General features: G+C 42.9%; 2 protein-coding genes across 3 annotated transcripts; both read left to right on the top strand.

Moving 5' to 3' along the window:
• The first annotated feature begins 25,329 nt into the window (after nt 1–25,329).
• fignl2 (fidgetin like 2) lies at nt 25,330–43,068 on the top strand. The gene is given in 4 exon segments (XM_030056827.1): nt 25,330–25,408; nt 26,957–27,097; nt 38,209–38,870; nt 38,872–43,068. Coding segments are annotated over 3 exon segments (2,076 nt in total). The 5' UTR covers nt 25,330–25,408; nt 26,957–27,072; the 3' UTR covers nt 40,261–43,068.
• Nucleotides 43,069–48,356: 5,288 nt separating this feature from the next.
• On the top strand, nt 48,357–70,199 carry stat6 (signal transducer and activator of transcription 6, interleukin-4 induced). 2 transcript variants are annotated; one of them, XM_030056645.1, is made up of 21 exons: nt 48,357–48,729; nt 53,840–53,986; nt 54,135–54,279; nt 54,916–54,999; nt 55,402–55,591; nt 57,168–57,268; nt 58,790–58,938; nt 60,507–60,623; nt 60,840–61,016; nt 62,817–62,904; nt 62,998–63,120; nt 63,266–63,358; nt 65,059–65,262; nt 66,471–66,565; nt 66,676–66,809; nt 67,085–67,234; nt 67,355–67,424; nt 67,581–67,658; nt 68,774–68,875; nt 68,991–69,063; nt 69,220–70,199. In XM_030056645.1, exons 2-20 carry the CDS (start codon nt 53,853–53,855, stop codon nt 69,043–69,045), a joined length of 2,289 nt encoding a protein of 762 aa, XP_029912505.1. In that variant the 5' UTR covers nt 48,357–48,729; nt 53,840–53,852; the 3' UTR covers nt 69,046–69,063; nt 69,220–70,199. The 2 variants fall into 2 exon arrangements, with proteins under 2 accessions (XP_029912505.1, XP_029912504.1); XM_030056644.1 differs by having other exon boundaries at nt 68,991–70,199.
• The last annotated feature ends 1,890 nt before the right edge of the window (nt 70,200–72,089 follow it).

The following is a 72,089-nucleotide window of genomic DNA, read 5'->3' as shown; positions in this document are numbered from 1 at the left end:
TCCTGCATTTCCTATTCTGCTGATATTTCTTATCTTAGAAAGCAGAGAAATAGGGTAATGTTATCCCCCCAGCTGTCAAAACAGCCACTCTCTCTGTTTACTTGATGCACAATCCTAGGAGACAGACCTTAGCTAAGCTCTAAGAAAGTGGTTATGGATTGTCATAGTACAATTTGTACTAGAGTCTCGTAGGAGGAGGTCACCATTTGGGCTATCTAAAATCAACAAAAAAGTATTTCATCCTGTTGTCTTTATATCATGTTCCTGCCAAATCCTTACAAATATCCCTCCTGGCCATTCTGCGAATCCCCATCCTTCTGGCCATGCTTTAAAATCATCATATCGGTGCATAAGCCCTATATGTATCCCATTGTGATTTGATTTGGAGAGCAGAAATGGCAGATTAATCTTAAATCCGCCCAAGTAGATTATCCACTCATCTCTAAACCTCATGCATTCAGGGTTCCTCATAATTGACGGTTGCGGTTGAGGGGGCAGGAGTGCCCAGCTTACCCATCGTCAGGAGAATAGAACCGATCTGCTCCCACAATGCCATCCGGGCCTGCTTATTAAAAGTGCTGTTGACCCCGATTTTTCCCCTGTGCGCCTCTTCCCATTGTGCTTGGTCTGATTGATGCTGACTGGGGTCACCTAAGCCCGTACAGGGGATCATGGTATGGTGCGCAGGGGGCTAAACGTTTACATGCATTCATTTGACTTTACCCAGGGGTCTTCTGGCTCAGTGCAGGGTCATCCAGTCAGTGGACAGGCAGACGAGACCGTATGTCATTCTTTACTTCACCACTGGTTTGAAGGTCAGTCCCATCAACTTACTGAGGCCAGTTAGGGTGAATAAACACTCTTGATGGCTGGACCCATACCTTGTGGTGCTGTTATGAGGTTTTAGCTGTGATGTCAGACATGGTTGTTAACATGCGGAGGATAAGGAACATGTAGCACACTACTAACATTGCTCCTAATTTGACATGTTGAGCTGATGGCCGTGGAAAAGAAATAGGTCAATATATCATCTTCAGTTTGAGTTTGCACTTTCCTGGAGCCAAAAGTAATAGAAACAGAGAAGAGCAAATGGTAAGCACTAGAGCTGGGTGATACAGATAAATCAAATATGAAGATATCCTTGACGAAATACGTGATGATATTGTAGTGATGACTGTTTGTGTATTTATAAGATATTTAATCATGAGAGATTGCATCATTAGTAAGGTGGATTTGATGACCAAGCATGTGGAGGCGAATAGCAGAACAGCTACAGCAGTCTAATAAGTTCAGAAAACTGCAGCCCTTTACTGTAATGCGACATTTAAAGCCACTTAAGACTTATCACAATATTATGATATCCAAATTCCCAGCCGATATCTAGTCTCATATCATATATTGATATAATACTGATATAGCACCTGGTCCTAGTAAGTCCTTTAGGTAGCCTAAAAAAGGAAATGTAAAGCTATATCACAGAACAACAGTACTTACACCAACAGATGTAGCAGTATGGGGTAAATTGGGGAAATACAGTTCAGTGATAAATAAATATAATGAAAAAACTGAGATTGTAAGCAGCACCTCTTGTGTGTATTTATGCTAGAAAGCCTTCCCCGGAATACTTTGCTCTTGTGTAGAAATTGCATTAGCATTGTCCCCAGTGACCCGGAAGTGTTTGCCATTGGCATATTTGGTGGTTTTGTGCTGATGCAGTGTTTTGGGGTCAGAGTGGCAGGGCTTTGGACGGTACAGCAGACTGCACTCCTGAGTGTTACAGATCAGAAACTGTGTCTCAGCACTGTTTTAATACAATAAATGATTTAACAGCCAGCCATTGATCCATGTGGTAAACATTCATCGCCTTCAACAGATTTTCCACTCCGTTTACATCTCTCTGTCTCTCTCTCTCTTTCTCTCTCTCTTTCTCATGCATTGGAATGCGAGTGTGTGTAGTGTGTGTGCATGTTTGAAATGAATGTTAACAGGCGGGCGGGGGTGGGGTATCTGGTTGGAGGGGGTGAATGTAGATAAAATGTAGTTGAGACTGGGGGAAGAATGGGACAGAGAACAGACAGTGTGGTAGTAAGGCATAGAAATGAAGGATTGTCTGCTAGTTCTCTCACCCATTAACCAGACAGGCCCATTGTTGCGCTCACTTCCCACTGGCACACTGTTGCTGTGACTGACAGCCTGACCAGCCGCCTCTGTAGGTCTGCCACATGGTGGGCTGTTGAATGGGGAATGCAGAACGTCACCGCTTTGTAAAAACAGCTTACCTCAACTCTTTATGTTGCAAAAGGGTAGGAACCTGCGCTTCACTTAACACTTTAGTAATTGCTTTTGCCTCATGGCCCTGAGGCTAAAATTGTGAGTGCTGTTTTCTAAAGCCATTCCAGTGATTACAAATGCAATTCTTCTCCTTTTTATTGATTTGTAAGTTGGTGAATGTCAAATTTTGTGTAGTAGCCTTTGTGACTTTATTTAGTTTTACCATCCGTTGATTTTGTTTTTGTGCATATGCAGGCTGACAGTGAGTGAACTCTTTTGTTTCTGATAAAGTTTTTATGTGTACGTGCTCACAATGCGCATGTCTCTGCAAGTGCAGTGACATGTATGACAGACTGGTGGGAACAGCACTGTCTATATAGCATAACTTTTGGCACCCCACTAAGAGCCCCTCTTGAGAATTATAACCCCATCCCGACTTGAGTGGCTTCGTACACACCCACTGTGCGCAACAAGGGTGGCGGCGGGGGACACAGGACGAGAAACGAGGCGCGTGGACCGTCTCTCACAGGCCGGCGGAGGCCGTCTCATGGAATTCCCGAGTTGGAGCAGGAGGCAGAGAGGAGGCTGCTGAGGAAACAATGGCCAGGGACATCTGTCATGCGTGGCTGCACTCCCCTTCGCTTACAATAGGTCCGGGGGACCAGCCAGTGGTGGCTTTCTTTTCGCTCCCCTCCTTTCCGGGGACACTTCTGCCCCTTACAATGGGCCTTTTGTCCCCTCCCCGCTTTTTGCCAACGTTTAACCCTTCGAGCCTGCTCCTTTTTCTGCCTCTTTCTGTCTCCACTACAAAACAAAACATAGTTGAAACCACGACTATTCATTCACCTCCCTCTGCTTCTGTTTTTCATTATGACTTTTGGCTCCATCTCTGGCTGTGCTGTGTTGTTTGCATCAGCGTGTGGAGACCCTCCTTAAATGATGTGTGTGAGAGAGAGGATATAATAGATTCCTGCATGATGTGTCTGCGCACAGGAATAAAATGAGACAGCCTCACACCCCAGTGCTTATTCAGCAGCTCCACAGATCTGATTTCACCACATCTGATTCCATCAGCTGCATCACAACATGGCAGTAGCCTCTGGCACTGCGACACCATCCCTGACTCAATATGCTCCTTCACATCAGTGGTGTCCTTTTCCCACCAGCCCCATTGTGTGTCAGCCAGGCGGCCACGTTTCCAGGAAGTCAGGCCACTGAGAAGTTGTCATCACACACTTACTGCCCGTTGATGTGACACAAATCACTTCCACTGGCTGATAGCTGGCAGTGTATTGAGTGGCCTGTGCATATGAATGGCAGGCCAAAGGTACCTGTGAGCTGTGCTCAGTGTCATTGATTATCACACCAAGATCTGTTTGTGATGTTAGGGCCATGGCTCTGTGCACTGGCTAGGATGTAATTATACTCGGGTCCTTGGAGCTGTCTCTTTCTTAGTGTTTTCAACGCTCACCAGCCTGATGTAAATTGCAAATTGATTTTTTCCCCAGCCCCTCATTCTTAAGGACTTAAGGGGTTCAAGCTGGTCTGCAATTGATTGGTCAGATTGCAATTTATTATTGCTGTCAGCAACAAGACTTTTCAAGGGGAAACTTGGCAATTCACTGGGTAAACTGAACTCATCACCTCTCCTGTGCCAACTTGACAAAGCAAAAGCTAGCTGTGTGTGAAGACTAACACCTATATCAAATGCCCACATGGAGTATAGAGAAATCCCTTTAGCATAAAGTGGGGCTGAGCAGGACATCTGCGTTGTCCTGCATCGGGTGTGACTTGTCCTGCAAAGCTGCCAAGTTGGGAGCTAGGGGTTTGGGAGAAGAGATTCCTTAGCTTCTATAGCAGATGTAATTTACAGTCCGCAGCGCTTGGGATTCCACTCCCATGCTTCCCCCGGTCAGGCACCATAATGGACTGACTGGCAAGCTAGACTGCTGTGTGCTGTCCTGCCAGCTAATTGCTGCCAGCTGCCAGGGGTTGGGGAACAAAGGGCTGCTTGAAAAGGTGATCTGTTGATTGGAGTAGCCGTCCAGCCTCCTTTAATGGGATGTGCATCACATGAGAGCTGGCATCTGTGTACAGTACTGCTTCACTCACTCTCTCACACACACACACACACACATACACATGTCCCCGGGGCCCAGCGCACTGTAACAACACCAGCCCATCTGTGTGTTTGGAAGTGGGAGTCAATTGGATTGCAGTAGTATTGAAGAACAGGACAGAGAGTATGTGGGTGTGTGTGCGTATGTGCATGTGTGTGTCCATGTGTGTGTCTGTGTGTGTGTGTGTGTGTGTGTGTGTGTGTGTGTGTGTGTGTATGTGTGTGTGTGCGTGTGTTTAGTCTCATGATCTTGCCTTGACATGTGCTTTGCAATGTTTTTACAAGAGGCCATATTTTCTAGTCATTTCATAGCAGGTGTAGATTATATTAATATTCACAAGCAGCTACATGTGTTAGGGACAATCTTATCTGGGCACTCAGTCTTCACTATTGCACATACCTTTCACCCCTTCTAGATTTAACTAGCCCTAAGAGGAGAAAAAGCAGGGGGCCGGGTTAAGGAAGCATGTGTTTCATGTAAGTGGCTGAGTCAGAGCATGTGGTGATATGGGAGCACGTCTTGGTGAAGATAACATTCTTGTCTTTTCCCTGTCAGCATAAATATTTAAGTAAACCTGTCAGTGTTGCCCCTCCCTTTGCTCTTTTTGAGGAGGGAGAAAATGACCGACAGAGAAAGAGAGAGAATGAGAGAGAGAGAGAGAGAGAGAGAGAGAGAGAGAGAGAGAGAGGGCGAGAGAGGGAGGCCTATGAATGATTGCTGTCTGTCAGCAACGTTGTACTCTGTTGCTATAACCAGGACCACTCACATACAGACAGGTCCTGTGAGAGAATGTGTGTGTGTCTGTGTCTGTGTGTGTGTGTGTGGAACACCTCTCAGAACTGTCTGTCTGATTGAACGGCCCTCCAGGCGTCCTATTATGACAGCTCTCTCTCCGCCACAAGACACCTCATCTGGGGCGTGTTCTGACAGAACGGCCGCTTGGAATAGTTTTGATGAGAGGCAAGCGCAGACCTCTATCATACTGCTGCTGCTCCCTGTCACTCTTACTTTCTCTCTTTGTTTCTGTCTGCACACTCTTGAGTGCTTGAGGTTTGTCATTGTTGAAGCATATTTGCATCAGGAAAATTTGCTGTAGTGTAGTAATAAAATGATAATACATGTTTTACTCAGTGATTTTATCATACTAATTGTTATTTTAATAAGATTGTTATTTTTAATTCTAGGTCACTTGCATAGCTTGACCAGATTATATTTCTTGGATGAGGGTTGGCCATATTGATTATTTTGATATTTGTCAGAGCATCAAAGAATTGTAGGTTAGATACATAAGTATGGAATGGTGGCCCACTGGACTGAGGAAGAGAAACTGTCCTCTTCCTGATATGATCATTTGCTAAATGCCTAAAATTTACCATAATATGTAAAAGTCAGTCTACATCACTTACTACGTAATTCATTGCTATGGTAATAGGATGCATGACACAGGGTGGTACATTAATGGAAGCCATTAAAAAACACACACAGACCATAGTATGATTTTAGTGTGATATAAACCCATCATCAAAGTAACTATCTGTGAGACGTACATCTGGTCTTATGGTCTACTTTGTTCAGACACTTTCTCCAAAGTTGAGGAGTAACAGTTTATCACAAGATAAAATTGTTGGAATATGTCCTGCTAATGTCAGCAGTACCAAGTTGTGCACAGCTATGCTTTGTTGCTCTTTACTTTCTTGTCTTGGAAAATAAACAATACCATTGACCCTGAAATCTAAGTAGATCTGTCAATAGGGATCTGAAAAATCTGAATGTGTGTCCAATTTAAATTCAGTTTGTAGAGTTCTACGCATTTACACCAGCAATCTTGACTTGATTATGTCTTGAATATGTCTTGGATGAAGTGTTATTCACTGCGTTCAATATGCAGTTAATCACCATGTTTCAGTGTAGAGAGTTGCTGGAAAGTTACACAGGAATAACACTGAATACTGAATGTGAGATGACTGCAGTTTATGACAATATGCAAATTATAGGTGGTCAAAATAATTAAAGATCAGAGTGTACAAGAACTCATGAGAATACTAATGGAGTCCTATGTTCTTTTTGCATGACCATAACTGCTTAGGGAAATAATTCACACAATCAGATTTTGTGCACACATCTTTTATGTGGGCTGTTTTTTTTGATCGTTTTTTTTTTTTTTTTTTTTTTAACAAAATAAATTGTGTGCCATTATAAAAATGTGTTAAGCTTGATAAAAATTTTGCAAAGAGAGCTACTTTTACGTCCGAATTTTTGTCATCAAGCCCTTTTTTGATTTTCTGTAGCTCTGAATATTTGCCTTTTTTATGACATATACTGGCATGAAACTGCTATTGCCAAGAAAAGGACAGAAATTGATAAAATACAATGCAGTACAACCACGAGCACACATTGCTGAAATAAATTCATAGTTCTACAGTATTGACGGACAGTGTTAGGGTGAGATATGGAGAGTGGAGCAGTAAAAATGTCCTTGACAGAGCTCTGGCCCGGCCATGGTTAACAGATCAACCAGCACCATCTGTGACAACCCCAGAAGCAATTATCCCCTATCACATCCTTGCTGACCATCTATATTAAAACCTGCTCACAACACCTGAGATTAACCCTCACTCCCACCTCTCCTGCCATAATCTCGCCTGTCTGCTGGCCCCCATGTTCATCTTACATTGCCAAGCCAATAGTATAAGCACTGGTTCAGGGTCAGGCTGCACCTTGTTCTGCGTATCCCACCATGCTGCTGCTGCTGCTGCCACCACTAGCCTGGCCTCCAATCATAGCTATGGCTGTCATAAAACGTCCTATAGCTGAAAACAGCCATAAGCCATGCCATTACAGACAGGTAGAGAGAGGAGGGGGGGCTATAAAAGCAGAAGCAGCATCACACACTTTGTCCCTCAAACAGCACCTGAAGGTCACTGGCCAGCAGGGGCCGGCACTCCAGCTGTGCTCCCTCCCTCTCTCTCATCCCCTCCTAAAACAGCCTGCCAGTTATATTTGTTTTGTTTCCCCCCTTGTATTTGTTTCATCAACTTGTTTGCACGTTATGCAATGTCAAACCACTGTATTGAGCTCAAAAGCACCACCTCTTTTTGTATTGGTAGCCTATTTCCTCTGTTGCTGTCTGTCTCCTGTTCTCTATGAGGGCTTTTCTTAGTTATGTAAATCTATTTTACATTTGTCACAGTGGCTGGCTTTTCATTTTCCTTGACCCTGATGTCAGTTATGAGGTTGCTCTGTGCAGCTTTATTGCTGTAATAGAGTAAACATGAGGGTGAGGACCAGAACAAGGAAATGGCAGAGAGAAATTCGCTTGTGATGTTTTGTGTAGGGAAAGCAGCACTAGAAATGAATTAGAAAACAAATCATTATATTTGCTTTCAAATAGGACTGAATGATATGCAAAAAATATATATTGCAATTACTTTGACAGATATTGTGATAGGGTTCACAATTTTAGTGGGAATGCTAATTTTTGCATCGTAATTTTCATTTCTACTGAAAATCTCTATCTTGAAAATCTTGAACAAGACCACATGGTTGAAACGTTGATTCATTAAATGATGGAACTGAAATAGTGCGCGGCTACTCTGCTCTTTTTTGTTTTCTGTCGCCGTGACAGCTGGCACCTTACTTATTGGTGTGCATTTCATCATGTCATCACATTAATAGAATAGGCCATGGCGTCTCTGTTGCATCACAATACTCGGCTCACAGTTTACCTTTATCAAAAACTGCAGCTCCTCCAATTTGGATATTGCATTTGCATTGCAGGGTTAATAAAGTTTAGATTAATTGTTCCTCTCATCTTTCAAGTATGTGTTTTTACATCTGTCAGCATGCTGCATGGTTTCACAGCCAGAAAGACTTTAATTCCTTCACAAGGTAAGTGAGCACACTGAGAAACTTCACTGTCAGATGAAAAGATCAGTATGCATGGCTGCCCTCTGTGCTGTGCTTTCACCACAGAAAATGAACAGACCTTCAAGGTGCGTAGGGCCACATAGACCGTGCACAGTCGTGATGATGTCAGAGTGAAAGCTAATGAAACAGCACTGACAAAGAGCAGAAGCGCCAGGGCTGAATGAGAATCAGAAGTCAATAGGGAGATGGAACGGCTTTGAGTCCAGGTTTGTGCACACGGCTGGGTTATGACACATTGATTGTTTGGAGTGTTTTCGCTGGGCACTGGACAATGCTCAAGGCTGCTGACTTATTGTGTGCTGGCCAGCAAAGGAATTTCATGGTAGCCATGTTGGCCATGGCCATCATGGCCCTCCAGTTTGGCATTATATCCCTCAAATTGTATGCCCTGCAGCCACAGTGGCCTTTATGCCCTGTGTGTTCTGCCCAGCTGATTTGACTGTTTTCTCCTCTGTCTCTTTCCTGTCAGTAAATTTTTAGAAACCAGTGTCTTTTGTTGAGATTCTGAATTCTTATTGGTCAACATCAGGTGAAACAGTGCACTTTTGCAGGTATTACAGATAATTTAAATATTTCCCACAAGTGGGAGATTCTCACACACATTTACCGCTATCTCTAATAATGTTCCCTTGTGTCACACAGCCAACAGAGGTGTCACATCAGAGCGACCAACCTGCGGTCTGGACACAACACCAGCTCACTGTCTTTCTATCTTCAAAGGTTATGAGCCTCACTCTGCTGATGTAGAATGTCGCACTAAATTTTGTGGATTCAGCTAGGGGTGTGACCCCCTGAATTTAGATAATTTAATTTCAGGCCCTGATACAGCCCAAGGACCAGACACAAAACCAATACATACACTTCAACTCCCCCTGACTCCCCATCTCCATCTTTAAACGAAAAGTCCAGTGACTCTGGTTAGTTCAGGGCTGAGCCTGTATGGACGTCTGACTCAGGAGTTTGTACAAATACTGGTAATATGGAAATACCAGTAAATTATTTTGTGAAATAAGCACCTTTTTTTATTTCACCGATAGTTATAAAGTTTATAAGTTACATTTGTTATTCCTGTGGACTGAAAATCATTGTATTATTTGATGGCCTTGCTGCCCGGACCTTTGTCTTTGTGCCCTGAAAAAAATAACAACACCAACAGCCAAGTGGCCTTGCCTCTAAAATGAAGAAATTCCAGGCTTGGAGCTGGCCTTGTGCTGCTAGATGCAGATTGTGAAAGGTACATCTTTGCAACTGGCTGAGCCTCCTGAGGAATACAGAGGCTGCTGGAAAAGGAGAGGACGTCCTCAAAACATCTGCACACAGAACGTGCTGTTCTGTGTTGCGTCTGTGCGCGACAAGTAGGCCCACACAACAGTTCCTCATTCTTAGTCTAAATGACTTAAATATGGAGGCGAGGACTTTGAAGCTCCTGTCTCTCAGTGCATGTTCTTCTCTGTGCACGGGCCATTAAGCTATCAAGGATGTGGCCTGTGAAAAAAGAAAGAAAGAAAAAAGACGAAACACTGTCCAGAGCTGGTGAATTCCTCTGAGATGGGGAGGGACAGAGAGTGGGGGGTTGTGCAGGTTAGGGGATGGAGGCCAACGGGAGATGATGATGATGGACAGACACAGAGGAGCCCCCCCTGGTATCAAAGCAGCAGGAATGTTGAGCAGGCTGGTAGAACCTGGAACGTTAGAGGAGGGGGGTGGGTGATGGGAGTGAGTGTGTGGGGGGGTCTTAGCTCTGATCTGATCTGATGTGTGAAGTGGAGGGGTGAGTCAGAGCTCAGCACTGCACAAAACACTCAGGATACACACCAGGCCCTTACACATACAGCTGGCTACCAGACTTATACACTTCACAATAATCCAGCCTTTCTCAATAGGAAAAAAAATACTACGCTGTTAAAGCTATGTTATTGTTGAAGAGCAGTCAAACAGTTTTGGTTGTGTTTTGTTATGTGAGCATTTGTTATGCTTTGATGAATGTCCCCTTTTGGGTGTTTTTGCAAAAAAGCACAACAAGCCCCAGAATGTCAATAAATCTTTTAACCTTATGATACCTCCTGCGAAATCCAAATCCCATATCTATTTAGACAGAAAAAACATCCATTGGTCAATGATATTTTCTATTTAACCTGTGTGATGATATATGGGCGCTAGCCCTCGTTCCTCGCTAGTGTTTGGTGGTTAATATGTATGGAGGAATCAGAGAGCGGGGCTGCTTAATTGACCAGGGCAGCTCTCCATCGCTGTGTGGGGTCACAGGCTGGCTGGAGACATTGTGCCTCCACACCGTTTTATTTCCTTCTAATAGACAGATCCTACCTCTTTCTCCCAGTGTTCAATCACAGTGAGAGACAATCACATCGAGTATATCAGTCTGACCTGATTCACAGTCTTGTACACTCAAACATACACACAAACACACACACAGACACACTCATACACAGAGTGCTGTCTTTGGTCAGCCTTTATACACATACCTTGAGGTTTAACATTATCAGTCCAATTATGGACATAAGACCTCTTCTACTAAAGTCCATTTTGCTTTACTTAATGCTCCAAGTATTACTCAACACTGTTCTTTTCCACAAATACAAGTCCCTCTTTCGTTTCCAGGCTGAGTGGCTCTTGGCCTCTCCCTCCACCTCCCTGCTGAACATGTAAGCTGCTTCTCACCCCTGGTGGCTGGATCATTAGTCCACCGGAAATTTTGGCTTTGTTTCTCTTGCCTTTTTTCCCTCGACCTGGAACAAAGGGAGAAACATTCAATAGATATTGATTTGGAGACATACAACTTTTACTGGAGATCCCATTTAATCACAAAAGCTGATTTATTGTAGGCCCTCTGACAATCCCATTAAATTGCTGTCTAGCTAATCAAGTCCATTCTTTCTCCTGGAGGACTAATCTTTTATAGGTCCAGCAGAACAAATCCAACCAGTAACAGGATTGGTGAGGACCTGGGAGGCTAAGGCCTGCCTGTCTTTGCCATAAATGAAAAATATTGTAATGAAAAATAATTGTCCTGAGTTTGCAAACTGTAAAACACAATTTGTCTTCACTGATAAAATAGAGGAGTGGCGGTTCCCGTAAGTACTCTATTTTGAAAGAGCAACATTATTTTTGTAAACAAAAATTCACTAGTTGTGGTAACATCTCTTGCAGAACCTCAGTAAACATAGCTGTCAGTGTGGATGTAGGGTTTTATTTTGGTCCAAATAGATTATCCAGTGTCCCAGAGACAAATGGAAATACTCCCATTACAATTATAAACATTGCAGTTGAGCTTTCCTTTTGGAGACTTTGCCGTGTTCATTGCTGACTATTGCCATCTTCCTTTTTAGGCTTAGGATAATCCTGCAAGCCAGCAGTCCTGCCACTGTGGTTCACTCTCTAACATCATTTGTTTATAAGCAGGCTGAACTTGCTGAATGGGTTTCCTGCCTCTGCTCAGCCTACTTTTTTATTGTATTCAAATGAGACATTGTACACAAGGTGCATGTGAGTGACTTGAAATGCTTTTCCAAAAAGCCTACATTTTGGGACGATAAGCTCTCTTGTTGCTTGTTTGTGCAACTGTTGTGCAAGACATATTGCTTTAGCAGTCAGATGGTAATTAGGATTTCATGAGATAATAAATATTTAGGAAAACCCCTGTTTATCTGCAAGTTTTAGTATTTCATGAGTGTAATAATACAATTACATGCATATTTTATGTGTATGTACGTTGTGTGCTGCTTCCCTTCATGTTTAAATGATTTGATCTGAATCATACAGAGCCCTAAACCCCCTTGTAATGTAATCATTCTATTAAACCTTTACATTTTTTGCCCTCTGCATGTTGTGTGTGCACCACCCTGCTTTATGAGTCACTCCCTCATTGTGCTCGAGCCCATTCACTAAATGAAGTGGAAACCCAAAAGAAATGATGATGAAACCTGGAGACACTTGGTTGAGCTTTATGATATGCTGATAAAATTTCATTGGCCTTCTTTCATTGGATGCAACTCTTGCAAAGATGTGACTGTTTCAAAAATAGATGCTATTGTTTTCTTTTTCCACTGTGAAACAGACATATTTTAAAATATCAATATTTAAAATTTCCCAATTTCACCTTTTCATTAATTCAACAGTACCCTAGGTGTTATCATTTTTTTCTATAAATGAAAATGTCAGTCGCTACATTTCCTTCAGGATAAAATGATGTTATTTCAGACTGAATGTGATAGAGAGCTGTAATTGCTTGTCGTTCCAGTACCTTTAGGAATTCAATACTGTCAATACAGTGCAAGTGCAGTTGACTGAGCATGTTCTATTTGATTGTCATCTGCAGTGAAATGCTAACTGGGCTGCAGGGTATCCACCTGCATTGTGTTTTCAGTAATGACATTGTCCCTTTGGTTTTATGACACTCAGTGTAGTCCAATCCCTCGCTCTCTGTCTTCTGTATAAAAACAGGAAACAGAGCCATTTATTCCAGTCTGCTTCTCCCACTCACTAATCAATTCCAAGGTTAGGTGGACACTGTGGCTCTTTTAAACAAATAATGCTGTAGCTGCTCTCCTACCCAGGTCCATAGGTATAGGTTCTGTTCTTATGGATAGGTGTGTTCATTTAGGGGAGCACATTGTCAAGGTACGACTCCTGGCCCTAGTAATCAGACATCCTGTCCAGGGCGAGGCCTGACACACCCAGGACACAGGACAGAGTGCTGCCTCTGCATGGTGCTCCAAAAGCCCAGCTCAGCACCTCTGGACCTCTGTGGAGCGACCATTGATTTGATCTCCTCACTTATTCCTCCATTGACATAGATACACTGTGTCAGAGTTCCTTGACGGCATACATCTTAGTCAGTCTAAACAGGCTTATTGTCAGCACACATTCTAAAAGTTTTTTTTTTTCCCTTTGGTGTTTACAGAGATTTTCAGCCCCTAATTCAATAGGATCACTGCTTAGCTTTAGATGGCGACTGCATTTCTCCCTTCTCATTTGCATAGTGAGAGTAGGTTCCCACTGGAAAGATCAAGGCAATCTATGATTGGCCAATGCTGGGCTGCTGCCAGGAAGACTCTGTCGATTCCATTAAAGGTGGGGCCAGATGTTTGTCATTACCTTTATTGATAACCACAGGGTCAATACTGTGATTTATTCTGCTGGGATGGGACTAAGCTTTAGTCACAAGTTTCACCTGAGCCTGATCAATAGTACACAATGGACAAGTACAACATGACCACACATGAACTGAGAGCATCAGCAAAGCTGTAAATCTTTCACAAAGTTCTGTGTTGTCAGGTGCATGTCCTGGCTGCTCGAACTGTGAAAACTGTGGGAGGTGTTTATTTTCCGCTTCAAAGTTTCAGTTTCGCCACAGCCCTTGACTTTTCACTGACTCATTAAACACAGCATGCAATCAAAACAACCTATTACATTTACATATTTTCTTGTGTGTGTTCCCTTGTGTATTCTGGTATGTGGGACACCCCTGGGTTTAAGTGTGTGGGTATCATCATGACTCTTCGGATTCTCATCCACTGCTGGCATTAAAAACAAAAGTAAACATTCCTGGATTACTTTCAACTATCTCACACCAGCAACACTTTCTGGAACAAGGCAGATCTGTTACACAACCTGTGACTGTTAATTGCCTATAGGCCTGGATGCCTGTTCCAGCCTGTACAAACAGGCTTTTAGAAATAGAGCTGGTACCAAAGCAGCTTCATTCAGGACTTACATGGAGATTCATTTGTTGATCGTAGTGTTGAATTTTAGGTTGAAATTAATCTTACATTTAAATTCTGTGTTTTGTCAGATAAATGACAGAGCTTATCCTGTTTATTTCAGTAACTGATAATCTGAAATATCTGAGGCCCTTGAGTTTTTATACAAATCATCACATAGTAAGCATAATTGGAAATGTTTTTTTTTTTTTTTTTTTTTTAATAAACCTTATTGAATATTTAACCTGGAATGTTCAACTGAGATTTTATATATATATATGTATGTATGTGTGTATATATATATATATATATATATATATATATATATAGGGTCCTGATTGCAGTGTCCTGGGTTCTAATCCAAACTCAGGCCCTTTGCGGTGTGTTGTCCCCTCTCTCTCCCCTGCCCTTCCTGTCTCTTTCTGCTGTGACTGTCAAGTGGGGCAGAAATGCCAAAAAAATATCTTTTTCAAGGCAGACCTGGCCAGTATAGGTAAGAACACAAATTTAACAGCAAAACAAAACAAAAAACACTTTAATATATGACACACATTAAACAGAGGAGCACAATACAGCTGCCTACTGTTTTAGCTACACAGTAACCTGCATTGCCATAAGCAACAAATTCTATGCATTCCTTCAGGTTTTTTAAAATTTTTTTATTTGTTATTAATAAAGCATGCGCTGAAATCAATTTAAGTTTTAAATAGCTCAGTGATGTATTCCAGGAAGAAGATGTAGAGTACATAAAGGGCTGTTTTTCAAAAGTACAAAGACATCTTGTAAGCACAGAGTATTGTCCAGTATTCTGTATGAGACATAGTCACAGAGGCAGGATGGGAGCATGCCTGGAATTAGTATTAGAAAGTGACAGAGGGCTTTATTCTTAGACATTTGTATAGTTTAAACATGCAGGTCTGCTCCTGCAGCCTGACATGTATAGCAGTGCGGTCAGTGGACTGTTTGTGTCCGGAGCTGGACATTCCTCTGGTGGCTGCGCTCTATAGGAGGAGGGCTCTGACAGCACCTTCTGAATAGACGCTGAGTCGCCGGACTGGACCAAAATGTAATTACCTCTCTCACACAATGTCACACTGCAGACCCGAGCCTGACAGCAGCCTCAAAATGGAGCGCGCTGGGATTGAATTAACCTCCAGCTGGGAACAGTGTTTGTGTGCGTGTGAGTGGTGTGAACTGCACCTTCGCATTTTCCATGCCTACAATTCACAGAATTTTCTTTAACTCATGCTGTCACACTATTATGCAGCACAGAATCAGTTTTCTGACATTGCTTGGGCAAGCAGGGCCTTTTTGTGGTATTTTGTGACTTTTGGCCCAGCCAGCCATCCACAGGAATTGGCTCAGACCACTGAATAGTGTAATGCACGGTCACACTCACATGCTTGGCTTTCTGGTTGCTAGATACAGCAGTAACCCTCCCCTCTCTGAACCTCATGGTCATGTACTCATTGCCACGGTAAGCCAATAACTGCAATAGCTTCAGAGCTATTAGACTGAGTCCATCCCTGTGACTGACAGTAATTTGCTGCTCTCAGTATAAACCTTTGTCATAGTCTTTAACATCAAACAGATCATGTGCAGTCACTTATTGAGATTGATTAATATTTTTATGATGTGATTTATTTGCCAGCGAGTGTACAGGATGCGCTGGGTGAATGGGCTAATGTAATGTAATGGCGACTTAAATGAGCCATTAATCCAGACAGACCCAAGGGTAAAGGGACAGTGTAACAGAGGTTCAGGGAATGTGATAACCATGACATGCAAGGTATAGATCCCTAAACTTTTAGGGGACAAACAGGTGATTCAGTACATTGATGGTGACACATAACACTGATAAAAGGGAAAATACACAAAAAATAAAGTTTTTTATTTGACTAAATGCCAAAGTGATATGTCTTCCCTTATACTGTGTCATTACTGGACAGACATTTGCTCTGTGTCATTTTTCTCCCCCAAAATGTTCCATCAAATGCAGTGTATTCATAACATGACTGCAAAGGCAGAGATTTGGAAGGTAACTGCCAGGTGCTGCGAGATCGGAAATTGAAAATGGAGATAACAGTGTGAGTCACAGCTTTGGAGGAAAAGGAAGGTAGTGAAATACAATTATCCATGGGAGGCGTTAGGTATTATAAATGACCCTGTGAGACCAGAGAGGGAGGTGGGAGCCATGGAGCTGTCGGGGGCTTCCTGGCTGTATAATTGAAAATCATTCAGACAGCTGTACAGTTTAACCTTGGAGGACCATGGTCTTAGTCACTAATTGATGGCTTGGCATGGACCGGCAATTGAAAAGAGAAAGGACTTCTGTGGGTGGACTTTGGAGCTCTTTCTCTTTCTGTGTGTGTGCATGTGTGTGTGTGTGTGTGTCTGTGTGTGTGTCTGTGCGTGTGTGTGCCTGTGTCTGACTGAAAGTGAAGAAAGCTTTTTAAAACAAAAGAAAAAAATGAATTCAGAAAGCCCATTGTGTGTCCTAAGTCAAATGTCATTTTCCTTGAACTTTTAGCATCTGCCAACCCACAACACAACAATGACAGATCTGAATTGCTCATTTGAAGTCCAGGTGAAAGCACTATTGTGGTCTGATCTTTGTAAAATGCGTTTGTGGGCTGATTTCTGAATATCTCTCTATTTATCATGAACAACTATACTCATGTTCTGACTTCTGCAAACAACCCACCATCAACAGGCTATCTGATATGACATAATCCCATCTCTGAAGTAGCCTCTGTTGGGGAGTGATAACTAGCCAGAGAGGCTAGTGAGAGTGGCTTTTGATCTCCAGGAAGTAATAGATCTCCCTGGCTAGTCGGAGCAGAATCCTGTCTCCTTCCTCGTGCAGCAGGCCAGACCAGTGTGGCCGTTTCTTCCTTGGTGGAACCAGATGCATTATTGATGGATGGCTGATTGGGAACTCAATTACAGAGAGATTACTGGGCTGGCAGACACCGGGACACCAGGACCCTGTCAAAGCGATTGAATTAGAGTGCAGGAGAGGAGGGAGAGTGTCCTTCAGAGACACCTCTCTTCTCTCTTCAGGACCTCCTGGGGATGCCAAATGGCCACAGCCTAGTTCATTCTCTGACAGATGACCTTTCCAAAAACTGTAGCTGGATAGAGCTGCAGAGAATGGTGGGGAGAAGCTTATTTCAGAGTGAGCAGACCAATATCTGGGCAATGTGATGCGATTGCACAATTTGCAGTTGTAGCGGGTTTCACGAGTGCGTGCGTGTTTGTGTGTGTGTGCTCGCATGTGTTTGTGCTCATGTCTTTTCCTCTGTATAATTTGATGTATCAAATGGCAGCTGCTCTTCCGCCAGCACTGAAGTAGATGCAATGATGAAAAAGGTGCAGAATGTGAATGTATGTGCATAAATATTGGCATTTCACCAAATCTCATTCATATAACATGGCCCACCTGAATGGGAATCATGCCTTGCAGGGTCGCATGCTATTACAAATTTAATGTGAAATCTGGATTGAAGGAGATGAGAGGAAGGGACCTCTGCATCTGAAATGGAAGCATTCATCTTCGTTTTCTGTTGGTCAGCAAATGCGCTCAAAGGAAGGGAAGAAGAAAGGAGAGAATAAGCTGATCCTAAAGAACAGAAATCATTTTACCACTCTAGACTCAGAGGCCTATTTCACCCTTCGGTCTGGTACAACTGGCTACCCTGGGCTTCTATTAATTGTATTCATCAATGGTGATATGGAACACTGATCTTATGTTCCTCTTGCTTCACATTTCCGCTCTCAGAGCTGTTCCCTCAAAGAAAAAACATATGCTTCATGTAGTCATTCAACAAATGGAGTTTTCTTCATGTGTTATTTGTGAGGAAAACAAAATTTGTGATCATGGGCAAGGTTTTCTATTCCTTAAGTGTCTTCTTCCATTGTTGCTGTGTTGGTGTGTCAGTGAAGAGAATGACTCTTGAAAGAGACCATTGTTCAGGCTTGCGTTGTCAATGGAGACGGAGGCATAGCTGGGATTAGCTGGACAACAGGCAGCTTTCACCGGGCTTCTGCTTTGTCCAGGTCTTCTCCAACAGGCTGGACACTTTAGAAAAGACACCCTGGTGAGCTGTGCTCCGCTCTGCTGCCCCTGGTTCTCTGAACACTGGGCACGAGTTAGACCCTGGAGAAAAGGTTTAATAAGGAGTGGAGAATAGCCATTAGCTCCCTACCAACCTCTGTTGATAGAGGAGAAAATAGAGGGACCAACAGACCAACAAGAGCTATTGGAGTCTGTGACAGTCACGTAGGGGGAAACTAATTCCCATTCCCTTCTCTGAGAGTGGGCTTTACTGTTCCCACAACTCTAAGCAGAGACTATAGAAAATCAAAGACTTGGCTTCAGTCATAAAATTAAAGTGGCGTGAGTAGAAGCAATATTGGACATGTTTTGCATTAGCACAGTCACTTTACTCACCTGCCTATCCAGCTGTCTTAAAGGAAGACTTCACCCAAAATGCTCTAGTGAAATCTATCCATCCAGATTTCTCTGTGGTTTGGTGAGGTTTCCAGTCTGCCGTGATGTTTCCTGTTTCCCTTCACTGCAAATCAATGGGGCTGAATGGGTATTTGTTTGTGGAGCTCAAACAGTCAAAAATTTCATGTAAAAAAAAATTAAGGGTAACAGCTTTTTTCCAAAAACAATGACACAGATTATCCACAGCCCTTGGGGGGAGTCCCAGTTTTGCTGGGAACTATTTCCTGCTGAAGAACACTGCCAACTGTATCCATCCACCCCCAGTGAACACCAATTAGAGGAAGATAGATACTGTTTTCTGGTGTTCTGTTTTTGTATTTTGGGTGAACTGTTTCTTTAATGTTGTGGATAGAGCTCCTAGTAGCCTGTCTTGAGTCTTCAGCATTGTAAGTGTGTGTGTGTGTGTGTGTGTTTGTCAGTGTCTTTATTGCTGCTGCAGTCACACACATATACATGCATATATGCAGTGCCTACATACACACACATACATACACACACACAAATCACCATTGTCTTGTTTATAATAAAACTCATATTGCTTCCCTGTGGAGTCACAGTGTCACTGGATGTACTCGCTCATTCTGCATTCTGATGGTAAACATTGATTTCCCCCAGCAGAGCGCTGGTCTATGAATTGACTGGTCCTCTTGTAATGTATGAATTGTCTTTTCAAAAATGAAATCAATTTTTGATCAGTTTCCCAGAAGTCATTTCTTCCACAAACAAATCAATCAGTAGTGGGTGGATTAAGAGGCTGTTGATTCAATTGTAATTAAATTTGTTTTTATTTACACATACCTGCTTGACTCCAGAGCCTAGATGGAAGAAATTGAATTGATGTTCTTTAAAAATTATAATCGAAAAGGTTTACCGCATGTAACTGAAAAGGTCCTTCATGTGATAATGTGCACATAACAGTATCAAAGTGTTGCCACATTTCTAGGAATAGACAGGTAATGAAATCCATCACTTTTGTGACTAAAGGTAGTCTTTTTATGTGTGTGCACTGTGCACATATCTGTCAGTCTCTAAAATCAGCCTGCCACTGCACTGCAGCTTTCTGCAGCGGCTCTACCGCTGAGAAGAAGTCGCCAGAAGAAAGTTTTGAACAAGCTGAGTTGGCTGAAACTGCACAGGGGGAGATGTGCTCTGAGAGTCATTGTTCAGCCTTTAGGTCATAAGAGAGAATCATTGGAAGATGTCAGAAATCATGAATACATTCATGCAATTTGCAGCTGACCTATCCCCAGTGAATAAATGCATGCTATTATTTAAGGAAATCATCTTCATTAAGTAAGCATTTTTGTAAATTAATGTCAGTGACTTGTAGCATCAAGTTACAAACCCCCTCGGTAAGCAAGGTTGTGTTTTGCATCAGTTAACATTTTTGATCATCCTCTCATTATTTGTAGGACACACAGACAAGTTTGCCTCCAGTGTATTTCAGCAGATATATTGATGGTTGTTATTTTTATTAATAGTATGTTTCTGTAGATGCATGCATGTCTATATGTACACAGCTATGGATTACTCAAATGGGTGAATACACTCTCTGTCTCTCTCTCTCTCTCTCTCTCTCTCTCTCTCTCTCTCTCTCTCTCTCTCACACACACACACACACACACACACACAAACAGTTCAATGGTTTAAGCTAGACTGAAGGAACTCTGAGGTTGAATATCTTGAGTGTCTGATAGTAACTAGTGTCAGGGCCTGCAGCTAGTGGATTAGCCCACTCCTGTCTTTAATTACAGCTTGAAGCTGGCAAGCTGAAAGGACACACACACACACACACACACACACACACACTCACGCACATACACTTAAATTAGTTTTAATCCAGTGGTAACATTAAGGAATAATCTCCTAGGCAACAATCGCAGTGTAAACTCTAAAATCAGTTTTTCTTGCCTTTGATTGTAAATTGACATCTGAGGCCCATGGGTGTTACAGAGGTTTGTTCACATGCTTGAGTATTTTACCAAAATATAAAACTAATGTGATGGTTAAAATCTTCACTTCTTTGAGTCTCACTGGCACCTTATTATGTTTGTTTGTCTGTGTTTGTCTCCCTATTAACCTTCCTACTGTCTCATTAAAGAAAACAAGCTCAGGGGAATCGCCTACATTAAAAACAAAAAGATTTCTGTCACTGTTACATCACCATGATGTGAGCTGTCCTGACATATTGTAGAATTCTCAAGGCAAATTGGAATTTGAACTAGAACCATTAAAATCTAAATTCAACTTCTCTGACCTTTGTATGTCCAAAGCTCTGTTTTCATGCCCTCAAACCGCATGCCTGCATGGCGCAGAAAGTTCAGATTTCTCACTCCCCAGTGTCACATGGCCCTCTCCAGATTAACAACATGCACGGACGTGACTGTAGACCTTCTGACACAACCGGCTCATGCCAACTATATATGGTTTAGTAGAGAAAGTCCATGTGTGGATGGGATGCATGAAGAGGTGCGAAGCCTGTGATGTTCAAAGAGGTTGTTTTGCTGAATTGCTCAGTGGTTTGTCTCTTGTCATGATTTGTGAGAAACTGTTAAAACAAACAGCTCAGTGTTTCTCTGTAAATACTATAAATAAGAAATCAAGAGCCTTCAGCATGCGCCTGAGGCTTTGCTCAGCAAATTTATTCTACTTCAAAGAGGAAACTAAATAGAAGCTCAACAAAACCTGAAGTAAAATAGCAGCCGACGAGCTTGCTTCATGCTTTTCAAACGCTCAGATGTGTGAACCTATTCATCAACCTGTGAAGCCTGCGAATGTCTGTCTTATCACTTCAGAGCGGTAAATCTGATGTGTCTGTTAAGTTTTGTGAGTGACCTCTGTGTGTGTGCACATGCATTCATGTGTGTGCACGTGTATGCCTGTGCGTGTGTGTGTGTGTGTGTGTGTGTGTGTGTGTGTGTGTGTGTGCTGCGTCAGTATTTGTGAGTGCTGCCAGTGTGTGGAGCCATGCCACAGGGTTTAACCCCTATGAATTGATCCCCAGGTTGCTCAGGGCTGCCCCTTAATTCTCCAATTTTCAGCTGTTAGAGATAGAATTGGAATAATAAACAGCTGAACCTCCCAGTAATAATCCCAGTGACCCCCCCTGCACACATCCACACACACTCTGTCCCTTCCTCCACTGCCTGACCAGACCTCTTCAGGACAACTGTGGCTGGGGTTGGGTTTCTCACTCTCCCCTAATCTCAACCAAAGCCCCAGCACTCGCTCCTCCGCTCTAATGAAATGATATCAGCCAACCTTGGGAACCTGGGACTGATTATCACTGCCAACACACACACACATGCACATGCACACGCACACAAACTCACAATCCCTACACACGCTCCTCTGTATAGGCTAAGTTGTCACGCTCAACTTTCAGCGGTGTCAGTGGGCTGGTTTTCAACATCTCATTGTTTCCTATCACGGTCATGCTGAATCGAGCTTTGAGGTGCTTTCACTTCAGGGCAAGACAGGAAATTATGTATAATGTGTTTTGCAAAACAAAATGTAAAAAATTAGTCTCACACTTTCTTTTTGTTTTTTAAATTGGATGTTTAGTTTGCCTGAACAAGGCGTTGGTCCAGGCTAGTCATCCTAGTCCTGGTAGCAATTAGCCTTGTTTCAGCTGTGTGTGGATGTGCTGTGTTCTCCTTTCCCTGAATGTTTTGTTAATGAATACAGATTTTTTTAGTGAAGACCCTTAACTTCTTTTGAATCTTGAATTCTTGATCGATGCACTGGTTTTAAGTGCAATTAGGCTAAGTACTTTGATGACCTGTACTAACTGAGCAATATTGTCTCATCGTCTGATTTGTTTTCTCTTGAGTAAAAATTTAACTGTTTTAAAACTACTTAGTTACATCAAGTCAGCTGCTTAATTATTCAAAATAAAGACTACAGTTTTATGTAACAAGCTACAAAGACAAAGTTATAGAGAAGAATGCAAAGTCAAGCCACATCTTAGTGAAGCCACATCTTAGTCACACATATGTGTGAATGCACATAAGGGCAGGGAGTGAGTTGAGGGTGGATTTTAGTTCCAAAATGCAGTCTAATAATAGACATCTCTTATTTTGGGACTGTCATGGATGAAAGCAGGCATTTTTCAGCTACCTTCCCCCATGCCACTCATCAGCTGTTACGTCTGAGGTCTAGCTTACATTTCTGGTAGAAGTGCAATTCTGAGTCAGTCTCTGTCAGATGAAAAACTGTGTCCATACAGCCAATAAGCGTGTTATTTTGCTTAGCTAAACACCCTATGGGGCTGCGCTGCTTGCAGATTTTCATTTAACCAAATTACACATAAGCCTGATTCATCATATTGGCTTGATGAAACCAGCTGACCCGCTAACATAGTTCAGCGCTGGGCGAACAACCTGCTGAATGGAGGTGTTGAGCTGACATGCCCCGGAGTATGAGGTCAAACACTAGCGTGTTGACCTGTAGCCTCCGTCCATTCAGGAGTCATTTTCAGCCTGCCATAGCTCTTTTGTCTGCCTCTCATATCTCTCCATTATCCTCAAACAACCAAGCACCCACCCATCCTCCTGGCCTGACAGTAACCCATGTCCAGTGTCTTCTGCACTCAATGTCCTCTCTGCTTTTTGGGGAATTGGAGGAGCCTGGGCTGTTTGTGAGTGCAGAAATATCTGGAAGTTTGTCAGAGAAGGGGGCGGGATCTTCCAGAATGACATCTGTCAAACTCACTCATGTGACACTGGAACTTGTCTGTGCAGACGTTGTATCTCCTCAGTCTTTTTCAAGCTCTCTGTTTTTTTCTGTTTGTTTCTTTGTTTTTTTGTTTTTCTCAATTTTTTGGCTCATCTCATGTTCCGGGGCCCTGAAGTCTTTGTGCTCCAGTAGTGCTGGGCTCAGCATGCTGCTTGTGTCCACACTCTGCTGCATCAGCACTAATAAGGCAATAGAGTGATAGAGGGAGCGCCAGAGTCGTCTGCTTCCAACGTCGCTACTAAACCAAACCCTCACCGAACCCTCCCAGCAGGGACACCATTAGCAAATCTATTAAAGGTTCCTTAGCAGTGAGAACATTACGGAGTCTAATTGTGGTTTTGAGATGGGACAGGGTGTGTTAAGTTTTGTAGCCACCCTAATGAGCTGCAGCGCTGCCTCTGATGGGTTTATTACCCTACATTCCAATTTGAGCAAAGTCGCTGACCACTGGGGCATCTCTGAAAATAGCTCAACCTCCATGTCTTACAAAAGCTTTTTTTTCAGAGGCTATAAGTTTAATGATGGATGTGAGAAAGATTTAGCCTATTGCTGGACAACGTTATGTTCTTTCATGGCTCTTGTGATTCATTTCATGTCAGCATTCCTCCTGGCTGCTCTGAGAACAAATACTCTCCATAACACTCACACATGATGAAGTGCGTAAGGACCGGGATGCTCCGGACACCAAACATATGATCACACCCCAGCGCCCTCTATTTTCAGCCGGGCCACACTGTGTACTCATTTTTGGTGTGTGTGGATGGGTGAGTGGCTGTTATATCTTTTGCAGGACCGCAACACGGAGGCTTGCGGGAAGTATTGGCTCTGTGTAACAGGAGGAGATGACCGGGCCATGTGGCCCTCAATGTGGCGCTAAAAACAGCCCCACAGCTGTGTGTGCAAGAGAGAGGGAAAACAAGACAGGGAGAGAGAGAGAGGGACAGGGAGAGAGTTAGTGCCAGTAAATGAAACTGGAACAACACCTGACTATGAGATGGTTGTAGCACAGAAACATTTGAGTGACAGAAAACTTGCGTCATAAACATATAATCTATTTAACACTATTTACTGTGATGTCCACTAGAAATAGACATGTGGAGCAGCTGTTGAGCACAGTATTGCATGTGTTTACGCTTACTGTGTGTTCAGCTTTTGGATTTTGTCATCACTGGGAAATTGTTGTCTTTGCTCTTCTGTGTGACATTGAAAACCACAAACTGTTCAAAGTTGAAAAAGGGCAAACTGCAAAAATCGCTGACTTAAACAAGTAATTTAATGTCATATTCAGTGTGAATTTTTTTTCTTAAACCAAGTGAAAAAATCTGCCAGTAGGATACGTTAATCTCACTTAGTTTCAATTTCAGTCAACTTTATAGCCTACTAGTGGGCTGATCTGCCTTATTCTGCCTTGTTAAATTCCTGGAACAAGTGAAACTGCATTAGAAGCAAGTGGACTTATCTCTTTTTTTTTTTTTTACTTCATTAAACATGTGCTATGAGTCCAAATTACTTGATTACATGGATATTTCTTGTGGTGTACAGATGCTATGACTCTTTCTTATTTCTCTGATAACAGTCTCAGTCAGCCTGAAACAAGAGATGGTTCCTGAATGCATTTTCACCACAATCTGACCACTGTCCCTCCTACTCCTTTCTAATTCTCCTGGGGCCAAACTCAGCTTGGTCATTTCCCTCCAACTAAAATCTCTCTCTCTCTCTCTTTCTCTCTCTCTCTCTCTCTCTCTCTCTCTCGCTCTCTCTCCTCTGAGTCCAAGCTTTAGTATGATTGCCCTCTCTCTTTCAGTGCATGATTGGTCAGTCCCCCCACCACCCCACTGCCCTCCCCTCCTTCTCTCTCTCCCTGCTTAAATACTTTTAACATAAAGAGAGAGAGAGAAGGAGGGGAGGGAGAGGGGGATGGGAGCTGTGGGGGAGGGGAACTGAGTGCTCGCTCTGTTGTCACTGGCAGAAAGAGAGAGAGAGAGAGGGAGAGGGAGAGAGAGACTGGAGTTGTGTCCCATATGTGGAAAAAAGCATAGCAGTGCACACACGGGTCGGGTCTGCTCCAGGGATTATCTTAGCGCTCTCAGATCTGATGGAGGACACGCAGGCATGAATAGGTAAGGCAGTCTGTCTTCTCGGCATCGCTGTGTTTATCTACTGTCAGAGCTCACTGCTAGCCTGCTGTTTGACTTGGCTCCACTGCCTGAAGTTGGAAAAGGACAGGAGCGCTGTAGCTGCTGGCCACGAGACATTCCCTGATCAAACCCACCACCTAACTCTGTTACCCTGCCTTCTCTCTGAGCTGTGTCCCACTCCCTGGCCAGGACAGAGCTTTGTTTTGTTTTAATGAACAACTATATTTAAAGCTGTGGCGTGTTGCTGCAGTGTAGTTATTCCAGGAGTGTTAAAAGTTGACTGTCAGGTAGAGCAGAAGGGATTTTAATCTGAGGTGGTGTTGTACATGAAAGCCTGTTGGTGTCCAGGGACAGCCGAGCGCTCATTGCGTAATTTCTCCTCCATATGAATGGCACATGAATGGATGTAAAATGGTTACTGTCACATTAACTCTTTTTATACTTACATTAAAGACAGTACCTGTAACAAATGTAGTGATGTGCAAAAGTGGTAAAATTATGTCATTAGTGTCTAAAGGTCTTTAGACATTTTAGGTAGTTTGATGTTTTTGCTCATGATTTTTTTCTTTTACAGAAATATTTACATGTATTTATTGCCAAAAACTATTCACTTTATTCATCTATAGCAGTAAAGATATTTTAGCAATCCCTTGATTGTTGTTACACTATATTTTTTGGAGTAAATTGTGCAACAGTGTGGATAAAGAATTAGGTTTAGGAAGGTTTTGGTGTCTAGAGTATTGTGCAACATAACATGAAGGTGCTGCTATGAAAATTAATTTTATTTTCAGATAGTTTTAGTCTTCTGCCTCATATCAGAATAACACAATACAAATTGAAGGATTAAAATTGTATTTAATCCGTGCTTTAAAACAATATCTCTTATACTACACAAAACTGAGTACAGATTTGATTATGTCTTCGCATTAAAAGTAGATGGAAACATTGCTGGCTACTTGACTGATTTGGTTTTACACATTTAGTTTATTAGAGAGTATGTTGTTGTTGTTTTTTGTTTTTTTTTTTTCAAACAGACAAAGCTCTATCTATTGAAATTTTAAGTAGTCCACAATTTGAAACTTTGTCATTATGGGAAACATTTTCCCCTCATCATTTTGCTTATGCAGCTCTAAAAGTGTTTGGTGTCCTAAGAATGCAGTCTTTATTGCCCCAGTGCACGGAGCAATGGTATGCATGGGTCTTTTTGTGAGGCAGATTTAGAAAGCCCTCTTTAGAGCCTGGACAGAGCTTCACAATCAGCTTAATGCCTGCTTAGAATGAATACCCTTGTGTGCGTCAATTTGGCAGATTCTGTTTGTGTGCACACCCTGTTTTTGATACGCTGATAGGGCTCTCAGGTTGGTCAGTAATTCTATCATACTCCGGGTGAATTGTGTGTGTGTGTGTGTGTGTGTGTTTAGGTTTGTGTTGCTGTGTGAGCATGTGTGAAAGGGTTAGTTGACATGTGAGTGTTTGTCCAGACATTGTGCAGCAGCCTGTAACTGGTTCTCTTCTCTCGCTTTCTCCCAGGGCCATTCTGGTGTCAGAGCGAGCTCATGCCAGTGATGGACTACAGCCGGACAGGCGCTAACCTTAGCTGGCATTCACGAAACAGCACTCCTCCTTACTGAGACCAGCTCCACAGAATGCTGAGTCCCATTGTCCCCTATAGTGAGTACACCGCACCTTTCTACCGCCTGTCACACCAGTCCCACTTCACTTAGTTGGACTTTGACTAAATCAATGACTCCCTTCTCTTGAAAAAAAAGCAGTAGAGGACACTGTGTTGTGTAGTTTGCAAACAGAGGGAGAATGCACAGATAGCTGTGAAAATGTATGCAGGCCTCAGTGAGGAAACCTGACTTTTTTCCTTGGCGTGTGCTGTGGAAATGCTAAACCCCGGGCACTGGCCCTGTCTGAATGTTTCATCACCAGGCGGAAGAGACTGATGGGGGAAGGAAGCGGGACAGAGGGAGGTTGGAGGGCTGATAGCTTAACCAGCAGAATCCCCCTTGGTTCTGACAGTGTCGTTTTACCAGCAGAGTCATACCTTCACATGCTGCCTCCTTGTCACTCCTGCTCACCCTCTTTTCTCTCTCCTTCTCTCTCTCTGTCCCTCTCTCACTTCAATGCTGACCTAATAACTGACGTGTCCAGTTTTAGCCCCCCCTCCCTCCCTCCATGCCTGCCCCCTCCCACCAGGCTTCATTTGAGTCCAGTGCTCTGCCTCACCAAAACAGCATTGTTTACCGGCCAGCATGGGGCTGCCTCCGTGGCCTCGGCCTCAAGAGCCCCCTTTTCCCAGCTCTTTAACTCGCCTCAAAGGAGCATTATTTGGCATGACAGTTACAAGAAAAGAGGGAGAAATCAAACAGAACAGTCAATTTAAAAAGTATTACTAAATAATAAAAACATTTTTTCCCTCCCTTAGCATTCAAAAATGCATTGCAGAGGCTGTAGAAGGCCATGATGCGGGTGCGTGGGAGTGCGAATTCAAACTGGACAAAACAGCTCAACCAAAGAATCGTGACCAGATGTTCGAGATATTAAAACCATGACACATTGTTTGGTCTTTGTGAATTCTTCCCATGAAACAGGCAGTGTTATCATTTGAGCAAAATCATCATCATCATCAGAAGAATGGAATTTAGATTTTTTGCCAGCATGCAAAGTAGTTGGATTTATGTGCATTGTTATGAAACGTTTCTTTGCAGAGGTGCCTCCCTATTGAGTTAATGGCAAATCATTTTGAATACCGTATGTGTTTTGCCATTAGTGGCTGTAACCTCTTGAAGGCATTTTTGATTGAAAAAAAAATATCTATCTATCGATCTATCTATATATATCTATAGATATATATATCTATATCTATCTATATATCTATATCTATATCTATATATCTATATATATAGATATAGATAGATATAGATATATAGATATAGATATATATACATAGATAGATATAGATATAGATATCTCTAGATATATATATCGAGCATCGATTTGACTGAACTGCTTGATACTTGCATGTAGAATTTTTATTGAGAAAGGCATTATTGTGGATGCAGCATTCATGCATGGTTGTGTTACTGCCCACGAAGGCCTGTTTGACTGGTACTTCCATTTGCTCCCTGCACCCTGCTAGTCCATACTGCCTGAACACACTCCCTACTGCTGGAGAGGACATGCACGTCCAAGAATGTCACAAACTCCTGGTGGAATAGTTAGCATGCCTTCAGCGCCGGCAAACTGTTGGTCTGTTCTGGGATTCTCTCAGTACACCAGGTACAAGCCGTTGTGTTTGATTTTGTTTTCTTGGTCAGTAAGCACAGTTGGGGTTTTCATGTGCCGTGGCCAGTAGCTTGATGGTTTTGATGTACAGAGTAGCTGTGTTCTGCGGTGCTCCAGCCGTGTTGAGATCATTCCAGAAGAGTCTGTTAGTGTGTTTATGTGTGTCTGTGTATGTATGTAGACAGAGAGGGAAGGTAGGAGCACACACAGCAGTGTTAGGTAGTCCTACTGTTTACTCTCAAAGCGGTGACATGCAGACACACCACTGCGCTCGCTGGTGACACCGCTGCTCACCGTCTTATAGTTATAGTCTGTAGAGTCACAACTCAACTGAGCACAAATCTGCCTGTGAAGACTTAGCATGTGTGCAGGACATGTGAAGACTCTCACCTCCATGTTGGAATTCCCTTTTTGAGAATGAAGAGCATTCCTCTGCTTCCTAATGCTACTTTTGACTTCTAGTGTTGGCATTTTAAGGCCTACACACTGGTACAGAGGCACAAACAGCCTCTCACACATGCACACACACACACACACACACACACACACACACACACACACACACACACACACAAACATTCTTTGTTATCATGCCTGCTCTTAGATATCCAGTCTCACTAATTTAGGTCCCATGTTCAGCCTACGTGTGTGTGTCTCCTTCCTCCTCGGCGTGTCCGGCCTCCGTCCCTGTCTCTGGTCAGTCCAGGGGACTTCAAGCTGGGTCGAGCAGCGAGGGCCGGACCTGAGGAGAAACCTGAGAGAGATTCCAGGGGCCATGGATACTCCTGGAGGGATTTGGTGCAAAGAATCTGTAATCTGCACTTCAAACACACTCTTAAATCAGTCCCAGGCCGCCAACCCAGGAGTGCCCTAACTCTTGTTGCTGGGGGCCCCCGCCAGCGTAGCGATACCTTTTCTTTTAAACCAGCATACACACACACACACACACATACACAGAGGGAGAGAACTACACACAAGAGTCCAGATCTGGCAGTTTTTATAGCTCTCTTCTGAGTGACCCCCTCCCTCTCTTTCCCTTTCTCTTTCTCTCCCTCTGTTTTTATGTTTTGTGTCTGTGTGTGTCTTTGTGAATGACTTGGCTAAGTCATGGACCAGTTTGCATAGAAAAAAAGAGGAATGGATCTCATCCTGGCCCCTGAAGGAGTGGACTTGAGGGCCGCACCAGTGTCTATGTCTATTGTAGGCCGAGTGGTATGAGTGGTGCAGTGGAGGGGCCCGTGAGGCCCTTGAGTAAACACACAGCCTGCTGAAGTGTGTGTGTGTGAATAAGAGGTGGGATCATTAGTGTGGGGTGTGAATGGGTTCTAATTAGCCCCTAGTGTGTGTGTGTGTGTGTGTGTGTGTGTGTGTGTGTGTGTGTGTGTGTGTGTGTGTGTGTGTCCACAAGATAGAGGTTAGGGACCCAGGGCCCTACGAGTCCATTGGCCCAGCACTCTCTCTCTCTTCGAGGGTTCATCAGCTCATTAAGGAGACCTCGCCTCCCGTTAAGGGCCCAATTAAGAAGCAGGGTGGTGAGGCTTATTTGGATGGCAACACTTCACTGGATTCCTGAGGCAGCAGAATTCAAAGCTCGACAATGAGACACAACGTCTTTCACACCGGCACAGCTAATTAGTAAATGACTACTCTTGAGAAATAACATACTTTAATCGTTATGCCATTAGCCATTTGTAATGCAACAGTGATCATAAAATGCAGTCCTGCCAAAGGAGCTATGGCTGAAGGTATTGAGCTTTTTCTAATTTGTGTGTGTATTACCAGAAAGCGACAAATCCCAGAGCTGTGCCTGTGCTTGGAGGAGTGTAGGGCCCCGGGAGAGGAGAGGGGCCAGGGGATTTAGAGAGAAAGGAGGGAATGCAACGTGCTCACTGGGAATGGAGGGAATGAGGGAGGTGGAGAAACTGAGAAATAGAGAAAAAGGGAGATTGGAGGGAAAAGATGGAGCTGAAGAGGGGGAGATAGAGCAGAGATCGGGCGAGTGAGACAGATGGAAGGGGTGATTGGTCATCACAGAGCCTTAGGACAGCTGTTCTTTGATATATTAGTGGACACAATGACCTAAAGCCAGCCTGCAGTCACAGAAAATAGGGACCCTGTTTTTCTTGAAGGGGAGGGGTTGGCTGGGCTCCTGCCATTTGTGGACGTGCGTTAGCAGGCTCGGGGGATGGGGAGTTGTTTCTAAAATTACGAGCATGAAGTGACGCATCTAGCAATTTATTCCAGAGGGTTTCGAGTTTTGGGGAGTGCAGAGAAAAAAGCTGTAAAAGGGAGCGCACCCCCAAATGGGAGCTGCTTTTTGCTGCACTATCATTAACAATTCTAAACACGTTAATCAATTAATCAATGTTTAACAAATGCCATCAAGTAGTGTGGCTACTGCTCCACTCCATCCACTCTGCAAAATAACATCTCAAACACTGAATATTTATTTGCCGCTGATGAATCGGAGGTTCATCATACATGTTTTTTTTTTTCCATTTATCGTTTTGGTTTTGAACAGTAATTGTCATTTTTAGTCACTGTGTGTTTTAGTGCAGACAAGGACAATGATATTTTATTGCTGTGGTGTCTACAAAATACGAAGTGATTTTAAGCTCCGTAATGTTGTCATATTGTGTGTTTTTTTCCTGATGGCCCCTTATTAGCTGTGCATGCAGACAAAAACTAACCTGACAGCAGGCTTCAACATCCCCAAAGGGGAACGAAACAAAAAATAGAGTCAAACTGTCATTCTGATGCATGGAACAGTACAGAGCGCTCTATCCACCGAGAGAGGAGGGTACAGAAAGAAAAAGAAAGAGAGAGACACAGAGAGAGAGGACATCCCTCAATGCCACTGCAGGAGATGGGCTCCCTCCTCTTGGGAGCGGGCCGGTGAGGCCTGTTTGAAAAGAGCTGCGTCTGCTTGTGCTCTGGGCAGCAGGTGTGAAAACTCCCCACCAGGGCTCCTGCCCTCTTCTGTTATTACATCTTTTTAGGGCCATGAAAGAGGGAGCAGATGAGGCAGAGGGCCAGAGAGTCAGAGTGGGAGAGTGGGATTGTGTTTCTTTTGATTGATAGCAGCCCTGTGACTAATGCATAGATTTATAATAATTTTCCTTAGCAATGCCCAATTATGCACGGCTGATAAATTATGATCCCTGTTGTCCGGTGTGGGCATTATCCCTACCTAATGGAGGTTTGGGAAGAGTCTCATCAGCTGACCTCACACTTGCTTTAACAGCTTGCTGGAAATATCCCACCCCATAACACTGGCTCCACAGACACCTCTGCAAATGTTGTGTGTTCTTTTTCTTTTCTTACATTTTGTAACATAAGTATAGCACAACATAATTCACAGTATCTATCACCAATTAAAAGCAATATTTTTCAATGTATTGCTATGAATTCTGCCGCTTGGGATAGAATGTGTGTTTTGCATGAAAAGTGAGAGAAGCACGAGATGAACTGGACAATTTTCCAGCATCTCCCCCCCTGCCATGCTGTGATATGTGGCTAGCCTGCCAGATTGGTGTTTTTATGGCAGTGCAGGTAGTATGCAGCAACAGCAGGACAGACACAGCCAAGTGAGAATGTCCTGCTTGATATTAGTGTCATAAATCACACCGGACTGTAGGACAGAGGATTTAAGGGGCTCCAGAGCTCAAAGAGAGATCAAGAGATGACAAATTCTGATAACAAGTTCTCAGTTCAGATAGATCTTGTTACGCCCACCAAACTCAGTTCTTGATCAAAGGCAACACTTCTTATTTCAAGTACTTAAGAATGTTTATGTTTTGGCTGAAAAATGCACAGTGGTGTTTTAAAATTTCTGAAGAGAGATAATTTGCTCTAATCAGTTAAGGCCAGCACGCAGGAGTTTCATCCTATAACTCATTGATCGGCTTGTGCTTGCTGAATACATAACAACTGATGCAGCCACCCGCGCCGCAAGTTTGTGATTTATCAGCACAAATATAGTGTCTGTCACACTCTGCCCTTCTCTCTTTTTCTCTGTTTCATTCCCCTTGTGTGCGCTTGTGTGCTTTGTATCGTGACTAGGGTTGCATTCATTTCAAGTGTATTTCAAGTATTTTAAAGTGGCTGTTTTTGAAATGTTGTCTAAATTGGATTCCAAACGCACCACCTCAACAGCCAGAGCAGCATTCTCACATGACACTACTTTCTCTGCAGCGTTATGATTTAGAGGTATTGAGAGAACGTTGCTCCATTTAATGCACATTTTTGCTTAAGTGGACCTGCTCATGATGGGAATTCACTCGAGGGATTTTACCTGCTTGATGGGTTGAGAGAATGACTTGTTACAATACTTGTTACAAGGGTTGTTGGGGCCTAAGGGTTGCATTCTAAACAGGAGAGGACTTGATTATAAAACCAACAGCATTTGCATAAATTACATAAATTTCTCACTTGATAATAGGAAGTAAACAAAGTATCATGTCAATAAGTTTTATGGTTGACGGCTTTTTCATCCGGAAGACAATTCTGTTCTTGGAATAGCGCACTTTGTATTTTTGAATCCGACCAGCTAATCAGCTCTGCGCAGGCCTGCATCACGCTTTTCTTGATATTAATGTTTCATAAAAAATTGACAACGACAAAAGATTTATAGATCCATATAGGTTTTAGAAGCATGGTGCTGTACCTAAGCTGTGGCTCTGGCTGGATATAGAGGATGAGGTGGAGGTGGTGGTAGTTTACTGTAGTCATTGGGTGGGGGTAAAGCTCAACCATGAATAGAGCCCTGATTGGATTGATCCACAGTGCTCCTGTTTACAAGCGGCCTCTCCACAATCGGCACAGTTTAATAGTGGCCCGTCCCAGAAGGCTTGTTGCATCCGTGTCCGTTTTGTTCCTCGGGGCAGGGAAAACAAAAGTGCCGGGAAAGGAGAAGGGAAAGGAACCCCAGGGGAGCTGTGAAATGGCAGTGGAGCCCTCCAGCTCTGGGCTTCCTGCCAAGATCACGTTTCACCTCACCTACTGATACCCCTCATAGAAAACCACAACACAATATAGTCCACTGCCAGGCATTATGGACTGAATGCTGCTTCAGTTTCATTCAATTAATATGAAAAGTCAGGCTGACTTTGGAAATGGGGAATCTGAGCATTTGATGGCCAAAAATAGCACATAAACTTACCACACTCCCCTTGAGCTTTTAGTGCTCCAATTCTGTTAGGGGCCTCCCCAAAGAGAAGCTTATTTCTGTTAAAGAGGGCCCTGCCACTGTCTTCATCACGCACTCCTACAATAGGATGCAGCTCACACAGGTCCCTCAATAAATCCCAGGCTGACACAAAAGCTGTCAGTGGACTGCTGCTGAATAGATTAATAAGATTTCCATAATTAGGCAGGCCCCTGACAATAGGATCCTTCAGGCTTTGTCTCAGGGCCAACGGGATTGTCCAAGCTGCGCACGTCTGCTGGACGGCCGTCCACCACAATGGCCGCACAGACAGTAAGGCGGTCAGCAGAGGAACATCTGTCTCTCCTGGGGCCTAGAGCACACGTGCACGCACACTCACTCACACACACACACACACACACACACACATAGAAGTTTCTGTGCATACACACTAGCGTCTTATCAACCTTCTACCAGCCGGCCAAGGCCATTGGTCAACAGAAAAACATCATCATCACATCTTTATGTGTATGAAACTCGGTGACCACAGCTTGCAGTGATTTGTGTTACAGTGCAACTGAAATATAAATTCATTTAATTCAAGCCCAGCCCCCTTGAGACTGGATCACAGTACAGCTTTCCTCATAATGAGGACAGGAACAAAAGCTTCCAAAATAATTGAATGAGAGAGAGAGCAACATTAATTTCATAACACACTGATTTTCTTGTCCATTCTTATTAAATGTGGGGTATTATCCATAATCCTCCTCCATCATAAACAAGATCAGGATGGGATGACCATAGCATCTGAAAGTTTCCCAAGTGGGCATTTAATAATATACTGCAAGATAAAAAAAAAAATCCTTAGTATCACAGTATGTGTTATGGAGCTTGAAAATCTATCATGATATGAGTTATACTTACAGTGTGGCTGCCTACAAATAAACTTTAACCTAACCTAAACCTGTTTCACCATAGACAGCTTTGTGTTACAGAAGTTAAATTATTTTTGTGTAGCAATTTTGTATAGCATATATTCCAATCTATTGTATGGCACTGAATCATATATTCAAGTTAATCTTATGGTTACACCCCTACCCACAGCACATCCACATTGTCCTGATGTCCTAGTTCTAATCATAGCTTTCTTCCTGTGCCTCGAGTGAATTAATCTGCATGATGGCTCTGATTTAAGCAGAAGTGTAGATTAGAGCTTGCTCAGTTTATTGTGGAGCGCTGCTGCTCTAAAAACCACAATCCTGCAGAAGGCAAGATCTAATTACACAGAAAGGGCTAAACTGCAGTGCAGCCCTGCTGTGTTCACCAGGGGTGGGTGTAACTCACTGTCTATATGCAGGAAGATTCAGGAAGTACAATGCACATTTTAAGGACCTGCATGTCAACAGAAATTAAATAGTTTCTTTCTAATTTGAGGAAGTCAGTGGTGGTTTGGTTCAGGTATGGGCAGCTGGCTGTTACTCTGGTCAGGGGGGGTTTGGCAGAGGAGTCCATTCTGTATTGGTGCTGCTCTGATGATGGAGTGGACAGCAGTTAGCCCGCCTCACTGAGTCCTCTAATGTCCGCCCCGGTCCACTTAGAGAGGACGGAGTGCCTTCTGTCCACTCTTTCCCCTCCCTCCATCCCTCCCTCCATCCATCCCTCCCTCCCCGCTGCAGGTTTTATGAGCTCCCCTGGGCTCTCATCCATCTCTGTCACACACAGGCCCCATTATTGGGCCTGCTCGCAAACTGGTCGGGCTGCAGATGGGAAGGGCCTGCAGGACATATACGGTTTCTGCAGCCTGGACAATGACCTGCGAGTCAAACCACAAAAATATGTGGTCAGCTGGGTGTGGACACGCCAATGTCTTCAGCATGTTTGTAAAACAGCAAACAGAACAGAGTGCGAGAATGTAGTTGTTATTCCTGGTTGTGGTGGATGTGTGTCTCTGTGTGTGGGTTGGCTGAAGCTTAGTGAAGTACTTGAACTGGTTTGGCCATTGGGAACTTAAGGCAGTGGATTTGAATATGAAGGACATGATAATCCAATGGCCATCTGGTCTGCTGGTCTCATCTGACTGAATAAATAACAGGCGTAATCTGAAAACACACATGGGGAGGTTTGGCAAGAGCGTAAAGAAAGAGGCCAAAGTTTAGAAGAGAACCCGAAGAGTGGGAAAGCAGCAGCAGAATCAGTGGCAGTCAGTGGATATTGAGCTTTGATTTAAATGGCAATAAGAGGCCTGGCTCCACACACACAGACAGAGCTATGAATAATGAATCATCAGGCGTCCACTGAAAGGAAGGCAGAGCGGCCAGTAATGACGGCTTTTGCTTTATTCGTTTTTACCTCTGTTTCTGCCTGGAGTAGTCCTCACCTCAGGGTAAATCGTGACAGTTCAATAATGCCAAGCTATGCCTGGAATGTCAAGCTAATGCCTCAGCAAGAGGTAGCCTTAGTCTTCATGAAATGAGTGATTCTCCAGCCATCATCAGGTTATGTGTATGTAGCCGTATTTGACACATTGCAATCATTCTTTTTTGTGTGTGTCCATATGCTAGCTATGTGTGAAAAAGCACTCTCAAACATATATTACTTTTTCTTTTACTTGAAACGGGCTCAATAAGATAATCACAGATAATCACAAACCATGCTGGTTGAAAATTAGCAGAAGTATTATAGATTTGGAAAGTCAAGTTTTCAGACCAGGCAACATATATTTTATTTCATACATTCTAAATTCCAGGCCTGCTGAATATTTTAATAACGGTTTCATGAGAACGGAGAGAGGGAAAATGGGATTCATGGAACAAAATCTCTTTTTCCTTTGCCCTCTCTCCAGCTAGCCGGGCGTTGTGTTCGGTGCGTAGCAGCCATGATCAATCAGAGCTCAGCCAGTGCTGGAGTCAGCCAGAGGAACAGACATTCCACTTTCCCAATGTTCCATGGGAGACTGTGCTGATGAATAGCACACTATGCTGCAATTCCAAGCCCAACCCCCCCCTCCCCCCTTTCTCTCTCACTCTCTCCACACCACTGTCCACACACACACACACACACACACACACACACACACACACTCCATCCCCCCTCCCTCCCTCTGTCCAGCCGGCCACTGGGCCTTTGGAGCTCTGGTGTACGGTGGGTGGGTGGATTGGTGGGTGGTAGGTGGGGGTGGAGGGAGGAGAGCAGGCATTCAGAGCAACATGCACAGGGAGATAACAATAGGTCCTCTGGGAGACCTGCAGATGCTAGTGGCACAAGGAATAGTGGGATCTTATCACTACTCCAAAGCAAGCTGGGAAACTGCTAAACAACACGTCCAATCTCCCGATCTCTGCTCTCTCTCTCTATCTGTCTCTCTCTCTCTCTCTCTCTCCTCTTTGCTGTACTCTTCCATTCTGGGAAATGTGAGCCCCTTCTGCCACCAGCCATGACAGTAACACTAAAACAGAATCCGTTCCAAACAGGAGGAAGCCGATTCCTTGTCACTGGCTGTGTGGAGAGGAGGGACCATGTGTCACTGTTGACACTGTTGACTGAGGAAAACACAGTCATGGAGCAACAGTCACACTTCTCACTTTGTAGCCTATTTCAGTAACCTGAGGAAATACTAAAACATTTTTTGTATCAATGTGAATAGAAGATCTTTCAAAGGAACAGTTCAAAGTCCTAGTTACCCTTAGTGCAGTCTGTCCATCCAGATAGTTTCTGTGTGATTTGACGAGGTTTCCAGTCTGCTGCAGTCTTCCTTGTCTCTGTTCACCCCAGTACAGTGGGGTTGGTTGGGTATTCATTTGTTCAGCTCAAATCATCAAAAGCACACATGTAGAAAAACTCAATACCAATAGCACTTTCCAACAACAATGGCACGGATCTTCGGCATAATTGACAGGCCTTGGGGACGAACAGTTTTGTTGGGAACCATTTCCTGCCAAAGAACACCACAAACTGTATCTGTCCACTTCCAGGGAATTTGAATTCAAGGCAGATAGATAAAGTTTTCTTTGACAAGAAAGTCTTGTAATTGGTTCTGGAAAGAGCTGTTGATGTTGAGTTTTTTTACGTGTATATTTTTAATGGTTTGAGCTCCACAAACAAATTTCTATCCAACTTCACTGTATTGGGGTGCTGGGAGACAAGGAAGACCGCAGCAAACTTGAAACCTCGCCAAATCACACAGAATCTATTTGGATGGATAGACTGCGCCAGAGGTAATTGTGACAATATCATTTTGTATCTTGGGTGGGTGTTCCTATATAATCATGCCAGTAAGCTATCCTGTTACACAATTGCACACAAAGAAAAGTTCTGACTTGGTTTCCCTGTGTGTATCTGTCATCAGGCTTGTTGAAGATGCACTGGAACCCGGAGCATGCCCAGCCCCTCAGCCAGTGGCCTGAGCAGCACCTGGACGTGTCCTCCACAACCTCTTCTCCGGCCCACAAGTCGGAGTTATACACTGGTCGCAGCCGCGGTTCCTACAACTACGCCTGGGCCAATGACGACATCTCTGCCCTCACGGCCTCCAACCTGTTGAAGCGCTACGCCGAGAAGTACGCTGGCGTGCTAGACTCGCCATATGACCGGCCATCTACCGTTGGCGCCTATGCGGAGCCAGGGGCCTTTGGGAGCCTCAATGGCCAGAAGACTGAGCTGGAGCACTGGCCACTGACGCATAGCACTGATGGACCCTATTCCCTGGTGCCCCCTGGGAGCCATGACAGCCTCTCAGGGTCCAAGGCTGTAGCCACATCAGCAGGCCTTTCAGGTGTTAGCAGCGTGTCAGTGGTCAACAGTAACCTCTCAGACTCGGGCTACAGTGGCAGCAGCTCCTGCAGCGGCTCCCACTCCAGCGAGTACCCCCCTAGTTACAACGGCACCTATCTTTCCTCAGGGTACTGTCCCCAACCCAGTGCAGCACTTCCCCCTGCCTCCCTTCACACTCTCCAGCCCACCCCAACCCTGGTGCCCAGCTATAGTCCTACCACGCCTGTCTATAACTACCCCCCCCAACACATACACCCACCAGACCAGTCTTGCACAAAGCTACAGCCACCCCTCTGCCACCTACCTGCCCTCGGGCCTGCCAGCCCCTACTCCCATGCCCTCAAGATCCACAGTGGTTGGAGGGAGTTACAGCTACCAGAGTACCAACCTTGGGACAGCTGAGTCTGGAGGGTCGTTAAAGAGGAAAGCATTTGACATGAGTCTAGAAGAAGATGATGACGGGGATGGCTCTCGCTACAGGAAGTATGGCTATGATCCTTTGAAAGCCGGGGGGAACTCGCCCTACAGTGTGACTGAGAAAACGGAGTGCCGTGGGAATGGCTTCAGCAGCACAGGCAGCACAGACCCTCAGACCTTCAAGCCCAGTAAACCTTCCTCCCAGCCCATGGTGTCTCCACAGTATGGGGTAGCAGGGGAGTACAGCCCCCCGCCGGGCATGACAGGGGAGAATGGAGGGGGGGAGCAGGGCTTCACCCAACAGCAGCAGCACCGCTCCCAGGCCCACAAACGATCCACACTGTGTGGTCCCACTGGTGAGACTCTGAAGAGCCCAGACCCCCGATTGCTGGACCTTGTCAATGGGGAGCTATTGGACTGCAGTCCTGCTCTGGGCTGGGGGGAGCTGGCTGGGCTCACCCATGTCAAGGCAGCCCTGGAGGAAGACCTGCTGTGGCCTGTGTTGAGGCCCAGCCCAGCAGTGCGGCCACCCAGAACCGTCCTGCTATTCGGCCCCCGGGGAGGGGGGAAGACCACGTTGGCTCGTTCCTTGGCTTCACAGCTAGGGGCTTCCTTCTACCGGCTGAGCGGGACCATGCTGGCCTCTAAAGGGAAGACAGAGGCAGAGCACATTTTGGGCGCTCTATTGCAGATGGCCGGGGCACGGCAGCCCTCAGTGTTGCTGATCACCCAGGTGGAGGCCATGGAAGAGGAGGGGCTGAGACAGACTCTGCTGGCCACCCTGGAGAAAGCCCAGGTGGGGACCACAGGTCTGGTGATTCTTATATGTGCAACCGGCAGGCCAGACCTGCTGCAGGATGCAGTCCATCGGAGCTTTGCCAAGCGTTACCACGTTAGCCTGCCAGATGTGGGTATGCGCAGACAGGTACTGCTGCAGGCCCTGGCCCCCCAGGGCTACAGCCTGAGTGAGAGGGAGCTGAGCGCTGTGCTGCAGCGCACTGAGGGCTTCTCGGTGTGGGAACTGCTGCAGCTCAGTCAGCAAGCACTCAACTCAGCCTCCTCCTCCACAGGGGCCATGCATGGCCTATCCACGCCCACCACGCCCCCAGCCTTCACAGACTTTGAGAATGCCTTTTGCAAGGTGCGCCCACACACCACCCCAAAAGAACTGGACACTTGTATAGAGTGGAGTAAGGTGTATAGCCACTGAGAAAGCAGCCAGCCACTGTACTGGGACTGCCCTATGACCCTGTCTTTGCTTTGACATGAGAAGCCTTGGGAATGTTTTGTTGTTGTTTTGTAATTACCTATTATGCAGCCAAAAGAGTTAGAGGAGCGCAAAGATACAAGAGAGCTGATAAAATTGTTTTACTGGCATAAGCATGCCATGGTGTGCTGTTTTGTTTTTGCAATGAATATACACAATATTTTATTTTTCCCAAAGAAAAAAAGATAAATAGGCCTTGCTTGTTGAGTGGGGTAGTGTATTAGTTAATTGGCCAATGGGAATATTAGATAAATATTTGGATGCTCTCAGAGATCCTGATTAGCCTTGGTCCAGGACACAATCAATTATTTGTTGCTAGGTGACGTGGTCCAAGATTATGGATAATCAGGGTTTGGGAAATCCCCTTTTGACTGCTACTCTCAGGATCCTATTTATTGCCAGTCCACTCCCGTGGTATCCTAGTTTTGATTTAGTCATTTTATTGCCACTCAACATTTAGTATGAAGGGCTTAGGATCTATAAAATTTCAGCAAACCACATTGTTTTTGACCAAATACATGTATAATCAGCAGCGCTGTTAAATTTTTCAAAACAGCCAGATCTTCTATCACAATTAATTAATCGTTATAGCTTCTCACCAAATTGTAGCAATTAACAACATATTCTGTTGTCGTTGTGCTGAAAAAACAAAAACAAAATGACTTTTATTAAATCCGATCATGTGGCTGCTCTTTGTCAAAGCATGCAACATTACTGGTTCTCCTGGGCTGAAAATGTCACATTATTATTGCCATTTTCCAGGAATACATTTGTTCTAATAACACTTTGCAGTTGTACTTGACATTTTTTGACAACAGAAATACTTTCTATATATTCTCACTTAACTCACAACAGTAATGGTACTACACTCAGATATAAAATGGTACAATGCACAGAAACGATACACTTTTTAAATGCTTTGTTTACTGTCCATAACCTTCACATACATTTGTTGTTTATCTTACATTCCTCACTGAGTGCAGTTTTCCTGAGAATCCTTACAGTACAGCCCTTAGCCACCTGCACACCCAGCTTCAACAGTATGTCTGTTTTCCATTTCACTTGCTCCTTTTGTTTCTTAGTATGTAGTCTTGTTTGAAATGCTCAGGAAGAATTTCTTTACCTCAGAAATATGAAATAAAGAATGTATGTAATCTTAGGGTCTTAGTAGAGAGTGGTGTGGAGCAAGGACAGGGAGAGAGAGGAGAAACCTGACACAGTCTTGTAATACCCACTGCAGCTGGGCTTTTACCTCGGGAGAGAAACTTGAATATGCTACAAAGAGTAACATTGAATGTAATTCAGGTATTTCAAAGGATATTTGATGCCATAAATCCATGTTTTATTATATATGAATATATAAATACATTTTCTTTTCTTTTCTTTTATCCTTTATTTTTATTGTAGATTTTGGTGGAGTGATGGTTGTCTTCAAGAAATGTTATGTAGATTACAGAAAAGATTCCTTTTTTGTTGGACAGACTGCTGGCAAATCACCACAGTATTGAGTGTTTACATATCCTGTGTATGCATGTCTGCTGGTTGTAGCGTTATGGCTGCAAATTATCATTTGATAATGTAAATAAAACACACACACATACACATACACACACACACACACACACACACACATACTCACACACAGTTGTATATGTGCGCTCAGTTGCACTGACCATTTGAGCACAAAAATATATAGTATTCATGGGGACAACAAACAAACATGGTTGGAAGTCTTCTGTAGTTATTCAGCAAATCTAAAAAACGATAGCTACTAATATGTACATATCGTGGATAAACCCAACATGCAGACAATCCAGAGAGAACCCCCGTCTTTCCACCAATCGTACAGTTCTGTTTTAACAAGCTGGAAAAACCTGGTCATTGGACTGCATGTACTGAGGTCATGCCTGTTTGACTGTTGCCATGGTCCTGAGGAAGTATACAGAGAATGATGTAATATTTCCTACTGCCCTTTCTCCCCCTCTCTCTCGCTCCCTCTTTATTTTTTTCTCTCTCATCATTCTTTTTTCTCTTTTTCTCTCCTCCTCCTTTCTGTCTCCCCAATGCAATCTCATTAGACTGGATTGCCCCCTAGCCACAAGCCCTGATGGCCGTGTGGCGTGTATCCCCCCTCCAAACCACCCCCCTTCCCTGTTCCCGATTCCTCTGGAGTGGAAGTGGGCTGATTGATGTCCAGCAACCCTATATCACAGTTCAGCCTTCCCTCTACAGCTGGTGACTTCAGTCATGCCATACAGCCAGATCAATCAGAGTGACCCCCTCTGTGCATACTGATCACTGCTGAAGAAACTGAAAACACATCTACAAATTACAGGACAGCCTCTGCCTCAAGCAGCCACTCAGACACGGCCCAGATAATGCAAGTGATTTTTCACACGTAATTACAGAGATGAAATAATGATGATGACTTAGAGGTACTTCAAGTGGCCACAAAATACACACACTTTGATTACCCATTGTTGTCCCTGCTACTCCCTCCCAACGGTTTGTCCAACAAAAACAGGCATTGTTAGATGTTTTGCTCTGTTATCACGGTAACTTTGTTCTTGGTTCTTGTACATTTTCTGTAACCATTTCTACCTCATTTTTGCGGCATATTGTACATGAAAATATTTATTTCATGTCTTTTTTGATGTCTGTTTTAAAAATGATATGTTCTTGAACTGTAATGGTCTACCTCAGAAAAGACTGTATTTTAAGAGAAGAGTATCACACAATATTAAACAGAATCTGTCAATATTGCACTTGGGTTATTTATGTGTTTTCTCTGAAATCAGCAGTCAAGGGACTGCAATTGGCCAGAGTGCAAAAATGACATAATGGAGGTGCTTACCTTTTGTCACTATATCCATACCCTTGCCTGACCCCAATGTTAAGGTCAGCAAAGTCACTTAAACTGATTACCAAATCATTTAATGTATCAGCATATGAGATGAGATAATGAGATTTAGTGTTTGGGCTTAGAGCGACTTCACACTCCGTACATGTATAGTTGATATGGAAAACTACAGGTACAGTGTGGTTCAGGTCAAGGTACGCTCACTGCACTCAGAATTTAAACAAGTAGTTTTGCAGAGTTTGTGTGTGTGTGTGTGTGTGTGTGTGTGTGTGTGTGTGTGCGTGTGTGTGTGTGTGTGAATGTGTGTGGTGAGAGATTAGAGAAAAGGAAAGAAAAGAGGGAATAGGCGAGTGTGCATGAGAGCGAGAGGGAGAGAGAGAAAGAGATAAATAGGGTTTTGTGTGGGCGTGTGTGTTTTTGTGTGCATGCGTGCACGTGAGTTTGTATGCGTGTCTCTGTTTTTATGTGTGTGTTGGCGGGTCCAGAACAGCAACAGAAGCAGCACTAGCACACCCCTGAGGCCCCCAGCCCAGCACAAGAGCACAGAGGTCCTTCATCCCTGTCACTGTCTGTAAACAACAGCTTGTCCCAGCGGCCTGCCCTCTGCTATTTCTGGGCTTTCCTGACATCTTTCAAAGACTCAAAACTAACCGGGAGAAGAAGTAAATCAGAGAAACTGTGTGAAGAAGTGAAAGTTTAGTAGAAGCCTGAAACAATATCCATCCCTGCCCAGTTATGGATAGCGGTGTCAAAGCCGAGTTCGAAACATCTGTGACTGAATCCCAGTAGAATAGCGGTGGTGGTGTTGATGACAGAGTAATTAATTGTCTAATAATGATGCATAGCTCTGTTATGACCACAACCTTGTGCAGCGGCTGCCCTTCATCCTCTGATGAAGGATAATTGTTTCTGCAGCTGTTTAAAAATTATTTTTCTATATTTTGCTGTCATAAACCCAATAACATAATCCACAGGACAACTTAACCCTGCAAGGGCAGAGTGGACTATGTGAAAATGTGACATTGGAGCAGATTTCGCACTGTAGGTATGGCATTTTTCATGTATGACAGAGAATGGGGATTTCGTAGGTTGCAATAGTTGCATGTTTAAAGTTATTATGTTCTTATGCAAAGCAACAGGCACGCAAGTGAAATCAGGCTGAGTCATGTTTGTGTGATGTGTTCAGAGCTGTTTGTAACACACAAACCCACCCTTTCAATCTGATTTAGCAAACAGTGTGCTGTCACTGAAGTAGTTACTTGCACTCACAATGTACAAATGGGCAAGCTGTCATTGATATTTACAAAACTATAAGCTCATGATACCAGGCATAAAGGCCTTTTGTTTTGTATAGCTATCCAAACGATGATGTTGTCTCCTGCCTCTATGTAATCCTTCGTCTGACTTGCTATGAGTCAGTGTTTCCTTCCCGTACAGCCACTGAATAATGATTTGTCCTTTTTGTCCTAAGTGATTCCTGTCCTCCTGGAAGTCAATCATTTTCTCCTCCCTGCTGATTGGAGGTAATTAAGCGAGCAGAGTTTGTAATTGGATAATAAAAGATGCTAATGAGCTGCTGTCCTATTTACTCACACTGTAGCAGTGAATATCATCTGGCAAAGCTCAGCCATACTCTCCACACCGCTCTATAGCTCTAATAATAAGTAATAATGAAAATGCAGTTCTCCATAATTAAAAGATACTAATATTTATTGTCAAAATAATTATCTATGTATTCTTGGACACAAACTGTAGTTATGGTTATGTACAAAATAATTGGCCTTATGTTGCATCACATATAAATTGCATGACTTAACTTATTCAAATATGATTTTAATTTGTATGTGATTGTAGTAGAAAAGACTTAACTAATAGCTGCTAAACTGATGGACACATTTAGTGCTTTTTTTGGCTTTTCTTTTGTGTTAATTTAACATTTTGCACAGTGCACCACATAATTTTAACATTATGTGAGTGAAGACTACCAAACTAGATCTTTTTGGCATACATTCAAATTCTTTATCTGCCTATAGTCTGCAAGCATTGTTTTTATGACTGGAAATCTGCCATACCTTCAATATGTGTGACAAAAACATGAAAGTTATTTATGATAACAACGTTCATGAAAAAAGGTCATTCTTTGAATCTCATTTCACATGGACGCAGGCCCCGCCGCTCTACCTTTCCCCACCCGGCAGCGCTGCCGGCCCTCCATTGTCCAGGCCTTGATACTGACAAGGTTGACATCAGAGGAGAGCCCTGACACCGGGTGAGTTAGGACTGCCAGCTGTTAGCAATCAAGTCTATTTTGAAGTCAGGGACACATGGACCCCCAGGGCCAAAGCAGCAACTAGCCCAACCTCCCGCATCCCTCCACCCCACATCCCCCACCCCAACCCAGCCCACAACCTCCAAGCCCCCTGCTCCCAAAGATAGCCAGCACAGCTGTATTGGTTCCAGATGTTGCAAGCCTGCAGTAAGGAGATTTTACCTAAGAGGACCCCGAAAATGATGACGGCTTGACATGGAGAGAAGAGCAGCAGACAAACAACAACATGGTGCACACTGAGCTGTGTGCACTGTGTTCATGTTAGAGGAGAAGACAAAGCTGCAACCCAAATGCTGTCACTCATCATTTCTTCATGTGTTTCTTCCCCAGCAGCTGAAAAGTTGAGTCTAACCGTAGTAAAACTGTAAACAGGGCCTGTATGTGTGTTGTTGTTGTTGCTTTGAAACGACATTTTGATTTAATTCTCCTCCTTGACAGGGAAGCAGCTGCAGATTGTGATATATAGAAAGCACTGGCACTGCAGGTTTCTTTTGGATGATGGGATCAGTGTCATCTGATGTTAGATGTTGGCTCCTCGCTGGAAGGTGCGTCTGTCATCACAAATAGTGGCTTGAATACTAAAGAGTCTAATTTTTATAGTCCTGAGTCAGGCTTCTGGTGTTTTCTGTGGATTTGAACGGGGTAACAAGACTCGAGGAAGAAACTGAACTGCAATAACTGAAGTTTGCATGTTGACCTGCAAGCTAGACCAACAACCCCGTGGTAAAATTATCAAATCAAATGAGGAGGGAATGGCACAGTGGAAACTCCTCAAGCTCTTCCAAAAGGGCATGATGAAGTGTTTGCTGGCTTGCAGCTGTGGCCAGCATTGTTTCTGTGTTAGACAGGCCAATCAGGGAGTCCCAGGAAATTGGATTTGACAGGTGGAATGTCCCAGCAAAAAATATCTTGACCTGCCCCCTTTTCACATAACATAACTCTCAACCTCAAAATAAAATAAATAGGCAAAATATAGTGTGATAGGAAAATACATGTGCTGCTGGTGAAGAGCAATGAAAATGGTGATATGTGTCCTCTACAGCATCATTCATTAGAATGACCGAATAATCTGGATTTATTGGAAACAGATCAACACGCTCACTTGAAATTGCGCAATTGACTTAAATTTACGCTGTTTGGGTGGATTTTGTTTATATGTGCTCTTATTGTGAAGGCTCATAATTTCAAGCAGATTCCTCACTGTGCTGGATGAGATCCCCAGGACCACGTCGGCGTTTTCTGCGGGTCTACAACCCCCTCCTGCGGCTGGAAACTTAAACACCAGATTACCAGCGTGCCTGACAATCCACTCAAAATGGGCCTAAAGAAGTGTGGCTTAAAACCTTAAAGCTCAATAGTATTGTAAAAATTTCACTTTCACATTCTAGCTGAAATCCTCGCAATTTATTTATATAACACGGCGGAGACACTGAATGATAATATCTGGAGCGACTACTTCATCTGACAGACCATAAAGATTTCCACTGCCTGTTCTTATCTTAAAGTATAATCAAAGTAGCTGATAGCCAATGGAATAAACCATAATAAAGTGCTGCTATCTGTAGATTTTGAAATGACACATTTCCAGTTTGACAGTGAATCAGACTGTTCTGCGTAGGAGCCATAAAAGCCTCGTTTAAAAAGTTAGACCTCAGACCTTGGACACGTCCATTAAATTTGAGCTATAATAATAATAATGATTAAAAACAAACAAACACAAGTCCATAAAATCAGACAGCATCACAGCCGACAAAAGTAGAGAAACATTTTGCTGGAGAATATGAACACTATGGGTGTGTTTGTAGCCTAGTATAGAAAATGTCAGCAGCTGTGGCCGCCATATGGATTTGGGCCTCTGTGAGGGCCCAACCTGCCCTTTCCTGCAGGAGGTGGGTATGATTTAGCCAGTAACTTCATTCCTGGGTGAAAGTCTCACACGCAGGGGAGACTCCTCACCGGCACGTCGACAGCCCAGCAGGGAGCTATTTTGCTGTGAAGTGCAAATTATAGATGCATAATTGAGATGCCAGAATAACATTAACACCCTTAAGATTCACCGGGATCATTTTGCTGTATCTTCAACAAGTCTTAGAGGGATATTTCTCAAATATAGCAGCAAAACAAGGAAATATCATAGGAATATTACAGTGATGCCATAGAAGAATAAAAACTGCAATCATAGTCATAATAAACCTTTAAAAACAGTAAACACATATTCAATAGGAGAGTAAACAGTTTAATGATAGGGTTAGGGTTAGGGTTAGGGGGTAAAAAGTGGTAATAGAAAATATTAAGGAAAACGCAATTTTATAAAGTATGAATAGTGAGTTGGCTTAAAAAGGAGCCTGATCTTACAGATAGGGGTATTGGAGTGATTATACATGTGTGCCTTAGGCCGGTGGACACCCCTGGAAAGATCAATGCAACATATCGCTCGGCATTACTGGAAACTGGAGCCACTGTGGTGAAATGACTCAGACACACACACTCCGCCCACATGTAGTTCAGAGGAAGTGTAGCCTACCAAGAGAGAGAGGGAGACAGAGCCCCGCTTGGTTGCGCTTTCTCTTTCAAAGGTGTTGGACAACTCATCTCTGCTTGTTACAGTCAAGTTTCAGTCGCATTGCTCACTGTTTCACAGCAAACGAATCGTGGTTTAGGCGATCTGAGTTTCACAAGTGTCTCAAAGTGTCATCTGTACACTAAGTCCAAGTCCAGCCTGGATGAGCCCTGAAGTCCAGTATGAGGCTGCTGTGTGTCTAGGAAACCCCAGCATGCCGTTGTCATCATACACACTTCTTTTCTAACATACAACATGCCAAATCCGAAGCCGACAGCTATTCCATGTTATATTCCAGGTGAGTCGTGTGTGAACGTGAACGTGAGCGCAGGAAACAGGCTGCGCTTGCCCATAACGGAGGTGGCACACTTTGCGTAATAGGGAAGTAATCACTTTCTGCTGCGTTTTTAAAACTAGTGCGGCTCGGCCGTCTCGCTGTGAATTATTCGAAGCTCAAAGTCAGTTTCTCCAAAGTTCAAACGACTAGAGGCGACCAGGCTTTCAAGACCGACAGCAGACACACATCAGCGATGGACAGCGTCAAGAATATTCAGTAAAAATATCCGGACTTGTAACTCACATATGATACACAAGTGGGGGAAGAGGACACCATAACAGCTTTACATGTTTTTTAAAAAATGAGCTGTTGATATTTAGTCGAAGGTAAGTGTACTTTCATTCTTTTTTAAAACTTTTGAATAGCTTTGACCCTCACTGTTGCTTTGTTATTATTATGATTATTTTGGGCCTATAGCACGTTAGGCCTGACGCCTTTTACAGTAAGGGGAACGGTGCGTAATTAATGTCTCACATTAGTAGCTGTCTTTTCAGTCATGTATTTTTGTTATAGGCCTCTGTGTCTTTGTAATGTCGCTCACTCAGTCAGGAGATTCTTTTAAGTTTTTTTTTCTTTCTTTTTTTCAACAATTTCAACATTGATGCTTCAAGCTCAAGAAGTAGGTCGTTGAAAACTCATAACTCGGTTTATTGCAGGATGTAGGCCAAGTAAAGTAACGCCATGGTCCACACTAATGTAAATCCTAAAGTGATAGTGATCCAGGATAACCTTCCCGCCGCTGTTTGTCCAGGGCTACAGCTCTGTTTAGACACATTACTGAAGGTGTTATTGTTTATTGTTGGTTATTATATCAGTACTTGTCATAAAGTGTTGTCAACTTGCGTTATGTAATCGCGAGCTTCAAGAATATGATCTTAAAGCCAGTATCAGTTGGTCCCTCCCTCTCCGCCTGGTGTCTCCGTCAACACACTCCGCTGCGTGGCTGCTCCGCGGGGCTCCAGGGGAACAGACAGGAATAGTACACCATGTGAAACTCATGCTGCAGTCGTTTACAGATGTGGAACCTATTCTGAAGGATGATGTCACCAGATCAATTAGTTCAGTGCCAGAGGGGCCCGAGAGTCTTCAGGTTTACAAAAAACAACAACCCATTTCACTCTTTAGACCCCCCTCTCTGGTTGAAAGTATGCTGCTAAGTGGATCAGCAGTGGTAAACTGGAATTAAAATGACTGTCATGGATCTGTCTTTAATTTTCTGGGTTGTGGTTGTAGGCAGTAATTAGTAGTGTGATGTGTCTTTGGGTGGGTTGTATATGACCTGCAGCCATGCTGAGGTTTGACTGGACACAGGTTTTCCCATCAGAGCAGTGTGTTGGTCATGCAGACGTCACAGAAATGGTGAGACACATACTGCATTCATGAAAACGTCTGGAACTGAGCAGCTGGGATCATCACCACTCATATCTTATTTTAGGACCCCTACGACTGCTGCTACTACCACTGCTACCACTGGTAATTATAATAGTAACAATAATGATGATAATAATGATAATAATAATAATAATAGCTTTATATAGCTTTATATAATTTATATAGTGCCATTCACAAGACCCAAGGTCGCTTTACAACAAGATACAAACAACAACAAATCAAGTCAGGCAACAAACAACAAACAAAAAACTAGTCGCCATAAGCCTGAGTAAATAGGTGTCTTTTCAAAGCAGCCTTGAAAGAGTCCAGAGTTGGAGTGTGGCGGACCTCCAACGGGAGAGAGTTCCAGAGGGTGGGGGCTGCCACACCGAAAGCTCTGTCCCCAAAGGTCTGCTCGTCAGTGCCGGGAACAGAGGGGAGATCCAAATCTGAGGACCATAGTCTCCGCGGGGTATCACGTTTCTGGATGTGGTCAGATAGGTACTGCGGAGCTTGGTGGTTTAGACATTTGCAGGTGAAGAGGAGGAGTTTGTAGGAGATGTGGAATTTAACAGGAAGCCAGTGTAGCTGTTTACAGAAAGGGGGTGATGTGCTGCCAGGGCTTGGTGCGGATCAGAACCCTGGCAGCTGAATTCTGGACATACTGGAGTCTCTCCAATCATAATGATACATTTAATTCATATAGTATTTATATTGTAAAACAATATAATTAACTGTAACAATTGCAAAACAAATGTCAGAAAGCACTTGGCAGATGTTCAAACCAAAGGAGAACAATATCATTGTCCAGTAGTGGCTTGATGGTGGATCCTGCTGATCTCAGCACCGGCTTGGTGGACTTTCTCCTCAGCGAGAAATTGGCTGAGAGCCCCTCGGAGGACATGTTGGTTCCCTGCCAGTTTGGTTCCCTACTGTAACTAGAGAAACAGCAGCCAGGTTGACATCCAGAAGAGAGGCTTATCAGTTGCTATGGTGTGCATCCTGCCTTCACTTGTGTCTATGACTCACAGGAAAAGAAGTGCATTTATGTTCTGCCAAATGTGCACTAGATGATATCCACCATGTCCAAATTCAGTGTTCCCGTCAGAGGTTACTGGCATGAGCCAAATGTCTGCTACTCAGTATCCTTCATGAAGTGCCCCTCTTTCCTTGGACTCCCGGTTTTAGTGGATGGAGACAAATTTGGGGTTTCCATTTTCATTCCTGTCTGCCCTGTAGAGTTTATTTCCGAAGGTAAAGTGTGAAATATAAAAACAAATGGTGGACAAAATATGGAGCTCTTGAAGGCAATATTCAGTCATGCCATTGGAGAACTGTAGACAAATAATGATTAACAAGTTGCGCTTTTCTGTTCAAATTTTGGCGGACACCACAAGAAACCAATGAGAGGACAGTAGGTGGGTCTCATTAGCTCCCTCTCGTTTTCCAGAATGATCGGGCACCTTTTTTTTTTTTTTTATTATTAAGATTTTTATTTTTATTTTGTTTGGCATTTCTGTTTTACTTGATAGTGACAGTAGAGAGAGACAGGAGGGGCGGGGCACAGGAAAGAGAGGAGATGACATGCAGCACATGGCCTGAGCTGGATTTGAGCACAGGTCGCTACAGTTTTCTGGGCTTTTGTATCCTGTTATGGAGGAGAAAGCCTGCGAAGGAGGTTAGCTATGCAAACGGTGTGATCATAAGGCTTACAAAACAGGAAAAGACCAATTAGAAAATAAGGTCCAGAGAGACTAGATCTGCCTGGTACCTTCCTAACAGTTTCCATTCAAGGCAGCCAAGGTGTTGCCTGACTGTATGAAACTGTGCCTCCCCCTCAAGAGTGGGAAAGGCTGTTTGAGCACCAAATGCTATGCACGGTGTCCCAGCAGATTTACATACTGTCACTTCTTCTGGGTTCTCCATGAGCTCCTTTCCATCCCATGCTACATGGCGCTGGCTGGACACTGTGACCCTGCTGTGCTTGTGCTGCCAAGCTGTTACCAAGTGGAAACAGTTTGTCCTCAAATGGAGGGCATGTAAGTACAGGAGGTACCAAGAAGAGCCAAGGAAGAGACGTTGTCCTCGACCACCCAGGAGACTCCAGGCTCTTGGGTCAGAGCCCAGATAATCCAGTCAAAGTCAAAAACATGTTATCCCAGATGGGAAGCGAGGATCACATAAAACATTCAGGACATTAAATGTTTTATCCTTACATGTGATGGAGGAACGTTGGAGTGGCAGAAGAGACCTGTGACTTTGCTGACATAAACGCTCAACTTGCACATGTTGCGATAACTTGTTCTTGTAGCCATAACTGTGAGTAGTTGACAATACATCATCTAAATTCAATTGCAGGCCTGCTCTGCTGCTCAGGCCTGCTGATGCATTTTGTATATTTTTAGCCCTGGAACTAATCCTGTCATACAGCGACTTTGTTTGTGTTTTGGTGGCTTTGCCCAGATAAACACGTCCAGACATGCATCTAAGAAGTATGTGCCCTGAAATATGGTAGTAGTGCCTGTTAACTTCCTGAATGACATGGAAAGTTAACAGCGAGACACAACATTCAACAATAGGGCCAACATAGGTTTTGTTTATGCTTAAGTTTACGGCCGTGACCAGCCATTTCATACAAGGTATTGTGTGATCTAAACAAGAAATTATTCAGTTAGAACTGACATGAAATTTTAGAAAGTCAGAGCTTGGTGAATGGCAAAATAAGACCCAAATTGAAATTATGACAATAATTCATAACCGTGCCCAATCTTTACACTACACAGACTTTAATTGTTTGTTTGATGCATTTAGGAGTTAGCAGGCAACAAGCTGGTTGTAATATCACAGATAATGTGCTTGTATTAACTCTGCAGCCAAGTGCAACAACATGTTGTATATCATCCAGCCTTCATGATCTTCAATCTGAATGCAGTTCTACACAGAATATTCATTCTCAAGCAGTTGCTGGGTTATTCGTTTTAGTCTAGATTCGTCAAGGCACACCTGTTACAGATTATGGATATTGAATGTAGCTGAAATGACAGATTTGCCTCACATGTGCAACACCAACCCTGTGCTGTTTCTGCTCATGGATGTATGCAGGTTGTTGTGCGGCTCGTGGCTGCTGCGCACGCTCAGTTGGCCGGTTGTTTATTCTAGATCCAAATGGATAAACTCAAGAAATGGTCAAGTTGGCCGTACCTGTTTGAATTAGTAATGTGACAAGCTGCATTGTGGTTGTGGTTACAATGTTGTGGTTTGTGGAGTCCAACATATTATTAGAATGTGCATCTCCGGTATGACCCAGCAATTTTAAAGACTTACTCATTGTTTCGTATTTATATTTTTAGAGAGCATTTTTTCAAAGGCAAATTGGTTGAACAGTCAGTCTTTAATGCGCTGCATGTGTGTATGATGCATTCAAACTGAGTTAGACAAGAACTGAAACAGGAAACCGGGACTCCTTGCTGTCAACGTCAAGATCTGTTATAGGAAAGTGCCATAGAACCAGCCTGCACTCAGCTAACCAGTCTCATTTGAACATGAATGTGAAAATGATCATTCACTCAAGTGATCATGAGAAACTGATGCAGTAGCACACGCAGGCTGAGCGCATCACAGCGGAAATGTGAAGCAGAGAATAGCGTTCAGACGGTTTTGAGTTTTCATGTCACAGTGGTTCTCCCCACATGTGGGAAACTGATAAAGCTTACAGGATATGCTCGCTTGTTGGCCAGCAACAGATTTAAAGCATCTGTCTCGCTCTCTTAACTGCTGCTTCTTCTTTACAATTGGCACCTATGTTTGTGCATTCAGTCTGTATGTGAACGCTTGACTCAGGAAATACCAGATGCCATTGTTTTAAGGAAATTATGCCCTTTCCGTTACTGTAAAGGGAACATGAGTTGCTGTTTTGGGAATTAGGCTTTGAAATGCTGGAAAGAATGCACTCATGAGCCCAAATGTCTCAGCAACATTTCTTATACAGCACTGCTTTTTTATTGTCAAGCAATGTGGGAGTGTTTCATGCTTATATAAGATGTTGTTTTGCCCTGCTTTGTGCAGCTCCTGCTTGACCATGGCCCAGTGGACACAGATGCAAATGCTGATTCAGTACCTGCCTGATCAGACAATCAACGAGCTCTATTCTGCCACTACCTTTCCCATAGAAGTCAGATATTTTTTGGCTGACTGGATTGAGGAACAGAGATGGTATGGCGCACATGTGTGCATATATACACAACACATATAAATACACACATACCTTATCAGCAAAAATAGAAATCACATTCCTCACAGTCACAAGTCATCACAGTTCGTGTGTGTGTGTGTGTGTGTGTGTGTGTGTGCGCGCGCTCAGGGAGGACTTCGAAGTGGACAATGTGGACCAGAAGGTGCAGGCCGAGTCTCTGCTGGAACAGATCATCGCCAAGCTGCAGACGAAGGCTCAGGAGATATCCAACGTGGTGGACAAGATGAAGCTGATGCAGATCAGCAGGCACATGGTGGGACGATCACTCTGAATGTCTGAGGGGTTTCAAGGGGCTCAGCACCGACATCATGACGTGTTAAAATCATTCCCATTCATCTTGTTAAAACTTTTATCAGGATTTGGTGCTGAAATAATCACCTCAGCATCAGAAAATTAATCCACCATAAATGTGACAACTTAATAATTGTGGTAACACTTTACAATAAGATTACAACAATTAACGTTAGTTAATGTTAGTTAATGCCGTAATGGTTAATTAACTGTTAGTTAATGATTTTTATGGCATTTACTAATGTTAATAATATTATATTATTAACATTAGTATATTATATTAAATAACATATAAATTAATATCTTAGCATGAACAGCATTAGTCCATGAGTCTCAGACACATTAGTTAACAGTTAGTTAACTGTTACTTAATGTTTATTACCTGTTACTTAATGTTTATTACGGCATTAACTAATGTTAATTGTTGTACTCTTATTGTAAAGTGTTACCATAATTGTAGTACCGAGTGAACACATACAGCCCTCTGTGCCAGTGCATAAAAACAAAGGGATATTAGTGGCTAATGTTTGCTGAGGTATTACAAAACTGTAGACCCACAAGGCCGGTAACATTCTGACTTGAAATACTTTGATTGCAGAGCATGTTCAGCTCGCAGCCTCTGCAGTTTGCCACGATGGTCAGAGACATCCTGAGGAAGGAGAGGGTCCTGCTCAGCACGGCTGTAAGATCTTATTTTATTCATTTATTTATTTATTAACAAATACTGACCGTATTCAGTTTAGCCATACAGAGAACATCCTCAAGCTAGCCCTGCTAAGACACACAGGGTATGGTGAGGCAGCATCTCAGCCTAGATTTGTGGCAAAGGTGACAAACAATTGCATTTTGAATTATGAATGTTACTGAATGGTCTTTTGCAAAACACAATACATTTTGTGGAGAAAAATAGTGGACATTAATTATTAATAGTTTCCCATTACGGGCTTTACTTTAGTTGGCAAGCCATAATCATGTAAGAAGAGGCAATTTTTTCAAGTAGTGGAAGTTTCATTTTGGGATGAAGCTTTTCATGTATGTCCTGGTATGTGTACTGTGTGTATTAAGTGCTGCTCCTTGTCTGTAGTCCTCCCAGATCCCCAACCTTCAACAATTCCCCCACTTCTCAAGTAGAGAGGTGGTCTCCACTGCTCCCAACATGCGGGACGTGGATCACCTGGTCCTGAAGGTGCTGGAGCTGCAGGAGTGCCGGAAGAGAATCCATCACCTGCAGGAGGAGCTCAACTGGGAGAGACAGAACTTTGAGTCTTTACACGGTGAGAGATTGAAACGACTCCATTTATCCCCCGAACAGACATACAGACACACGCACGCACACACACACACACACACACACACACACACACACACACACACACACACACACACCAATAATCCGCTTAGGCTGCTAAGTATTTTCCTACACTGCAAAAACACATCTTAGAAAGTCATAAGTCATGTAGTCTCATATCGGAAATCTTTTAAAATCCTGCTTTTCTTAAAACAAGTGAACGTCGCTGCTAGTTTGATCAGATAACCCCAGTTGTTTCCAATGCAGTTTCACTCATCTCAGGAAGTTTTCTAGGAATAAGTGTAAACGCGCTGAAGCCATCCGCAGTAATGCAGATTACCCCACTTGTAGAGAAGGACATGACAATTAAGTCGAAGAAATTTCTGGGATCAAGTTTATTAGGATTGAAAACGTGGGAAAACATGTGGGCTTATCTTATCCCACTGACAGATATTTTTAGTTGTTTTTTAAAGGTATACTTTGTATCATTACAATGTCTATATATATATATACATACATGTTGCCTGCACCCAGAGCTCCCCGTTTCACATTTGACCCTTTGCTGGCTCTGGTGAGGTTAAACGTCTGCATTTTTTGTCAGCGGGGCAAAGCGGCCATCTGAAATGCAACAGTGACAGTGTTCAGCCACTAACACAACATTGTTACAATATCCAGACATACAATACATGGTTTTATGAGGCCTGTTGAAGCCTAGCTTAGCACATACACTGCCACAGTTTGTTGCGTGGTTGTTGCAGAATTTTTTAACCTTTTTAGCGAAAGGATGTCCCACAGCCACCTTTCTCTGTTTTCTCTGGTCATGCAGCACCAGTTTCAAAACTATTTACACCTTTCCATTGCACAGATGCTGCTTTAACACTGAATATGAGATTGAAAGACTTGCTAAGGTGGAGGTTGTTTTACGATGTATCTGTTTTGTTGGGACTGCGACATTTTAATTCCAGTACAGTTGATTGAGCAAAGAGCTGTTTTAGAGGAACACCCTCCCAGACAGTTGCACAGATTCACACTTGATAGGAGCTGGTGCGACCACAGTGTGATACTAATAAAGCACCGAGGGCTGAACTACCTTAGTCCAGGGTTTCAACCAGTAACTTCCCGGTTCCAAGCCCATGTTGCAAACCACTGGGCTGCTCACCTCTCTGGAGATTTCCATTTCAGGACATTATTTATGTTGCAGTTAGCTCTGCTTCCCTGGTCTGTGGTTACTTTGGCCAAGTCACTCTGTTGAACCGGTTGCCTGCACACCGTACACATTTTAGGCTATACACCAACAGGTTTGTCAAGTCAGACATCATCATTCTTCCCCCTTTTATTTTGAACTTACACAACCACAGTGTCAAATACCATCACGCCATCTAAACCCAGCGATTAGTGAACTTGAACTCACTCTGCAAACCATAACCTGCATGACCTAGTTTGTTTGTTTGTTTGTTTATCCATTCCATGAAATAGTTGAAGCAGTGATTATACGTCAGAGCTGTTTTCATGCTGTGGCCCGGAATGATCTTTGAAAGCGATGCTGTGTGCTGTGTTCCCAGGTCCGATCCAACAGAATGGACTGGACCCACAAAACTCTGAACTGCAGAAAATTCAGACCCACATCCAGCAGCTGGAGTACAATGTGAAGACCATTGCCAAGGTGAGCGGGGGCAGGAGGCCCTGCAGTGGTGGAGTGAAGTTGATTATTTTCTCTGGCAAGCAGTTTTGAGTCACATGATCTTATGTCATTTGACTCACGTTCAGCATGAAGGTTACTTCACAAAGTCAGAACAGTCAGGGATTTCCCCCAAGCTTGTGTATGTATATTCTACTTTGGTTTGTTCCACTTTAGTTTTATTATAGCGTTGCTGCTCCTGAATATGCACTAGGCACCAGAGGCACCAGAGGCACCCTGGTAGCTAACCTGGTACGATGTGTACCATTTGTTAAGGCTGACACCTGACCACAGCATCCTGGGTTCAAAGCCGAGCCCAAGCCCCTTTGCTGCACGTCATCCCCGGCATTTCTTCTCTTTCTCAACTGTAACTATCAAATAAAGCAAAGTAATCTTTACAGTACACTCCTATTTGATGCCGTGGCTTTCAGAAAAAAGATTCTATGGGAAACCCTGTTTAATAGTTGACATCACAGTGGACCTACTATTGCTTTTCTGGTAGAGAGACTGTGGTAATGTAATAGCTAAATAGTTGTTAAGCATCATATACACATGATACCAGAGACACGTATTTACTGTAGTAGTAAAACTTTGCAGTTTGGAGAAAGATATTTGTTTTCATTTGCTGATCCAACATTTAGTTTAGAGAACTTGTAGAGAAGTGTGTGTGTTGGGAACAAGCCAGAGCAGAAAAAACGCGAAGGAGGCTTTTAATAACAAGATTGATTTGATAAATCCCTGTGGGATTGAGTAGTGTGAAGTCAGATTGCGCTCTTGTAAGCTAACCCAAATTCTTTATGTCATACCATGTTTTCACTGTAAAAAAGGCAAATACTGTGTTTGCATAATTATGTTGTTTTGGGAAGAGTTTAAGCCCTACTCAGGGCAGAAACATTTTCTCTCTGCTATGAACTGAGTTTGAGCCACGTTACTAACAACACAGGCCCCCAAATGTGGCGAAGTCATTTTCTCAGGCAGCCGATAACAACTTTGGTCTCGTTTACAGATTGCTGGCAGGGCTTCTTTATATATTATTATGGTATAATAAGACAAGGCCTGTTCATTATGGCTTATCAGTGCTGTAATTTCAGCAAAACTAGATAATGAAAAATTTGCTGTAATTACAGGACAGCTGCTTTAAATCTCAGGCTTGTCAGGCTTTATACTGATCATTAGAAACAGCTGAAATCCATAAAAAATCTGTGTGGCTCTCTGCCTCATAGTATTCCTTGGTGTGTTGTAACCTACATAGAAACTGCTAGTGTTTTGAGTGTTGAATTATTTGTGTGTGTGTGTGTGTGTGTGTGTTTGTGTTTATGTCATACGAATGTGGTAGGTTTGGTTATTTGTGTGCATACATACATACATATGTACACATATACATGCACATATGTGCAAATTCAATGTGTTTGGATCTGAGTTGTGTGTTTTGTTTATGTGCATGCATGTTTTTCGGTGTGTGTGTCTACCCGTGTGCATGCACATGTCTGTGTGTGTGTGTTGTAGAATCGATTCCAGCTGCTGCAGGAGACAGTGGACTGTCTGGACCAGTGTCAGGCGCGTCTGATCAGCAGGCTGAAGGCGTGGAGGTGGGAGCAGCACCAGGCCACCATTGGACTTCCCTTTGACGACAACCTCAGTCCCCTGCAGACCTGGTGAGACACGCCACACCCGCCTGTCCCCCTCTGGACTGTCTGCTCATGTGTTGTAATACTTTTATCTCCCTGTTATTGCACACTGCACCCGATGAAAAGTAATACTTAAAAACAGAAAACCTGAGACTGAGATGTGTGCACCAACTTTTTGGGGAGATTGAGCTGTATTATCACCTTGGGATTACTGAGGGATTTATTTTGATACTTTGGATAATGCTAGTTGCTTACAGTTAATTAACACACAGCTATGTTAAGGATTAGCATGTTAACCAGACAGAGGTAAACACCAGAGGCACATATATAACTCCATGGTGAGCAAAATGACCAGTGCCCTTCATCACAACCACACTTCTTCACCTCCTCTTCCTCATCGGGGCGGAGGTGGACTGTGTGACTTCAGAACTTGTCAGTAATCCTGAATTAATGCTTGCTTTGTGGAGAGTTTTCGAGATGCAGCGATAGAAACCAATACCAACTCACATGGACCAGCCACCCCGGTGTTTGTTGCCAAAATATGTGCAGCATTCCAGCTCCTCCCACCACCTCCCTGATTGTTTATTATAGCCATGAGCCTGCAGGCACTGTGCTTAGCAAAGGTTGCCTGGCCTCGTTACTGTGGTGACGTACAGATGCTGGGAGAGACAGGGAACAAGAGAGCAGTGACTTTGTAAATAGTATGCTTACAATCTTGTTCCTGCTCTCATCTAGTGAGAGCAAAGATTAGATTACATAGTAGATGTTTAACAGCTACATTAAGGAACATTATGTGCTTTTTTTTTTTTTTTTTTTTTTTTTTTTACAGTAAAATGACTGTGACATCACAATTAGGTCTTCTTTCCACTGTACACTTTACAGCCAGCCTGTGGTTGTTGTCATAGCTTTCTAAATTTCTGTATTGACCTGAATAAACTCTTCCTGTGCCCACCACTTCACCCCCACATCACTTCAGCTGCATTCAAAGTGTCTTTGAAGTTTGCCTCTGCTGCTGCCGTCAGCACTGCAGTGCCAGAAAAAGTTCATTCAAAGCAGCCTACCTTGCAGCTCTGACTTGGAGGTCAAAGACAAAATAATCCAAGTAATCCATCAACAGCCTTGTGAAAATGAAATGTACCACTCATTTCCATCTCAAAAATCCATTTTCACCTCAGCTTTTGGTCTTGTGCAACCATTCAAGATGAGTTTAGTAAGATCAGCCATGTTTAGTTGTTTTCTGGGGATTGTTGATGACCTGTTTCTGCCAACTGGCTCTTGCCGTGGAGCCCCGAGGCTTAGAGGAAATCAAATTTAAGACACAAACAGTCCACCTGAGCATGCCTCCTCCTCTGTTTCTGTTGTAGCATTTGAATAAAGTAATTAATTCAGACTTTGATCAAGCTCTGCGCTGTATGCACAAATGAGTCATTCTGTTTTGCACCGCTTGTAAACATGTGCATATGTTTGTTTGCAGATCTTTGAAGTGCAACTTTATGTTCCAGCTGGTGACCTTGATGTTGTTCTCTCTCTCTCTCTCTCTCTCTCTCTCTCCCCCTCTCTCTCTGCTGACTGACTTTCCATGCTCTAACTTTTAGGTGTGAGCAGCTACTTGGGGTGAACGGAAAGCTGAGACAGGAAGTGATGCTGATGGGAGAACCGATCCCAGAGCTCCAGGAAAAACTGGCGCGGCTCCTGCAGGCTCTGATTCAAAGGTAGTACAGACGGAGGAAGCTGATGATAAACACAGGCTCAAGTCACACTGTTGTTTCGGTAGATTTGTATGAGAATTAACAAAAACACAACATCCAAACAACAACAACAAAAATCCTGTTCTTGTGAGTCACAGAAATGTCTCACCTGAATTATATCTCCCCACTTTGGAGGCATTTTCCTGTATCATAACTGAAGTCTCCATGTCTGTGTTACAGCTCTCTGATGGTGGACAAGCAGCCCCCTCAGGTTATTAAGACTCAGTCGAAGTTCTCCACCACTGTGCGCTACCTCCTGGGGGAGAAAGTGGCTCCGGGGAAGCCTGTGATGGTGAAGGCGCAGATCATCACTGAAATGCAGGCCAGGAGTCTGGGCCAAATGGGCACTGTACCCAGGTGACTCACACACACCGCAAGGAATAGAGTATGAATGACTACAGCTCGTCAGGGGGTGGAGAGGAAGTATACAAACCGAGACAATCGCTTTAAGATGGATTATTTTTAATCAAATCACACGTTATTTATATAGCACCTTTTGTGTAAAATTGCAATACATGGTGCTTAACAGTACAGTGGAAACACAACAATACAATGAAGATAAACCATGCATAAGGAATGCTAAAATAAGAAATAAGACGCATGATAGAATGGGGATTGAAGTGGATTAAAAACAAATAATAAAAAGTTAAAATGTTAAAAACCAAAAAAATGTAATAATAAAATCAATTAAAAATAAAAAAGTAAATATATAAGTAAGCAGATAAATACATGGGATGAAGAGAATACAGGGGTGAAAAGGTATGTTTTAAGATTTCTTTTAAAGGTGTTTCCTTTCTTAATCTTTTGGCAAAGAACGGGTTTTTATGCATCTTTTCCCCCATTCATTCTCATTATCAAAATACATTTTTTCTGACCCTCAGACAGAGATTGAGAATGGGAACTTTCTCGTTTGACTGCAGTTGTGCATATTTATTGTGATCTATGACCAAACCAGGAAATGGAGCTCATTAAAATGTGGAGTTAGCACTGAGTTAATTAATGCTGTATATATCTTAATGAGAGGTATGTGGGCGGAGTGGTGAGAGAAATTTCACTTTGGTATTTGTTTTGAAAATTCCTGAATTTGACTTCACATGCCATGAAGAGCAATCAGCAGCCCTGAAAGTATCAACACGTCTGCTTTCCAGTGCTCCCGTATCTGCTGTTGCTCCACCGGAGGCCACATTACGTTTGTTTCCTGCCCGGCATGTTTTTTTTTCTCAGGATTAGAGGAATGAATCATTTTACAACAGCATCATGATTCAGCAGTCGAGATGTTAACAAAGGTTGTCATGGTCTATCATGAACAGCTTTATAAACCCACTGCGGATGTGTTGCCGGGTTTGATGAGTCAGAGTCAATAGCTGCAGGGCTCTTTTGCAATGTGGGCTGTCCTACCTGTTAGTATTGTAGGGGAGCGTGAGTAATGACTGCTTCTATTTTAGGTTAGGTATTTTAAGAAGTTTAATTTTTTTTAATCTTATTTTCTCAATGCCACATTCCTCAAAATGGTAACCCTTAGTTTATTTCTGCTCCATTATCAGAATCAGAATTAGAGAAATACTTTATTGATCCCTGAGGAGGAAATGGGTCAGTTGCAGATGCTCAAATTCACAAGACAGGAATATATATAAGCTTAAGTGAAATTGTAAGAATTAGAAAAAGAAAACAATTCTAAAAATATATGTGTAGCAAATTTGTAAAAAAAAAAAAAAAAACTATGTGCATCATGTAAAAATATGTGCATTAATCCTAATTTGTAAGAAGCATGCGCATTATGAAGAAATACATGCATGAATCCTATAATAATATTACACAAGTAAATACAGAAATAAGAAACTGAGATTATGTAAATAGTGTACCTAGATAAGTCTGGCAACCTGAAATAAGCACGTTGAGAGGTTTCGACATTTAGTGTGTTAGGCAATAAAAATGGTTAATTTTGCAACATTAACACACTTCACTCTAAGAGGAAGCAAGTAGCACATTTGTAACTGCAGCACCAGCCCCTTTAAGTTAACCTGCACAGGATAATCCGTCCAAAATGGATGGGTGTTTATCAGGGTGTTTATTCTGAAGGATGAGTGGACTCTCAGTGTGAAAGCTGACTTGAAGGAAAAGACTGACATGAGCTCTATCATGTTGTGTCTCCTCTAGCGAGAACGTCGGGGAGCTGATCAACAACTCGGCCATCTTAGAGCACAACACAGCCAGCAAGAGCACATGTGCCACTTTCAGGAATATGGTAAGCACTGAGGCTGAGGCTGAGGCTTCCAAGTGATTATGACTCATCCTCGATAACAAAACTCTCACTTCAATCATTTCTTTGGCTCCCCAGTCCATCAAGAAGATCAAGAGGGCGGACAGAAAGGGATCGGAGTCTGTGACGGAGGAGAAGTTTGCTCTCCTCTTCTCGGCAGAGATCACCATCACAGGCTGCGACAAGCCCTACAAGATACAGGTTTCGCTTTGTCCGACTGTGTTCCTCTCTTTGTATGGAGATTTACAATGTGGCACAAGTTTGAAAAAGAGTTGTGTTCAGCTCATATGCTTAGCGTGAGTACACTTGATGATGTATTGATGTATTTTAAATTGTGTCGTTGTAGATGATCTCGCTGCCGGTGGTCATCATTGTCCATGGTAGTCAAGACAACAATGCTCTGGCCACCATCATATGGGACTGTGCCTTTTCTGAACCAGTGAGTCTCAAATTATTCTTTCATTCCTGTCCTGTTTGTCATTCCGAGGATCCAGAACATGACGTGTCCGTCTGCGAGTCGGCACCAAAGATTATGCATTTACTAGTGGGGCCAGTGGTATGAAAATAGAATGCACTTCCTGTCTCATAAGTGGATGCAGTTGTTTGTTTTTTTTTGCCCTTCCCTGGTGATTTCTCTGCAGCAGGGAGGGGCAACTGAGAGCAACCAGCTGAACAAACTCACTTTTCTCCTGATTTTTTTATCTGAAAAAATACCAGTTCGATATCAGAATGTTGGGAAGATCTGTGGCATTGAAAAAAAAAAAACATCCAGTGTTTGCTTGGCATAAGAATCAGTCATAATCTGTACGCAGCCACGTCTTCTTCCATTGGAGTGAACAGACTGAGGACGTGCTTCAGTGTTGAACCTCAGCTCAGGAAATTAATCAGAGTTGGGCCGTCTTGCTTGTAGACGTCTTTGTCGACACATTATTGTGAACACAAGAGCTCAAGAACAGCGCATGATAGAAACTTAATTCTTACACCACAGGTTCCCGCTGTAGATTGTAAATCAATGGAGGAAAACTGGTTTTACTTGATTGGAAACCACTGTAAATCCTTAATGCTTTAAGGAGCTTTTCCCACTTCACAGAGGGATAAGAAAGCTTTGTTGGTACATACCAAATTGGACTAACTATGACTTTAGCCTCGTGCTTGCTGGCACTGCTCCAGAGCAGGGTTAGCCCCGACCAATCAGCAGTAAAATGCTTTTGAAAAGGCACAGACTGTTTATTGTCCAATCAAAACTGTGCTGCAAGGGTCCCAAGGATATTTACCCTGGACTTTCATTTTCAAGAGTGAATCCTTAAGCCAGGACTAAGTTTTAACCCTGGCTTAAGAAGTCCTAACCTAAACCCTGGGCTACAGTTAGCCCAAGACTAAGGAGTGTAAGACTAAGGAGCCCTTTTCACCAAGTGTGAAAAAGGCTTAAGAGTCATGGCTCACATGATACTAACCTCATGTTATGTGGTGACAAGTATGTTGACATAGCCCAATTTATTGCTTTACCAGCATAACCTTTTTTTAATATATGATGATTATGATTGGTCAGTAGGCAGCCCAAATGTCTGTCCCATATCTGGTTGTCTTCATCCTTTTTGCAGTTTTCAAGATTTTATTTTCAAAAACCCAGCATGGCCCAGCAAAAGAATAATGTTCTTTATGATGCTTTGCAAATTAATAGAGTTAAGCTAAAAAAAAAAAAAAGTATTTATTGGATTAATTTGAAGATTAAGTCTTCATCAGCAATGGAGTCACAATGTAGAAACCTCATTAGCCAACAACAACAAGAGCTCCTTTAACTCAGTTAAAGCTTTTCAAGTCAAATACTGACTGGAGTAAAGTGTGAAACAGACAGAATCTAATTTTAACAGTGCCTACATATGATGATCTCAGTTATGATCATATATGTACATCGAGGAAAAGGTCAGCCTCTACTGTTGGATGTCTAACTCTATTCTCAGTCGAGTTTCTTTCACAACAGAATTAAACTGGTAGAAGGCACTCAGTTGCCGTGAGACCCATTCAGACTTAAAAATGTGTCATTCAAAGAGTCCAAACTGAATGTGGTGAGCATCACTGTAAAGGAACATCGGTGTGGTTATCATGTCGACCTCTGACACGTTTCCCCGCCTTCCTCAGGACAGAATCCCGTTCGTGGTGCCGGAGCGCGTGCCCTGGAAGAGGATGTGCATGATCCTCAACAGCAAGTTCACCTCTGAGATCCAGACACAGCACAACCTGGACCAGTACAACCAGCACTTCCTGGCCCAGAAGATCTTTGACAAGCACGACATCTCCGGGGACTTCAGTAACATGATGGTGACCTGGGCCCAGTTTAATAAGGTAGACACACACACACACACACACACACACACACACACACACACACGCACACACACACACATGCACCAAGGCTATTCCCACACCATGGTGAGAGATTAACCATTTCTCCAGAGAGTATTGATCTGATTTTTAGGGCGTATTTGGCTCTTCACGTGGACAGTTTTATTAGCACTATGAAACAAAACAGTCTCTCACACTTCATTTGGACCCATAAGATTCGTTTTAATGTCTTGGCAGCTGCCCTTACAGAAGAGGAAGTGTCATACTGCGAGAGAGGAGGTGCCATTTCCCCCTCTCTGTTTCCTCCCAGTTCATCTTCCAGCCCTCCATTATTGACTTTGTTACAATATTGATTGTTTTATATTTTGTTGATGCAGAGGTTTGTGATGGTCGGCATTTTTTCCCCCTGCTGGCTACGTTACTCACTTGTTTTCTCAAAAATAATCAATTTTGCTCACCCAGAACATGCTAGACACAGTATCATAGGCTCTGATTTATAGGTTGGTTTATTAGTGTAGTTTAACAGCCAGAGTGGGGCCAGAGATAGCTATATATATATACACCATATACATACACATTTACATCTGCTGTCCCTAGGGAGGAAGATAGTACAACACTACAGCTCAGTACAAACAACACAGTACAAACAATTCAAAACAATACAATTTGCAAAATGTACAAACAGCACATGACATATAAAACAACATCAGCATGTTCTGTTGTACTTAGATCTTATTCTTTATTTTTTATTTTTTATTTATTTAATCTGTAATCTGTGGATACTGCTGAAAAACTGCGAATTTCCTTCAGGATGAATAAAGTATCTATCTATCTATCTATCTATCTATCTATCTATCTATCTATCTATCTATCTATCTATCTATGTATCTATCATACAAAATATAGATTGCATAATATCCATGCTGGTTCCACACAAAAGTTTAGATTAGGTCAGATCCTTTTAAAAATAATGATGCCTCAATTGAATTCAATCGATCAACTATGGTGGCCCACAAGGGACAGCGTTCACATAGACTAATATGCGACAACATGTTAACAGAGTGAAATGGAAGCTGATCTTAATATCCCCACTCCCATTCCCAGCCCAAACGCACACACATAAACACACACACAAACACACACACACACACACACACACACACACAAATACGAACTGTTAAGTCTGACAGCGACTCTGAACGTTACAGGAGGTTCTCCCAGGGCGGCAGTTCACCTTTTGGCAGTGGTTTGAAGGAGTGATGGAACTGACCAAGAAGCACCTGAAGACCTACTGGTCTGATGGGTGAGGGGACTCGACTGAACCGCTCAGTTTTGTTTTCTTAAATTGTAAATATCAGCAAAATGCCACAGTCTGCTAACGGTGACTGCTGTGTGCCGTGTTTCCACCACCAGGCTGATATTTGGCTTCATCGGGAAGCAGCATCTACACCTGATCCTCAAAGACCGGCCCAACGGGACGTTCCTGCTTCGCTTTAGTGACTCTGAGATCGGAGGCATCACGATCGCTTACGTGTCTGCTTCAGAGAGTAAGTGAATTTGTACTGCCTCGGCGGGAGTATTTTTGGCTTCAGGGTCTTTTTTTGGTGCACAGAAGTCTTCTCTCTTCCTGTTTGGACTATGACATTCCTGTGTTCGTGTCCTCAGTGACTCAGTGAAAAGGGTCATGGTTTTGTGGCTGTTGCCAGGGTCCTGAGGAGGCACGCACAGAATGATGTCATTCTTTCAACTCTCACTCTGTGCCTGTCTTTCTTTCTTTCTTCCTTTTCTTTCTGCCTTTCTTTCTTTCTGTCTCTCTTTGCAGACGGGGGACAGAAAATCCAGAACATTCAGCCCTTCACCAAGAGAGACCTTGACATCCGTTGCCTTGGCGACCGCATCCGAGACATCGACCACATCACATTTCTGTATCCCGAATATCCTAAACATGATGTTTTCAAAAAATACTACACAGGTAACAACCGTCTGCGGCAGTCAATGTTTCGTTTTTGTGCGAAGGTGAAGATGTATAGGTGCAGATGGAGTTTATTATTCTCTGTTTATGATTATTATTATTGTTCTCTGCTTTCTTTAGAGACGGACGACCATCTACCTTCACCCAACCGTGGCTACATCCGTGTGTCACTTCAGACTAAAGTGGGCGTGTAAGGAACGACTGATTACAAATCAATCCTATTCATCAGAATCAGAAATACTTTGTTGATCCCCGTGGGGAAATTTCCTGAGACACACTCTGAATCTACAGTTCTTTCACTATCAATGCAAGACATTTATAATCGTTTGTGTTTGTGTGTGTGCAGGGAAGCTGGCTCAGCCTCACCCACTGTCTCCAGTTTGCCACCTCACAGTGACAATCCTCTCAACCTTGGCTATCCCGTGTAAGTCAGCTCTGCAAACTGTCGCTCCGCTCTCTCTTTCCGCAGCCTCTACGCACTCCCTGACATTTGTCACTGTATCTAGAGGAACTCACACAGGACATTGCAGTGTGTACATCAGCGGAGTCAAATTGACAAAGTACATCTATAACATAAGAGCATATCACATAGTCTTATCCCAATCACCTCTCACCCCCCTCAGCTCCAAACAAGGGTCTTCGTCCCTGGAGTAATCTACTGTAAGGGGGTACCGGAAGTCAGATTTTATATTTAGACAAAAAAGAGTAAATAAATAAATAAATGGTGAACTTATACTGATTATATTACTGACAGAGCTCCACTTCAGAAAACAAGACACTCATATTCTGTTCTGAAGATGAGAAATTAAACTTAAGCTACATCAGTAGATTTACTATTACAACCCATTAACTGGTAACTTTTATACCAGTGATATACACTCACTGGTATATCATCTCCACCTGCACCATCTGCAGATAACAGCTCTGCCATAAATTCTACCTTTTAACAAAGTTTATAATGTCAGTTTTTGTTGATCAGAATGTGTTAATTAAATTCCATGTTTATTACTGAGGTTGTAGTTTGCAGAGGTCTTGTACTGGACTACATTACATTGAGAGGTGTTTCTAATTTTTTGTCCTCCCTATTTATATACAATGAGGTGGACAGAATATTAGAAACTCCTCTCAGTAAAATGCAGTCCAGCACAACAGCAGCACTAACGATGAGCTCAGTGCCAAACACAGAAGTGAATGAGCATCTCTATTACTGTGACAAAAAGAAAACCTGAGCATTATAGGCATCAGAAAAGGAAACTTTATGGCAGAACAGTTGTATTAGATTATATTAGATTGTGCAAGTGGACCTAATAAAGTGGCCACAGAGTGTACAGTTAAAATAAAAATAAAATTAATCACCCATAACATACTGCTTTCTTTCCTTTTGTGCACTACATGTGATATAATTGCAACATGGTCTTGTAAGGAAATATTGGTGTGTCAACAGTGTATCTGTATTACTGACAAAACTAAGCAGTCTTTGAGTTTTAGATGAAGCTGAGGTTCACACTGACCGTGCTACCGTTCCCTCTCCTCTCTCAGGCAACAGTTCCAGCAGTCTTTCTCCGCAGACTCGCTGGTTGATGGGAACCCCACTCCTCCCGTGGAGTTTGCCAGCCCCAACCACGCTGCTGTCTTCAATGAGTAGGTTTACATTTCCTTGTCTTCACTTACATCTTTTGTTTGTTAAAAAAAAAAAAAAAAAAAAAAAAAGCATTACACTATTTGATGTGTGTGTGCATGTGTGTGTGTCCTCTAGGAGCCCGCATCAGAATATGGATATAGATTTTATTCTGAGTACCTTGGAGGATTAGGAACAAACCATGTGGGAGGTGAAACAGCATCTTTAGACTCTGGATTCTGGCAAGAGCCAAGCCAAACTCTCTTCTTTTCCTTACCTTGTGATAAAAAAATGACTATTTTGTGTTTGCACACACGAGTTTGTGCCATTGTCGTATTAACTCAAGGGAGACACGTCTAACTTCTAGGAGACTCGAGATGCTGAGCCCGTGCAACAAGAAGTGGACGAAACATTTTGCGGACAATGCACAGCATGAGACTGAGAGCAAGCCTCAGTGAAACCGACCAAATGGTCACACTCGTCAGACATCCGTGCCTTAATCTACGCCTTAAATCCTGTTTTTTTCCTCACATCCTCCTGAATTCACATGTATTGTTTTCTTATCTGTTTATACTACATTCCTTGGATTTATGTAAGATACAAGCGAGTTACTGTATTAATTTCGGCGCTTCTCAAAAATGGAAAACATCAGATGGTGGTGATGGAGTGGTGAGATGACGTAACCAGCTGATTGACAGCTGCCAAAGACGCTTTTGAGTTGATGGAACGTGCATGTGAGACTTTGAAACCTGTTGCATGTTTTGTTTGTGATTATACAGTCAGGTGATTTTGAATAGAACAGTATTTTCCAATCCTACATAACTTTGTCAATAAAAGCCTGGTTTAGCAATAGCTGAAGTATTTTACACACTGAATCATATGGAGCAGGAGGAGGAAAATGTCCATGCAACACCATAAAGAAAGGGACATGAATCTCCCCCTTACTCTCTCTGTTGATTTACTCCACTTATTTGGCAGCAGTGAGGACGGTGATGGTGGTGATAATGTTGACATTAATATCTGTTTTTGTGTATCAGTCAGGTGTATTCTGCATTTTCTATTGGTTTCTGTTATATTTCTCTCTCTATTTTAATCTTTTTATAGCTAATCTCAGTAAATAATTTGACATGGAGCTTACTCAGTATGTACTATGAGCTAGTTCTCGATTAAAAAAATGTTTTTCTTAAGGGAATTTTCCACATATTTGTAATTTTTATTTTTCTATTTTTTCTATAATATTCATATTCCTGCCTGTTGCAGTTGTGCAGTATGTCTGTCTTCAGTCCTAACTTTGTTACAGTGAAATGATCAAAAGGATATTAAAAGCATTCCTCACTTATTCTTGAATATTGGTACTCAAGTCAGATTCATTTTATGTTTTATGTGAGATGCAGTGACTACAGTTTATGTCATATTGTTGGGAAACTTGCAAAACATAATTTTAATGCTGAAAGTTATGTTTTCTGTTGGTTTTAAAGATGGAAAGGGAGGTTACTAGTGCTTGGGAAAGGTTACAGCATCAGCATGAATATTGTGCATTAATCTGTGCTTTGTCACACAACAGCTCCGAATCTAATTTTGTTTTATTTTAAGCAACGTTCATCTACGGAAAATTTAATATTGCAAAGTCCAGTGGATGTTTTGATCTTTGTAAATTTTGGGTATGTTGCTCTTGTGAATGCTTATCAATATCGGTCTTCCCTACAAGCCAAAATATGATTTCAGAGAAACTTTCCAGCACCCACCATGACGATGCTGTGCATTTAACAGAGAATCAGGGCCGAATGGATGTACCAGTATTTGCATGTATGTTTGCAGAATAATAACCTTTCATAGTTTGGATAGTTAGGTAAATCATTCCTGAAGTCCATATTATCTATCAACCATGGTGACAAATAAATCTCTGTTTTTTTCTCAAAATATCAAAAATAGTTTTGTGAAATTATTTACAAGACAGAAGTGAGTTCTCGCCCGGAAGTCAGCGTCAACACCGACTACAATCACGGCTCTTTCATTGATGAGGCAAATTTTGATGCGCTGCGCACTGAGGGAAGTGTCGTTAAAAACTGTTTGAATCTACAAGCAGTGGCAGACAGACAGAGATGGATCAGGATGAGCAGCGGGGAGAAATCACTGAGATGCAACAGTCACGGCTCCTGTGGTGTCACAGAAACCTCAGGGTCTCACTGGCGGATGTCTTAGTAAATATAATGTATGATATTACCACTTGGTGTACTTGTCAGAAATGAATGTGTATGTATCCTAAAAACAGTTGTATAAAACCCATGTTCACTTTTTTGTTATGTCTGATTCTAAGCTGCTGGTGTTAGGAACTGAGTCTCATGTTTTTCTAAAGTCAGTCTGAAAGAAAACAGACAAGGAAAAAGAATGGAAACAAGATTTTAGGATTTTTTTTAACATATAAAAATAAATCCATGGCAGCATGATTAGGGAGGTATGCCCCGTAGCATAAATGCTGTTGACTGAATCAAAGCATTTTGGTGTATAAGATAATTGGCATAACTTCCATAATCCATCAGCCAAGAGGAGACATTGCATAACTTGAATATTATATTTTCTATCCATCCAGTTTCAACAATCATTGATTTTTTTTTAAAAAAAGAAAACTTTACACTGTACATCACAAAGCTTATCCATTAGAACACAAATTCTAATTTCAACATAAGCCACTAGAATGGAAATTCTATCCAGCTACTGCCAGGAAATCAAACTGTAAAAGCTTATGTGGATGAAGCGGAAAGAAAGAATAAGCTTACATGTCTGGTTCAATAACTGCTCTGGCAAATGTCAAAATGCTAAGTTGTGTCAGTGCCTCGTCCCCCGTCCCTCCATCCCAGAAGTCCCAGCAGCTCTAGCTGTCCCCGCATCAGAGCAGATCAACATGGCTGCCTTGTAAACAAAGGGAGGAGGTAGGGTAAATGAAGGAGGGATGGAGGAGAGAGGGGATGACGGGTCACTGCAAAGCTTCACCTTCAAATTTCATCCTCTCTTATGTAGATTCTATGAAAATACAGGTGCACATGTACCACCCCTGTACAAACAAGCTCAAGATTTCAGTCGCCTCAAGGTGACCTCTCATCTCCAAAAACGCAGAGAGGGGGCTGTGCCATGAAACTACCTCACTCCTAAACAGCCGCCCACCTCCCTGCAGAAGAGAGAAGGCACCAGGTGTTTTTTGACACCAGCAAGAAGCCACCACACCTCATGCACTCTTTC

This window comes from Myripristis murdjan, chromosome 7, assembly GCF_902150065.1.
Source record: "Myripristis murdjan chromosome 7, fMyrMur1.1, whole genome shotgun sequence".
Lineage (NCBI taxonomy): Eukaryota > Metazoa > Chordata > Actinopteri > Holocentriformes > Holocentridae > Myripristis > Myripristis murdjan.
Note: the sequence above shows the minus strand (reverse complement) of the source record. Positions and strands in the feature narration are given on the sequence as shown.

Coding starts and splice junctions, on each gene's coding strand:
- stat6 (XM_030056645.1), top strand. CDS start 53,853: ATGGCCCAGTGGACACAGATGCAAATGCTGATTCAGTACCTGCCTGAT. Junction 55,000..55,401: donor GGGTCCTGCTCAGCACGGCT/GTAAGATCTTAT, acceptor CCTTGTCTGTAG/TCCTCCCAGATCCCCAACCT. Junction 62,905..62,997: donor GTGCCACTTTCAGGAATATG/GTAAGCACTGAG, acceptor TTGGCTCCCCAG/TCCATCAAGAAGATCAAGAG.